The sequence below is a fragment of the Heterodontus francisci genome, chromosome 4 (genome assembly GCF_036365525.1).
Source record: "Heterodontus francisci isolate sHetFra1 chromosome 4, sHetFra1.hap1, whole genome shotgun sequence".
In the NCBI taxonomy this organism is placed as follows: domain Eukaryota; kingdom Metazoa; phylum Chordata; class Chondrichthyes; order Heterodontiformes; family Heterodontidae; genus Heterodontus; species Heterodontus francisci.
Window position 1 is genome coordinate 181114509 of NC_090374.1, and position 72089 is coordinate 181186597.

Consider the following 72089-nt stretch of genomic DNA (forward strand, 5'->3'; position numbering starts at 1 on the left):
TCTTATGAGGAAAGGTTGCACAGGCTAGGCTTGTGTCTGCTGGAGTTTAGGAGAGTAAGAGGCAACTTGATTGAAACATTTAAGATCCTGAATGGTTTTGACAGGGTGGATGTGGAAAGGATGTTTCCCCTTGTGGGAGAATCTACTACTTGGGGTCACTATTTAAAAATAAGGGGTCACCCATTTAAGACAGAGATGAGGAGAATTTTTTTCTCTCAGAGGGTCATGAGTCTTTGGAATTCTCTTCCTCGAAAGGCAGTGGAAGCAGAGTCTTCAAATATTTTAAGGCAGAGGCAGATAGATTCTTGATAAGCAAGGGGGTGGAAGATTATCAGGGGTAGGCAGGAAAGTGGAGTTGAGGATACAATCAGATCAGCCATGATCTTATTGAATGGTGGAGCAGGCTTGAAGGGACAAGTGGCCTACTCCTGCTCCTAATTTGTATGTTCATATAGTGGGTATGGCCTTCTGTGCTTTGCTGGATTTTCCACACTTCCCTCCCGCTCTGCTATTCTGCTGTAAACATTCACACCTCACCTGGACACATCTTTTATTCCTCTAATCTCTCACATTATCACTCCCACTTCCCTTACACCATTATCAGTTCTGATATATAATCACTTCCTGCCCACCATCTAATTGAAGACCTTGCCTTTTCTTTCTTTTCCTGTCTCACTTTATTTGCTTACAAGATGTTCATTTGTAACATTATCCAATTCTGATGAAAGTTCACCGACCTGAAACATTAACAACAACAGTTTGCATTTATATAGTGTCTTTAACATTATAAAACATCCGAAGGCACTTCACAGGAGTATAATCAGATAAAATTTGACACTGAGCCACATAAGGAGATATTAGGACAGGTGACCAAAAGCTTGGTCAAAGAGACAGGTTTTAAGGGTGTCTTAAAGGAGGAGAGAGAGATAGATAGACAGAGAGATTTAGAGAAGGAATTCCAGAGCTTAGAGACTAGGCAACCACCAATGGTGGTGTGATTAAAATCAGGGAAATGCAAGAGGCGAGAATTGGAGGAGCATTGAAGGTTGTGGGGCTGGAGGAGATTAGAGAGATAGGGACGGGCGAGGACATGGGAGGGATTTGAAAACAACGATGAGAATTTTCAAGTTGAGGCATTGACAGACCAGGAGCCAATGTAGCTCAACGAGTGCAGGGGTGATGGGTGAACAGAACTTGGTCGGAGCTAGGACACGAGCAGCAGTTTTGGATTACCCTCTGTTTCACTCTCCACAGCTGCTGTCTGACCTGCTGAGTATTTCCAGCATTTTCTGCTGTCATGCAGGGTCTCCACCTGCAAAGAATGAGGCACCTTAATTTCACCACATGGACATTAAATTTCAAATTGTTGCTGGGAAGAAGAGTAGGTCTGTGACAAGGTGTTGCCAGGCCCCTGGCTGGAATGACATTTTTGCATATTAACAGACAGTGTGTGGAACCAAGGAGCTACTCCCCTGTTCCAATACAATCCACAAACAGACGTGGTCAAACCAGTTAGTCACATGACAAATCTGCTTGGCAGTCTGGGGCTTTTTTCTGAACGGTACAGTTTTGAACTGAGAGCCGGCAGAAAGCTCTTTGCTCCTGGATTGAAAAGACCTCTCCTGGCTGGCTCGCCACAGCGCCTCCTGTCTGCTCCCATCTCTTTCTCACGGAACTCCAAAAACTGAGTGAAGACACATGAACCCCAAGAGAGGAAAGTCTGCTACCGTGAACAAAGCTTAAGAAGAATACTGGGCCCTAATGAAAAGCAAGATCCACCTACAATCAAGGACTATACAGCGTGCTCGATGCACAGTGACAAAAAACCCTCTTCAGAGATTGCCTCAAACTATTTCACTTTATTCTTCTTCTGCTCTTTCTGTCCCTATCTGAATGTGTGTATCGCACATGCATGCTAACATGGGCACAATATGTATCCGTAGGTGTTAATCGAATTAGAGTTCAAGTTTAAGTTTAATAAATCTCATTTTTCTTCTTAAAACCTGAGAAAACATGTTTTGCTGGTTTTTTTGCCTTATAATTGGAAAGCATTGAACAAAGATTCACCAAGGGGGAGCTAAAAATATGGTGTGTTTAAAATAACACCCTGTTACGGTAAGACCAGGTGAAGGCTAAAAGGGAACCCCTAGACCTCTTTCTCACCAGGTCGTAACATTGCTAATATAAGTCAGCATTTGCAATTTTTTCCTTTTATTTTATAGCTAAATGGAGTGTCTTGAGAAGCTAAGATTGTCCTCCTTATAGCAGAAAAGGTTAAGGTGAGATTTAATATAGGTATTCAAAGCCATGACAGACTTTGACAGAGTAAATAAGGAAAAACTGGGCTGAATTTTACACCCCACTAAAAAGCAGGATCGTGGAGGGAGTGGGGGGCGTTGGGTTAAATGGAGTGGGAGGCTCCGGAACCCTTCCCAACTTGTTCCCGCCTCCGCCGCCACTTTATGCAGGACGAAAACGGCCCACCCGCCCCAGGCCAATCAAGGGCCTTAAGTGGCTAATTGGGCGGCCGATGCCCAAAAGAAGCTGCCTGACAAAAGCAGGCGGCTCTCTGACGGCCTGGAGGTGGGAGCCCCCATGATCAGGCAACTGTGTACGATGGAGGGCTGCCCTGCTGCCCCACCCACCCCAAATACCCAACATGTCCCCCCATCCCCCTAATCGATCACCTCCGGCGAGGCAACCAAAACTTACCTTTGTTCCAGCCTCTTCGACATCATCTTCTTCAAGCTGGGCTGTAGTCCCAGCAGTGGCCACCACTCCCGGTGGCGCTGCTGGGACTGTTAGCTGCCAGCCCACTGATTGGCCAGCAGCTCTATTAGGCAATACTTCCTATCTTAATCGGGTGGAAGTCCCGCCTCACACCAAGTAAAGCCTGGCGACCCGCAAAATACGGGTTGGATCCCGAGGAGAGGCGGAAGCCTCCATCCTGCTGATCCCACGACAAGCCAAGATTTGTCTTTGGCTACTAGCTGCTTTTGTCCGACAGATAATGTCTGTTAATGTTCCTTTATATTCCTGCTTCTCAGCTTGCAGTTAATGTGGTCTAGCCACCATTAAAGTTCCTTTTGTTGTTACGGATGTTTAAACAGATTTTCCCTTCGACAGACATGATAGGCCAAATATCCTCTTTCAGTGCTATTATCATTCTGTGATTACATAGATTCATCCTACTCACTGAAGCAACTTGCAAAAAGCCTATTTATGGAGCACGTACAATTATGACAAACTCATTATATTAAATGCCATGCAACTGCACATTAAAAAGAGTAAAAATTACACTAAGTCATAAAAGCATGTATAATTTAAAACAAAATTGTCCCTAAATTAAATGGGTAAGTACAAACCATCCATTGTCTTTTGTGCACAGACAGTTGCAGGAAGTGCAACACATAGTTATCATAACAATTTATTCACATATCAGTAGCACACGTTTAGGGAATATTCCCTGTAATGCTTTACCTTTCTAGTGTGCATCACCATTAGCAATTTGAAACTGTACAGTGTGAAAAGCATCACTTTATTAGAAAGTAGTTAATATTTATGAACATTTTTTAATTAATTTCTGTTGAGCTTTCAAGGCATCAACTGAAGAACTTTGCTAAAAAAAGTCAAGGCCAGTTGGCTTTGGTTCTGGAAGTTTAATGGTCCATTTCGCATTTACATCATCACTGTAGGCTTTGGCAGCTGGAAACAAAATAAAATGCATATCAGACCTTCAGAAGTTACACCCTCTCAGGTACCAGCGGTAAGTATAGAGTTTATTTGTTAAAATGTAGTAAGGTCAGTAGCATACCTTCATTGCATGTCACTCGAAAACTGGCATTAGTGGCAATGCCACTCTGAGCCTGAGATACGGTGAAAGTTGCTTACAGGGTCAGTAAACTCTAACCTTAGCTACCCTGTTAATGCTTAGTCTGTGTTCTTATCCTATCTCTCCAGGTGGAATGGCCTAGATTTTGTTGGTGAAATAATGCAGGTTTAATGATGCTCACCATTATGAGTGTGTGCCAAGTGTTTACAATCTATATTAATGTCTTAGACGAAGAGACAGAAAGTAATATATCTAAGTTTGCTGCTGATACAAAGGTAGGCGGAAATGCAAACTTTAAGGAGGACACAGAGAGGCTGCAAAGAGATATAGACAGGTTAAATGAGTGGGCAGCAAGATGGCAGATGGAGAACAATGTGGGGAAGTGAGACGTTATTCACTTTGGTTGTAAGAACAGAGGAGCAGAATATTTTTTAAAAGGAGTGAAATTTCTCAGTGTTGATGTTCAGAGAGACTTTTTTATTTTTTTTATTTTATTTTTATATTTAGAGATACAGCACTGAAACAGGCCCTTCGGCCCACCGAGTCTGTGCTGACCAACAACCACCCACTTATACTAACCCTACAGGAATCCCATATTCCCTATCACCTACCTACACTAGGGGCAATTTGCAACGGCCAATTTACCTATCACCTGTAAGTCTTTGGCTGTGGGAGGAAACTGGAGCACCCGGGGAAAACCCACGCAGTCACAGGGAGAACTTGCAAACTCCACACAGACAGTATCCAGAATCGAACCCGGGTCCCTGGAGCTGTGAGGCTGCGGTGCTAACCACTGCGCCACTGTGCCGCCCCAGACTTGGGTGTGCTCGGACAAGAAACACAGAAAGTTAGCATGTAGGTACAGCAAGCAATTAGGAAGGCAAATGACATGTTGGCCTTTATTGCAAGGAGTACAAGAATAAGGAAGTCTTACTACAATTGTACAGACCTTTGCTAAGAGCACACCTGGAGTATTGTGTGTAGTTTTGGTCTCTATATTTAAGGAAGGATATACTAACATTGGAGGCAGTACATCAAATGCTCACTAGATTGGTCCCTGGGATGAAAGGGTTGTCCTGTGATGAGAGGCTGAATAAATTGGGCCTATATTTTCTGGAGTTTAGAAGAATGAGGAGTGATCTCATTGAAACTTACAAGATTCTGAGGGGGCTTAATAGGGTAAACACATGAGCAAAGCCTCATGATAAGGGGACAATCATTTAAAATTGAGGTGACAAGAAATATCTTCACTCAAAGGGTTGTGAATCTTTGGAATTCTCTACCCCCGAGGGTTGTGGATGCTCCATCATTGAATACATTTAAGGTTGGGATGGACAGATTTTTGTTCTCTCAGGGAATCAAGGAATATAGAGACTTGCAGGAAAATGGAGTTGAAGCCAAGATCAGCCATGATAATACTGAATGGCAAAGCAGGCTCAACAGGACCGAGGGTCTACTCCTGCTTGTATTTCTGATGTTGTTCTGTTCTTATGTAAATCATCCAGTGGTGACATAAGAGATACCCTGTGAACTGTAACTCTCCACAGGTTGCTGGACAATTTGCATCAGTCTGCCATGAACCTCACAAAAAAGACAACTTGTGTTCAATTACCCCATGAGTTTCATGAAATTGCTGCCTTTGTTTGTTAATTTCCCATTAAACTCACTGCAGTAAGTTAGGGCTGACACTTAACAGCCCAAACACCTTTTTACAAAAGGGTTTTATGTTCTTGAAATTCCACCCAACCTCCATGACCCAGAAAGGGAACAAGTTAAACTGTGGTGTCTCATTCGCACAGGTAGTAAAATGTTCTTAGAGATTTTTGAAATTTAAAATTCATTATTTTAATTTATTTTTATTGCTTTTTCTTTTTGTCTCTCTTTATTCCCCTTTCTGTACCATCTTTGACTGTAATTTACTCTATTTCCTCTCCATTGTCCCTCTATTTCTTTCTCAATCCTGAAATCTGAATGGTAAAGGAAATACACTGTTGATTCCTTTACGTACTGAGGTCCCAAAGGCCTGGTGGCTCTTGCTGTGCTGTTATCAGCTCACACTTCAAGCAACTTACAGGCCAAAAGGTTTTCAAGCTCTCAAGGGCAGCACAGTGGTTAGCACCGCAGCCTTACAGCTCCAGGGACCCGGGTTCGATTCTGGGTACTGCCTGTGCAAAGTTTGCAAATTCGCCCTGTGACTGTGTGGGTTTTCCCTCGGTGCTCCGGTTTCCTCCCACAGCCAAAGACTTGCAGGTGATTGGTAAATTGGCTGTTGTAAATTGCCCCTAGTGTAGGGAGGTGATAGGGAATATGGGATTCCTGTAGGGTTAGTATAAATGGAAGGTTGTTGTTCGGCACAGACTCAGTGGGCCGAAGGGCCTGTTTCAGTGCTGTATCTCTAAATAAGTAAAAAAAAAATAAGCTGATAGCTGAGGTAAAAAAATCTAATGAATGAGATATGCTGTATCTTCATCTGTAAGATGCCCACTCCAGTACAATCCGGGTCAACAAGTCATTCCTAAAGAAATATAAATATTAAAGGCATTTCACTAACAACATTATCATTAGAAATATGATGCTAATGGTGATTTAGCTGCAATGGCATAGTAATAAAATTTAGCCAAATATGTGAAAATACTAATGCAGATCTTTTATGACTAACTACTTTACTAAGATTAATAATGGCTATTTTATTATTTGTTTGCATTCAATATGTTAACTGTACAAGAACAGTTCAACTAACATCATTGAATGATCTCTGGAAAATAATTCCTGTATATTTGTCTTTCAGGCACCAGTGAAGAGCACTGTATCATCCCACTAATTGATAATGATGCCTTCAAGAGTGAGAGATAAAGCATCAGATCATGATAATTTTGGTGGAGCTTTTTTCCAATGTAATTCCTACTAATACCCCAAAAGCATCAAAGCCTCACTTTATATGATACAACCACCAATATTTTGTCAGTCTGCCCTTTACAAACAAAAACTCCTCAGTGACCAAGAATTACTCAAAGTCAGTGTGATTCATTACAATTGTCAGAACACCCAAGGCATCCATAATTCCCTGCCATTAATCAGACCTTAAATGGAAATGCTTGAACTGCTTAAATTAAAACGGGAAAAAATATCAATATGTGGAACCCCATTTTAAGAAACATTGTTAAGTATGTATAGCTTCGTCAGTTTGTAATTATTAGTTACTTTTACTCATTCTAATGCTTATTTGTTTGAGACCCCCTAGTCAAAAAGGAGAAAAAATACTGATCTATTTTTCAGAGGATAGCGCCTTCTCTTGTGCTATTTTAATTATAATAAGTGCAAGTCTGGATCAAACTGAAACTTTCAGTGAGAAATGGATTGATTTGTCAGGACAATAGAGAGAGATCACAACATTTATTCCAAATTCCACCATATTAGGACTTGGCACTGTCACTAGATGCACAGTGCAAATGTTCTATGATCCAGTACGGTCATCTGTCACTTTAATTCAGTTTTTCCTGAAAGAAATATGAACCAGTTTAGAACCAGCTCATATTGCAGTCTATCTCTGTGGGATTTGATCTCCTGTTTTTGCACGCAAAGAGCACACACTCACAGGCATGCACACATAGGGCGTAATTTAATGGGCCCCAAGGAAATAGGCTGGGAGGTAGGGGGAAACAGAATAGTGCCAGAATGTGTGTGTGGGGGGGGGGGGGGGGGGGGGGGGTTGCGGGTCGGAGGGGCCGTTGCCTTCCCATCGCCCTTGAATTATGTTGGGGACAGGAAATACCGAAGGTGGCCAATTGAGGCCCTTAAATGGTCACTTAAGGGCCTCTTCCCACCACTGTTGGTATTCGACCAGTGGCAGGGGTTGCTTCCGCCACGCGGGGAGATTTCCCAGTAAAACAAGGTGGACTTCCTGCAGGGTTGGCGGGGGGCCTCCTCTGTGGGTACTCTGTAGCCCACGGAGGACCTCTTGCAGCAGAGGCCTCCCCCACCCCCACCCTCAACGATCCCTCACCCCTTCGCCAGGGCATGCTGGACTGGCCCCGGTGAGTCTGTCACACTTACTTGGTCCGGGGCTCCCGCAATGAGCTTGGTCCCAGGCCCTGGTGTAGTACCAGCAGTGGCCACCACTCTCAGTAGTGCTGCTGATACTACTAAGCCGCCAGTGCTCTGATTGGCCAGCAGCTCTTGGAGGCAGGATTCCCGTTCTTAAAGAAACATGGACCTCAGCACCAGACAGCTAATTGCCTGAGTGCTGTTGAATTACGCCGGGGGTGAGGGGGGGGGGGGTGGGTTCCAAAGGGCCAAGATAGGGTTTCCCTGACCTTTTCAGCCAGCGACAGGACCCCCGCTGGCTCCACTAAATTCAGCCTTTACACTCCCGTGTGTCCCTATAACAGGGAGCATCTCCTTGATGTCCTGACCAACATTAATTCATCAATCAACATATAAGATTGATGATTTGGTAATTTATTTCATTGCTGCTTTGGGAGCTTACTATGTGCAAATTTCTTGCTGTGTTTCCTACATTACAATAGTGAATACACTTCAAAAGTACTTCACTGGCTGTAAAGCACTTTGGGACATTCTGAGGTTGTGGAAAGTGCTATATAAATGTAAGTTCTTTCTTTTTTAACTCCTTTTAACTGCACCTCGGTACTCTCACTTCGATTTGTCTTTTCAGCTTTGTTACTCCCTGTAACTACACAGGCAATGCATATCCAGAATTGTATATACACTCAAATAATCTATATGAAAATACTTAGTAACGTCGCATGATGCAAGGTATGTTGTTTCATGGTAATCAATGATTTTACTTTTACTCAATAAACTTGCAAGCAATTGTATTAGAATCATCAAGCCTTTAATGTGCCTTGTGTGTCCATGACATAGGGCTAGATTTTACGTTGGGTGGACGGGAGCAGGCCACCGACATGAAAGTCGGTGGCGAACCCGCTTCTGCGTGGCCCGGGGGTTCGGCCCGCATTTTACGGGTCCCCAGGCTTTAATTGTTCCGAGGCCGGACTTCCAACAGCTTGAGGGAGGAAGTCCCACCTCATTGAGCTGCTGGCCAATCATCGGGCCGGCAGCTCTTAGTCCCAGCAGAGCCACCGGGAGCAGTGAACACTGCTGGGACTGCAGCCCAGCTGAGGACATGGAGCCGGGACTGAAGGTAAGTTGGGGTTTGCCTCGCCATGGGAATCGTTCGTGACCCGACGAGGCAAGGATGGTCTTTGGGGGGAAGGGGGGCCTCTCCGGTCCTGGGGTCCTGGGGGTGGTTGGGGAAGCGGAGGCTGTGTCCGATTGTCAGGCCCACCCCCACCCCCCATCCCCCACCGGTGTGTTGAGAGGCCGCCAGGTATCACTGGGCGGCATTTCACGTCTACCAGACACTTGCTTGCCACAGGTAAGATACCTGTGGAGGCAGGCGAAGGCCCTTAAGTGGTCATTAAGTGGCCAAATAAGGGCCTTAATCGACCTGGGGTAGGCGGCCCATTTCTTGCCCCTCCATGACCCATGGCACTGTTTCAAAGAAAAGCAGAAGAGTCATCCGTGGTGTCCTGGCCAATAGTAATCTCCCAATTAACGTCACAAAAACAGACAAAATTGCCTGCCATGTCTCCTACCTTACAACAGTGAATACACTTGAAAAGTATTTCATTGGCTGTAAAGCACTTTGGGCTGTTGTGAGGTCATGAAAAACACTATATAAATACAAGTTCTTTCTCTTTTGACCTTAATGGATCTTTTATGTGTCTGTGGAGGGCAGTATGTGCAAGCACAATAAGATATTTGAAAGCATACATTCATGTGGTTTTCAACCAATATTCCCTCAGCCCACGGATTCCTATAGCTACCTTGACTACACTTCCTCACACCTCACTTCCTGCAAAGACTCTATTCCATTCTCCCAGTTTCTCTGTCTCCTTTGCATCTGTTCAGATGATGCAACCTTTCATATTAGTGTTTCCGATAAGTTTTTGTTTTCCTCAACTGAAGATTCCCTCCCATGATGGTTGACAGGACCCTCCACCTTGTCCATTCTGTTTCACTCACTTCTGCCCTCACCCCTTTCCCTCCCCCACAGGGCCACAAAAGTGTTCTCTTTTTCCTCACCTTCTACTCCACCAGCTTCCGTATTCAACAGATCATCCTCCACCATTTCCACGACCTCTAGCGTGATGCCACTGTCAATCACATTTTCCCCTCCCCTCCTTTTTCAGCATTCCGAAGTGACTGTTCCCTCTGTGACATCATGGTCCTCTCCTCAGTCACCCCAACACACTCTCCCTTTCCAGCGGCACCTTTCCAGAAGATGTAACACCTTCCCTTTCACCTCCTCCCTTTTCACAGTCCAAGGCCCCAAACACACTTTCCTGTTGAAACAGCAATTTACTTGTACTCCTTTCAATTTATTATACTGTATTCGCTGTTCACAATGTGTTTTTTTTATTCATTCATGGGATGTGGGTGTCGCAGGCCAGGCCAGCATTTATTGCCCATCCCTAATTGCCCTTGAACTGAGTGGCTTGCTAGGCCATTTCGAGGGCATGTAAGAGTCAACCACATTGCTGTGGATCTGGAGTCACGTGTAGGCCAGACCAGGTAAGGACAGCAGATTTCCTTCCCTAAAGGACATTAGTGAACCAGATGGGTTTTTAAGACAATCAACAATGGTTTCATGGCCATCATTAGACTAGCTTTAAATTCCAATTTAAATTAAATTTATTTATTAATTGAATTCAAATTCCACCTTCTGCTGTGGTGGGATTCGAACCCATGTCCCCAGAGCAATACCTGGGTTTCTGGGTTACTAGTCCAGTGACAATGCCAGTACGCCACCGCCTCCCCATTGAGGAGACCAACCCGCCGACTGGGTGACCATTTTGCAGAAAGCATGACCCTGAGCTTTCAGTCGCCTATCATTTTAATTCTTCACTTTACTCCCACTCTGACCTTTCTGTCCTTGGTCTTCTACAGTGTTCCAATGAAGCTCAATTAAGCTCAAGAAGCAGCACCTCATCTTTCGATTAGGTATTTTACATCCTACTGGACTCACCATTGAGTTCAACAATTTTAGATCATAAATTCTGTCCCCATTTTATTTATTTTTTGCTGTTTTTTTCTCTCTCATTTCGGAATTCCATTGCATTTGGATGGCAGATATTCTGCCATTCACAACTCCTTTTGACACATCTTCCATTTCCTTACTTGTCCCATTACCACTCCCTTTGACTTTGTACCATGAAACCTTTTGTCATTTAATCTCTCCTGCCTTCCACCCTTTCACAGACCTTCCCTTTTGTTCTTGTTCCCACCCTCCCCGCTTTCACTTGCTCAAAACCTATTATATCTCTAAATTTTCTCAGTTCTGATGAAAGATAATTGACCTGAAACGTTAACTCTTTCTCTCTCCACAGATGTTGTCAGATCTGCTGAGTATTTCCAGCATTTTTTGTTTTCATTTCACACTTACAGCATCTGCAGTATTTTGCTTTTGTCTTCATGTGTTTTAAGCTACATTACAAAGGGGGTGCTTTAATGCGAAACAAAAATAATTAGGTGGAAATGAAAACGTTGATTTTTTGAAATTCAATTGGAGATGTTTTTCACATAATATTTCACTTATTTTCTGTTTATTTTGCCATGAGAATTTCAAATGATTTTTTTCCTTGTTATTATATTAAAGTCTTTTGTTGCTGTTTTTTAAAAGTAATCTGGTACTGTCTGAGAAAAACATAAGGCTTTGAAACCCTTACATTAACTGCATATAATTTAGTTATGTTACTCGGAGCATGAAATTCAGCTTAAAGTGGCATCATCTTTAATAAATTGATCAATTAATTTGAAGAACTAAAAGGATGGTGTATCAATTGCCTGTGATACTAACATAAGGCAAATGACACACCATCCTTTTAGTCTTCTCCATTGACAAACAGAAATAAATTGCCAAATGCAAGGTTTCAAGGTTGTGTCCCCTCAAATTGATCACTGTTGCCATTTATACTGTTCATTTCAATATAGGTTTCAGGTAACCTTTTGTCCTAAAATGATAAATATAAATTTTGTATGCAAGGTGTTAAAACAAGAGCGCATCATGATATCACTGAGAGTAGGATAAATGGCTCAGAAAGTTGACCTTCATTGTCACCTGGAGCACAAAGAAACTCAGGGACAAAATGTGCTAGGATATAATTGGCAAGTTACAGATCTCCCACAGCTAGATGCAGTGACTAAATCTTTGCACAAAAATTAGAAAGTTCCATATTGGGACATTGTCTTCGTGTGAGCTCCAAAAACATCAGAGGCATTGCGAGAAGTTTCCCAGTTGGTGTCCTGCGCAGATTTTGCAGATTCATTCAGAATGGGCGCTTTGTTGCTATGGTAACTCTTTAACTTTTGGCATCGGTCCAGTAATCTGGCTTAGCCTGTGGCTCAGTGGGTAGCACCCTCACCTCTGAGTTGAAGGTTGTTGGTTCAAGTGGTACACTAGAGACTTTGAATGCAAATTCTAGTCTTGCATTACTGAGGGAGTGCTGCACATTTGAATGAGACATTAAATTGACGCCCTGTTTGCCCTTTCAGGTGGACATAAATCATGCTGTTAATTTGAAGATGGCCAGTAGAGTTCTCCCCAGTGTCCTTGTTGAAATTTATGTTTCTGTTTTAGAGATGTTGTTTGAGGAGTACAAACTGGCCAGGACACCAGGGAGAACTCCCCTACTCTTCTTTGAAAAAAACACCCTGGGATCTTTTATATTTAACCTAAGAGAGTAGATGAAGTGTCAAGGTCCTGTAGTTTTTTTTTTCTCCGGGGAATATGCGGTTTGCCTTTAAGGTTTGCAAAGGATCAGTATTGCTTTAAGAACCAGCAAGCCTCAGGAGTTATAGAAAGGTGCATTTTTGCCATTGGAAACAATCATTTGGAGACTGCGATTCAAAGGGTGCATTCTCGTTACCATAGATATAGCCACTGGGAGTGAGATTCATGCGATACATTTGTTACAATTCAGTTTTGAACTGGCAGTTAGTAAGACAGTTTGTTCTAACACAGACAGACACAGAGGACACAGCTGTGATGAGCACACTTGAAAAGAGCTCTCAATTATTTAAATTGAAGGAAGAGAAATTTAGTCTATTTATTATCTCTAAAAAATTCTGAGAAAATGTCAAGCCAAAACAGAGATCTCTGGTAATTTAAATTGAAGAAAGGGAAGTTAGACTCTGACAATCTTTTATCCCTCAAAAACTCTAAAGTCAGCTTGATTCCATTGAAAGAGTTTGCAAGTCGTTAATTGTTGAAATTCGCTGGAGCAGGAAAGCAACATTCCGTGACGACTTCAAGCAACAAACATCCTGTGAGGACTTCGAGCAACATCCTGTGAGGACTTTGAGCAACACCCTGTGAGGACTTCAAGCAACATTGGACTGTAAATTTGCAAGGACTCTAATTTTTTTCTATTTTAAATGTTGTTTATATCTTCATAGTGTTCAATAATTTATTTCTTCTAATTGAAGAGTTAATTTATTGATTTAAAGATACCTGGTTTGGTTAGCCTCATTCGGGGGTTAATAGATGGTACAATTTGGCTGGGTCTTTCTTTAATTTGGAAGTTTTTAAAAATGATATGTCAGGTGATCTGTGGAACGATGGGATTGAATTATCAGTGCGTCTCTCCCACCACAATCAGAATCGTATATTTTGATTGGGGGCTTTGACAGGAGCGGTCGATCGAAACGTATTTATTGGGGGCTCGTCCGGGACTTGCATAACATATTTATTGGGGGCTCATCCGCACTTGAATAACATATTAATTGGGGGCTCACTCAAGATTTGAATCACATATTAATTGGGTTTCTGGATTTGAGTCATATCTTATTTGGGGGCTCGCTCGCAGTTGAATCATATCTTAATTCGGTGGCTCGCGTCTAGGATCAGAATCAGACAAATTTGAAGGGCTCGCATTTGGAATCATAGTAATTACTCGTCTCTGAGGTAACATATTTAAATTGGGGTCCTGGGTTTGGCATCAGATTAATTGCTCTCGAGTCTGGGATCTTATCAATTGGAAACTTGATTGTTGGGATCTAAATCTGACACCAATTACAAAGAAACTAAAAGAACCAGGTGTCTGGTATAATAAGGTACAGTCTATACCATTGTTATGGCATTAGTGGTTGGAGCAGAGTTTTTGGGAGAGAAGAATGTTTCCCTGAGTGACTTGATAACTTTAACTAAGAACTTTAACCAAGGGCGGCACAGTGGCGCAGTGGTTAGCACCGCAACCTCACAGCTCCAGCGACTTGGGTTCAATTCTGGGTACTGCCTGTGTGGAGTTTGCAAGTTCTCCCTGTGTCTGTGTGGGTTTCCTCCGGGTGCTCCGGTTTCCTCCCACATGCCAAAGACTTGCAGGTTGATAGGTAAATTGGCCATTATAAATTGCCCCTAGTATAGGTAGGTGGTAGGGGAATATAGGGACAGGTGAGGATGTGGTAGGAATATGGGATTAGTGTAGGATTAGTATAAATGGGTGGTTAATGGTCGGCACAGACTCGGTGGGCCGAAGGGCCTGTTGCAGTGCTGTATCTCTAAATCTAAATCTAAAATCTAAAAAAAATTAAAAGAATTGGCAGTGAAATTGGGGTAGGAATTGAAATCAGGTGCCAAAAAAGCAAGGATAATTGAAATAATAGCTGAACATCTGGAACTGGTAGAAGAAGATGATGATGATAATAATTGTAATACAGATGAGGGGCAATACGAGGAACAAAAAAGCTAATACGAAAGACGTGAAGGTAGTAGGTGCCAGAGTGATGCAGTGGAATAGGCTAGGATTCAGTTAGAAATGAAAAAAACTGGGGCTTCAGCAGGAAAAAGAAACAAAAACACTTGAGGCAGAAAAAGAAATAAGAAAACTTGAACTTCAGAGAGACAGTGAAAGAGAAGAGAGGGAATTTAGGCTAAAAGAAATGGAACTAAGACAAGGGGGTAGTCTTAAATCCAGGGAAAATTCGGGTCAGGAAGAATCTGAATTTAGATCAGGACCCAGGGAGAAGTTGTTTAAATTCCTAAGTTCAAGGAAAGGGATGTCGAGGCGGTTTTCATATCTTTTGAAAAAATAGCCACACAGATGAAATGGCCAAAAGAAAGCTGGACATTGCTCATGCAGGGCAGGCTGCTAGGCAGAGCTCATGAAGCGTATGCCATGCTTCTTGAAGAGGCTTCTGCAGATTATGAGATGGCAAAAAAGGCTATTCTCGCTGCGTATGAGTTAGTCCCTAAGGCTTACCGTCAGAAGTTTAGGAACTTACAGAGATTGACTGGGCAGACATATTTAGAATTTGAGAGGGTGAAGCAAATGAATTTTGACCGTTGGATGCAGGCATTAAAGATAGAAACCACATATGAGAACCTTCAAGAATTGATTCTCTTAGAAGAGTTTAAAAACTCCATTCCTTCAGTAGTGAGAACTCGTATAGATAACCTGAAAGTTTTGAAAGGTAGACAAGCAGCAGAGATTGCTGATGATTTTGAGCTTGTGATTAAGCCAACCTATTTTGCCTGTCACCCCCATAAACCTGAGAAGGATAGAAAGTGGGAGAATGAAAGGAAGGCAAGTAGCCAGGGACAAGAAGGAACAGCTGGGAATTCCCCAGCATCACCTCCTCAGGTCAGAAAGGTCAGATTGTGGGTGGCACAGCAGTTAGCACCGCAGCCTCACAGCTCCAGTGACCTGGGTTCGGTTCTGGGTACTGCCTGTGTGGAGTTTACAAGTTCTCCCTGTGACCGCATGGGTTTCTGCTGGGTGCTCCGATTCCTCTCACAATCAAAGACTTGCAGGTTGATAGGTAAATTGGCCATTGTAAATTGCCCCTAGTGTAGGTAGGTGGTAGGAGAATTGAGGGAAGGTGGGGATGTGACAGGGAGTATGGGATTAATGTAGGATTAGTATAAATGATGGTCGGCACAGACTCGGTGGGACGCAGGGCTTGTTTCAGTGATGTATGACTCTATGCTGAGGGTAGAAGTGGGGTTCGCAAGCCAAAGTGTTATCATTGCAACAAAACGGTTCATCTTCATTCAGAGTGCTGGAAAATGCAATGTAAACCCATAGGACTTTTTAGGGTGTGCAGAGGACAAGACTCTGACTAAGAGTATAGCAGACCGGGCTATAGCTTTAATGACAGCTGTGAATGTGAAACCAGATACTAAAACTAAGAGGAGTGTACAGGTTAAGAATAAAATACCTCAGAGTTATAATGATTTTTTTGTTAAAGGGGAGAGTAACTCCGTATCCTGTAAGTGAGGCAGTAAAACCTATCATTATACACAGGGATACAGGAGTGATCCAAACACTCTTGCTGGGGAAAGATATGAAGTTTCCAACAAAGAGTGCCTTGAATGCTAAAGTTTTAGTTAATGGAATTGGCGGGGTGTGTATACCCGTACCTTTGTATAAAGTATGCCTAGAATCACAGAATCACAGAATAATACAGTGCAGAAGAGGCCCTTTGGCCCATCGAGTCTGCGCCAATGCATTAAAGCCACCTGACCTGTCTACCTAATCCCATTTGCCAGCACTTGGCCCATAGACTTGAATGTTATGACATGCCAAATGCTCATCCAGGTACTTTTTAAAGGATAGGAGGCACCCCGCCTCTATCACCCTCCCAGGCAGGGCATTCCAGACCGTCACCACCCTCTGGGTAAATCCCCCTTAAACCTCCAGCCCCTCACCTTAAACTTGTGACCCCTCGTAACTGACCCTTCAACTAAGGGGAACAGCTGCTCCCTATCCACCCTGTCCATGCCCCTCATAATCTTGTACACCTCGATCAGGTCACCCCTCAGTCTTCTCTGCTCCAGTGAAAAAAACCCAAGCCTATCCAACCTCTCTTCATAGCTGATGTGTTTCATCCCAGGCATCATCCTGGTGAATCGCCTCTGCACCCCCTCCAATGCAATCACATCCTTCCTATAATGTGGCGACCAGAATTGTACACAGTACTCCAGCTGTGGCCTTACCAAAGTTCTGTACAACTCCAACATGACCTCCCTGCTTTTGTAATCTATGCCTCGATTGATAAAGGCAAGTGTCCCATATGCCTTTTTTACCACCCTACTAACCTGCCCTTCTGCCTTCAGAGATCTCTGGACAAACACGCCAAGGTCCCTTTGTTCCTCGGAACTTCCCAGTGTCAGGCCATTCATTGAATACTTCCGTGTCACATTACCCCTTCCAAAGTGTATCACCTCACACTTTTCAGCGTTAAATTCCATCTGCCACTTTTCTGCCCATTTGACCATCCCGTCTATATCTTCCTGTAACCCAAGACACTCACTGTTAACCACTCGGCCAATCTCTGTGTCATCCGCGAACTTACTGATCCTACCCCCCACATAGTCATCTATGTCGTTCATATAAATGACAAACAATAGGGGACCCAGCACAGATCCCTGTGGTACGCCACTGGACACTGGCTTCCAGTCACTAAAACAGCCATCTGTCATCACTCCCTGTCTCCTACAGCTAAGCCAATTTTGAATCCACCTTATCAATTTACCCTGTACCCCATGTGCATTTGCTTTCTTGATAAGTCTCCCATGTGGGACCTTGTCAAAAGCTTTGCTGAAATCCATGTAAATTACATCAACTGCACTACCCTCATCCACACACCTGGTCACATGCTCAAAAAATTCAATCAAATTTGTTAGGAATGACCTCCCTCTGACAAAGCCATGCTGACTATTCCTAATCAAATTTTGCCTCTCCAAGTGGAGATAGATACTCTCCTTCAGAATTTTCTCCAATAGTTTCCCTACCACTGACGTGAGACTCACTGGGTGTGTAGCTCCCTGGCTTATCTCTACAACCTTTCTTAAATCGTGGGACCACATTAGCTGTTCTCCAGTCCTCTGGCACCTCCCCCGTGGCCTGGAGATCTGTCCACTTTTAAGCCTTCCAAAACCTCCAATACCTTGTCACTCCCTATGACAATTTGCTCAAGAACCTCACAGTCTCTCTCTCTAAGTTCCATATCTACATCCTCATTCTCTTGGGTGAAGACAGATGTGAAGTATTTATTCAACACCCTACCAATGTCCTCTGGCTCCACCCACAAATTTCTCCCTTGGTCCCTAATGGGTCCTACTCTTTCCCTGGTTATCCTCTTCCCATTGATATACTTATAGACTATCTTGGAATGTTCCCTGTTTTTACCAGCCAGCGCTTTCTCATGTTCCCTCTTTGCTCTCCTAATTGCTTTCTTAAGCTCCATCCTACACTTTCTGTATTCCACTAATGCTTCCATTGATTTGCTCTCCTTGTATTTGCTAAAAGCCTCTCTTTTCCTTCTCATCGTACCCTGAATGTTTCTGGTCATCCACGGTTCTCTGGGCTTGTTGCTCCTACCTGTTACCCTAGAGGGAACATATTGGACCTGTACCCTCCCCAGTTCCTTTTTGAATGCCCCCCACTGCTCTTCTGTAGATTTCCCGACAAGTAACTCTTTCCAGTCTACCTTGACCAGATCCTGCCTTATTTTACTAAAATTTGCTCTCCCCCAATCCAAAACCATTTTTTGCAACTTATCTATTTCTTTCTCCATAACCAGCTTAAATTGTACCATGTTGTGGTCGCTATCACCAAAATGCACCCCCCACCAACACATCAACCACCTGTTCATTCCCCAGAATTAGGTCCAGCACTGCACCCTCCCTTGTTGGATCCTCTACATATTGAGCTAAAAAGTTATCCTGTATACATTTTAAGAGCTCACAGCTCCAGCAACCCGGGTTCAATTCTGGGTACTGTCTGTGTGGAGTTTGCAAGTTCTCCCTGTGTCTGCGTGGATTTCCTCCGGGTGCTCCGGTTTCCTCCCACATGACCAAAAGACTTGCAGGTTGATAGGTAAATTGGCCATTATAAATTGCCCCTAGTATAGGTAGGTGGTAGGGAAATATAGGGACAGGTGGGGATGTGGTAGGAATATGGAATTAGTGTAGGATTAGTATAAATGGGTGGTTGATGGTCGGCACAGACTCGGTGGGCTGAAGGGCCTGTTTCAGTGCTGTATCTCGAAACTAAACTAATGTTGGGAAAGTTGAAATCACCTAATATAATTACCCTTATTATTTTTACACACCTCTACAAATTGCGCACATATTTGCTCCTCAATTTCCCGCTGACTATCTGGGGGTCTATAATAAACACCTAGCAATGTGGCTGTCCCTTTTTTATTCCTAAACTCTACCCATAAAGCTTCATTTGATGCCCCCTCCAAGATATCATCTCTCCTTACTGCAGTAACTGACTCCTTAACTAATATTGCAATGCCCCCTCCTCTTTTACCCCTCCTCTGTCTCGCCTGAAGATTCTATATCCCGGGATATTGAGCTGCCAATCCTGCCCCTCCCTCAACCATGTCTCCGTGATGGCTACTATATCACAATTCCATGTGTCAATCCTTGCCCTTAACTTATCCGTTTTACCTGCAATACTCCTGGCATTAAAGTAGAGGCCTTCCATCCTGGTCTTACTCCCTTGAAACTTACTTCCGCTGTATTCCCTCTGACCTGTTCGCTTTCCTGTGTATAGCTGTGTTCCTATTCTGCTAGGAGTCTGCATCCCCTCCCCCTGTCAAATTAGTTTACACTCTTCCCAACAGCACTAGTAAATCCGCCAGCAAGGATGTTAGTCCGCCTCTGGTTCAGATGTAGACCGTCCCGCTTGTGCAGGTCCTACATTCCCCAGAAACGGTCCCAGTGGTCCAGGAATCTAAAACATTCCCTCCTGCACCAACTCTTAAGCAACGCCTTCATCTGTGCTATTCTCCTATTTCTACACTCGCTAGCATGTGGCACTGGGAGTAATCCAGAGATTACAACTCGAGAGGTCCTGCTTTTTAGTCTACTGCCTAACTCCTTGAATTCTTGATGCAAGACCTCATCCTTCTTTCTACCTATGTCATTGGTACCAACATGTACCATGACCTCTGCCTCATCACCCTCCCCATTCAGGATGCCCTGCGGCTGTTCAGTGACATCCCGGACCCTGGCACCAGGGAGGCAACACACCTTCCTGGAGTCACGTTGATGGCCACAGTAGCGCCTATCTGTTCCCCTGACTGTAGAATCCCCTATTACTATTGCTCTTCCTCTCTTTCCCCCTTCCTGTGCACACAGGCTGCTTGCGGTGCCAGAAGCTTTGCTCTGTCTGCACTCCCTGGAGGAACCAGCCTCATCAGCCTCCAAAATGGGATACCGATTTGCAAGCAGGACCCCAGGGGACTCCTGAACTACCTGCCTGTTCCTCTTGGACTGCCTGGTGGTCACCCATTCCCTTCCTTTCTCAAGTCCCTTCAGCTGCGGTGTGACCACCTCTCTATACGTGCTATCCACGATGCTCTCAGACTCGCGGATGCTCCACAGTGTTTCCAGCCGTCATTCCAGCTCTGAAACCCGAGCTTCCAGGTGCTGCAGCTGGACACACTTCCTGCACACATGCTGGTCCCGGGGACTGGAAATATTCCCGGATTCCCACATGCAGCAAGAGGAGCAAACCACGGCTTTAAGCTCTCCTGCCATGACTAAACCCTTTGAATTTAAATCTTTGGACGACTATTATAATTTTAAAAAACAACTAAGTCTTGCTAAAACAATGACTTACAATTCAATCCAGTTTGAAAAATACCCACCAGGACTTATTCACCAGTCAGCTGAGATTGGTAGAGATTGACTTAATAACTGGGGTAATAACTGTAAATGTTGTCCACAGTTTACCAGTAAAAGGGAATTGATCTACGCTTAGGAAATGATTTGGCTGGATCAAAAATATCAGTTTCTCCTATGGTTACAGAGAAACCATGTAAAATTAAGGAAACGGAGCAATTACAGGAGCAAGTTCCAGGAATATTTCTTGTGTGTGTAATGGCTAAACAGGATCCATTGTCAGAGGTAAAAGGGGCACCACAAATAGATAATCAGGCATCTGAAAACTTATTTGGGGATTTAGATAATCCAAATGAGATGTTTAAAAGATCGTCTATCATTGCAGCACAGCAAGATGATCTAGAGATCTACCAAATAGCACAGACAAATATGTCAGAAGCGAGGTGAAAGGAGTTCTGGACGGCTATTATATGGCAAACGGGGTTTTGAGGAGGAAATGGAGACCATCTCATAGACCTGACGATGAAGACTGGACAGTTGTTGAACAGATAGTGGTACCACCTAAATATCGACAAAGATTATTAAGGGTAGCACACGACGTTCCTTTTTCAGGACAGGGGAATTCGGAAGACCAAATCACACATAAGCAAACATTATTACTGGCCAGGTCTTACAAAGGATATAAGACAATTTTGTAGGGCATGCCACCCTGTCAAATGGTGGGAAAATCACAACATACCATAAAACCAGGATATGAAGTATTAGTGTTGTTACGGTCACAGGGAGAACCAGTGAAAGCAATGGTTCAGTGACTCATATAGAGTGATCAAAAGAGTGGATAAGGTAGATTACTTGATTGACATCCCTGATCGTCGGATGAAGAACTGGTTGTGTCACGTTAATTTGCTCAAACCACATTACCGCAGGGAGGAGGATAAGCCAGGACAGATATGTCAGGTAATCGGGACTGTGGATAACGAAAAGGATAGTGAGGATGAGGCAGAAGCAGGCCTAGGAAATTTTCAGATTGAACCTCCAACTATCCAATCAGCAAATGGGCAGAATGGCTCGGAAAATTAAACAATAGGCTTTTGCACATAGAGGCAAAACAGTGTGAGGTCCTAACCAGGGTTTTCACAATGTTTCAAAAAGTTTGTAGGGATAAGCCAGGATGTACAGCCTTAGCCACTCATGATGTGGGTATAGGGGGAGCCATTCCTTTAAAACAACATCCTTGTTGCTTAGGTCCAGACAGACAGGCCCAAGTGGAAGCAGAGGTACAATGCATGCTGGAGGGTAGCTTAGATGAACCTAGTTAGGACAGCTGGAATTCGCAGATGGTTTTGATGACTGACGGCTCAAACTTGCATAGAATCTAGAAAAGTCATTGTGGTAAAGAAGGCAGACTCCTACCCAACCTCTCATTTAAAGGACTGGAAGGACAGAATGGGCAACACAACGTGTCTTAAAGAGACAAATATGTTGGAAAGATACTGTCAAATTCCTTTGAAACTCCAGTGTAAGGCAAAAAATCAGTTTCAGTTACACCGGACAGGGTTTTCCAGTGTCAAGTGATGCCACACAGGTTAACGGTACTCGAGAAACTTCTCAGAGAATAGTGAACCCAGTAGTGGTCAGTGCTCTTAGCTGTGCAGCTCACCTGGCTGAGGTGATGGACAATAGGGACACTTAGAAGGAAAACATGAAACAATTGGAAGACTATGCTTGTAAATTTGAAATGGGTTAATTGGAACAACCTTTTGAAAACTTCAAGCCGAAATGTCCTGGTGGAATTTGTTGCTGTAGTCTAAGCATTTTTTTTAGAAATGTGTACATTGGCAAATGCGTGAAAAAAAGTTAACGTTTTCTCAATTTGTATTTTTTCACCCATTGTAATGAAAGGCATTTCAGGAATGGCGTTTCATTCCGCTAGGGGCGGGGGTGTCAAAATCCTGTTGTTTTTTTTTCTCCGGGGAATTTGCGGTTTGCCTTTAAGGTTTGTAAAGGATCAATATTGCTTTAAGAACCAGCAAGCCTCAGGAGTTATAGAAAGATGCATTTTTGGTTGCCGTTGGAAACAGCCATTTGGAGACTGCAATTCAAAGGGTGCATTCTCGTTACCATAGATATAGCCACTGGGAGTGAGTTTCATGCGATGCATTTGTTACAATTCAGTTTTGAACTGGCAGTTAGTAAGACAGTTTGTTCTAACACAGACAGACACAGAGGACACAACTGTGAGAAGCACACCTGAAAAGAGCTCTCAACCATTTAAACTGAAGGAAGAGAAATTTCGTCTGTTTATTATTATCTCTCAAAATTCAAAGAAAATGTGAAGCCGAAACAGAGATCTATGGTAATTTAAATTGAAGAAAGGGAAGTTAGACTCTGACAATCTTTTATCCCTCAAAAACTCTAAAGTCAGCTTAATTCCATTGAAAGAGTTTGCAGGTCATTAATTTTTGAAATTCGCTGGAGAAGGAAAGCATCATTCTGTGAGGACTTCGAGCAACACCTTGTGAGGACTTCAAGCAACATTGGACTGTAAATTTGCAAGGACTCTAATTTTTTTCTATTTTAAATGTTGTTTATATCTTCATAGTGTTCAAGAATTTAGTTCTTCTAATTAATGAGTTAATTTAGACCGCATTTGTTGACAACGTAAACGGTAGGTGGCGCTGTTTTGGCACATGCGCAAATACAGCATGTGCCACGGAAACGTCACAGATTGCGACTGTAGCAGCTGCCAGGACTAAAGATGGCGCTGCTCAAAGAATCACACAGAGGCAACCTAACGAACACGTGGCAGTATACAATGGCCGGAGTGAGAGAGCAGTGCGGGGGCCGGGGAGAGCAGCGCGGGGGCCGGTTAGAGCAGCGTTGAGGGTGTCGGGGGGGGAAAGAGAGGTGGGAGGGGGGTGGAAAGAGGGGAGGGGGGGAAGAGGGGAGGGAAGGAGGGGGAAGAGAGGAAGGAGGGAGGGGGGAAAGAGAGGAGGGAGGGAGGGGGGAAAGAGAGGAGGGAGGGAGGGGGGGAAGAGAGGAGGGAGGGAGGGAGGGGGGAAGAGAGGAGGGGGGAAAGAGAGGAGGGGGGAAAGAGAGGAGGGAGGGGGGGAAAGAGAGGAGGGGGGCAAAGAGAGGAGGGAGGGGGGGGAAGAGAGGAGGGAGGGGGGAAAGAGAGGAGGGGGGGAAGAGAGGAGGGAGTGGGGGGGAAAAGAGAGCAGGGAGGGGGGGAAAGAGAGGAGGGAGGGAGGAGGGAAAAGAGGAGGGAGGGGGGGAGAGGGAGGGGTGGGGCTGAAGCGCAGGAGTGGGGGGGGTGGGGGAGAGTGGGGGGGGAGCAGCGGAGCGGAAGAGGAGTGCCTTTTTCTGTGCATGCGCCAGAAACACAACAGCAAAAGACTTACTGGCCAGTCCCTGGACCCGGCGACACCGAGGTCTTCGCACACTCGCTCCCCGCAGCTCTCTACGGCCTCTCGCATCCGGCCCTCTCCATTCAGCCGTTCCCTCCAACTGCGGATGCCCAATCCAGTTGCTTCTCCCCTACTTCTCCACAGTACTTCAGGCATTGCAACTGTCTGGTCCCTGCATTTTGCATGCTCCCTCTCCCCACCCCTCCCTGCTCTCCCCACCCCTCCCTCCTCTCCATCTACCCCCCTACCTCCACCCCTCCCTCTACCCCCCTACCTCCACCCCTCCCTCTACCCGCCTACCTCCACCCCTCCACCACAGTTGAATATCTGAAGTGCAGTTGCAAAGTTGGGGAAATAGCATGCAAAACAAAGCCTCGACAATTCTGGGGTTAATTATTGAGAAGTTTTATTAAGTTCATTAAGCATCCGAGGAACTGCTGTGCATGGATACATGAGTGTTGTGTTTCCAGCATTCCCGTTAGACAGACAGGCCGAGTCTCTGCTATGCACAGCTAAAGAGATTGTTCCTGGAGAGCCTTGTGGTGAATGAACGCTTGGCTCTCTATTCCACTACTGTATTGTCCATGTGAAGAAGGCAAAGTCACAAGAGTCTGAGCTCAGTCTATTCTTGGTGAATGTTCCCCAAGCGCATCCCAATGTGCACTCCCAATTCATCCATAAATGCAATGTTCCTTTCCACATCGTGACAAGCTCCGCAGCATGATCCAGTTGCCTTCGTTGCTTGAATGCTGACCTTAAGTCTCAAGGATTGTTTTCTCGACGGCATGTTTTACATGAAAAGAAATAAAGCAAATCAGAGTCAGAGCTTGCCTCGCTCCATCCACTGAAATTACTGTTGTGCACACCTTTTTAAGTTCTGCAGTGAAGGCACCAATTGATAACGTCGCCAATGAAGCACTTATTACCCACCTCAGATGGAGGAATCAGCACATCCTTGCGTCCTCTCCCGCACTGCCTCCTTTGCTTGAATGCCGTCCTTAAGTGTCAAGGATTCTTTTCTCAAGGGCACGTTTTACATGAAAGGAAATAAGGAAAGAACATCAGTGTCAGAGCTTCCCTCCCTCCAATGAAATTACAGTTGAGCATGCTTTGTGTTCTGCGGTAAAGGCATGTACTGATAACACCGCCAATGAATCACTTAGTACCCACCTCAGCTGTCGGAGGCAGGATGATGTTACTGCCCCTATCTCGTGATGGTTCAATGCTGCTCTCAGGGAAAACATGAATGATGTGAGGGTGCTGGAAAAGAAGAACATTTCTTCTGGGCTATGAACATAAAGCTGGCCATTTAGCCCAGCAGTTCCCTGCTAGTGGTTATGTTACTCGTGCGTCTTCCCATCCATTCCCATTTAATCCTGCCTACTACTATCACCAGTTGTGTTCCCAGCAAGAGCATTCACATTTCTGCTACTACTGGACACGGCATGCTTGTTTCTTTTAGTGCTCAGTCTCTTCTTGCTGAATGTTCCCCAAGTGCTTGACCCCTTTGGACGCCCTCTCTGCTTGACAGGCAGCAGCTGGCAATTGCGGAGTCTCACAAGGCTCTGCATGGTTGTTTCAAAGGTCGATGGGGAAACAGGTGGCTGTGTGCCCATGTGCACTGCTCTGATGGGTGTAGGAGCAGGTAACTGTGTGCCCATGTGCACTGCTCTGATGGGTGCAGGAACAGGTGACTGTGTAACTGAGCAGCAAGGAGAGGGTACCGCAGGTCGGGGAAGTGGAGCTTTGAACAGGCAGGCATATGTATGGTCCATCAGATCATTAGGCCAGGGGGTGAGACGCTCAGGATCCAGGCTTTGTGAAACGTGACTGATGTCCAGCACGTGGCCACCTCCATCCGAAGGTGCTTCCGGGCAATTGTTGGGCATAGTAAATGGCTCCATCTCATCAGCCAGTCCTTGCTGCCAGCGGAGAGTCTGTTGCCGCAGCCAGTCCAGTCTCCTCACGGGAAACATGAGATGAGATAAGAAATACAGAATGCACTCCATTAAAACGTTACAAAAACGAAAGTGACCGTTAAGACGGTAGGTTGCAGCACATGTACTGCCTGCACACAGCAACTCACAACAGGGACTGGAGAACATGCGGTGGCCCAGACAATGGAAATGTTTTCAAAGCAACTTACAAAGGCAGAGCAACTTACCTTGGAACAATCTCCTGTGTCAAATAAAAATGAAGCAAGTCTCCAAAACGAATAAATAATTCAGATAAAATGCGAGAAAATGCCTGACGAAACCTCTCCTCCTTCCACTTTCAAAAAGTCGCGCTGAAGCTTTGACACATGCGCAGAGGCCAACCTGGCGCGTTGCCCGAGGAAGACGACATAACGCGATGACGTCATCTGCGCATGCGCAACGCGGTCCTGGCAAGCCGGAACGCAGCGCATGCGCAGAGGGCATGAGACCGTCTGCGCATGTGCGCACCGCGCCGCATCCTGATGACGTCAGCGATGACGTAGCGTTGTCATGAATTACTTTGGTTAATTTATTGATTTATAGACACCTGGTTTGGTTAGCCTCATTCAGCGGTTAATAGATGGTACAATTTGGCTGCGTCTTTCTTTAATTTGGAAAGTTTTTTTTAAATGATATGTTAGGCAATCTGTAGAGCGATGGGATTAAATTATCAGTGCGTCTTTCCCACCACAATCAGAATCGTATATTTTGATTGGGGGCTTTGACAGGAGCGGTCGGTCGAAACAGAAGCGATAATCTTCTGGACTCAGAGACAAGGGTGCTATCCACTGAGTCACGATTAACACTTGTCATTGGGAAGGCTGCTTGGATTTCAACCAACTGGTGATCACTGATGCAAACTGATGCTTTGTTGTGTGTTAGAACACAATGAAAACTCATACACTCAAAACCTTCATTTTAAATTTCAGTTTTCTTCACCTCTTGCTGCTTTTGTGTACTTGTGGGTGATACCACTATTCCTGGTCAGCATAGAGATGATTGGGAAATTCCTTCGTCAATTACACCTGGAGACTGCACAGCTGTAAGCAACTATGGTCGATTTTATGCAAATAATTTGGAAGGCCAGGATTTTACTGATCCACAAGTCGGTGGGCTGGGAGGTGGGAGTGGCTGTTAAAATCATGGGGAGCTGTGTCAAGTCGGCTCCCCGATGCGGTTTCACCACCAGGGTATTTCCCCATGTCAGGGCCAGATGCGGAGACGCTGCCTGCTTCAAGGAGGCGGGCAGCAGATTACCACAATTAAGGGCCCTGTAAGGGCCACGATGGGCCAAAGGACCTGTTTCTGTGCTGTATAACTCTATGACTCTATGACTATGACTATTTTATGGGGCCGTTGGCATTTTGCTGACGGTGGAGAGACCCTCCCTCCCCCACCAATGTGTGGAGATGCCACCAGCTGAATAGAGGCAGCCTTCCTGTGGCAGCCAGGGCAGCCAGGCTTGATGGCCCAGAAAGGGGGCCACAGGCAGGGAAGGCAACCCCCGTGGCCCCAACAATCTCATCGGAGGGGTTTCCCCTCCGACACTCAGCACTGTTTTTTTTCATCTTTTTAAAACTTGCCTAGCTGATCTCTTGAGGCCTCCAGCATGTCTCAGCAGCGATCACCTCTCCCAGTGGTGCTGCTAAGGCTTCAGAGCTCCGGCCCTCTGATTGGGCTGGCAGTATCAGGAGACTGCCCACCAGCATCAATTGGACAGCGGTTCTGCAGATGGCCAATTAAGAGGGCACATACTGTAAAATTGCCAAGGTCGTCCCTTTGCTGACATGGGCAGCATTGGGAGCAGTGTTTCACCGTAATGTCAGGGTTTCAATGCCCTTGGTATTATACTGCATTTTTCTGGAGAAAACACTCACGGAGGTGGTAAGCATAAGCACTGTTTAAAAGGAATAAACCCTGTTGCAGTCAAATAAGAGGAAGGGGCAAGAGGGGAGCCTGAGGCCCCCTTGTCATCCGGCTGTAACACCCTGCTCTGAAAAAATCTGGCCCATTATCTCCAATATAGTCAGTTCACATTTACTGCTCTAAATCAGCATGTTGCTTCTCTGGAAGGTCTCCAAAGTAGGCCCAGTTCTGCCCTTTTAGCAGACATGTAATGAACATGGTCAGACTGTTATAATTAACCAGGAGCAATGGCATTGATGCTGATTGATTACAGAATGAGTGAGAGTTCTTGAAATTGGTGTATTGAGAGTGTGACTTTCTATGTATCACAAAGGGAATCTCAAGGGAATGCATTCGGTCTGAATCAGTGACCAGTTCTCAGAGCCAGACAGAAGGACATTAACATCAGTAGCATTGTAGACTGTAATTTTGATCTACATGTTGAGATCTTTGTTGCTCTTTTCAACATGCCAGAGAGATTGAAGAGTAATAGCCGCTGTATTGACCTACCATCTGATTTCTCTGCAGGTTCTCCTGTCTTCTGTGATGAGACTGCCAGGGTCCATGTATTCATGGAATTGTTCTGGCTCAACAATATTTAATGTGATCTCCATCTCCTGAATGGCTTCCCTTGTCAGTAACATTAAAGGGCATCTTTGTCTTTGTTCAGCTACAGCGAAGAACTATTCAATCTGCTATATACTTTGGTGTTGATAATGCCATTCATGTAAAAAAGAATACATACTCAATTGTGATGGATTGGTGGTTAGAAGTTAATTCATTAAGGGAATGGAATAATTAATTTTATCAATGGAGTATTTGAAAGTTAATCAATTGAAAGTCATAACCACCATTCAGAACAGTTGAAACTTCCCAACCAACATTCTCAACATTGTGCATGAGCATTTCAGTCCTGGCTCTCAATACCGTGATTCTACAGGACAATTTCTAACCTTGCAACCTGCGTACTGCCCGGAATGATTGGTCCAACCCTGTCAGGGCACATTGTTCCCTTCTCCATGGATTAAATTCTCCAGAATAAAAACTGAAGCCAAAAGGACAATTTTTCACATTGTACTGTGTGATGCTGGCCTATCCAATGACTGACAGATTTACTGACCAGTCACAACTATCCAAAGGCTGGAGATATTGTCCAGTTGAGCACAGAATTTATGAATGATCCAATGACAAGGATAAGGGATGCATCTTCAGGCTACAGCACTAAGGCTGGTAAAGAGGGAGGAAGGTCAGCGGAAGTGGAGAGTTTATCCAGCACAGGCTCTTCCCATTAGGAATAGTGGGATGGGGGGAGGGAGGTGGTGGTGGTCCAGGGTGTGCACCAGTGATGAAGTGTAACATGTTGGCGACCCTGCCACTGAATTAATTGTTGGTCAGAATTAATCATCTGTGCCTCTAATTCTTCTTCTTCTTTGGCCTCTTTGTCTCAGGAGACAATGGATACGCGCCTGGAGGTGGTCAGTGGTTTGTGAAGCAGCGCCTGGAGTAGCTATAAAGGCCAATACTAGAGTGACAGACTCTTCCACAGGTGCTGCAGATAAAATTGGTTGCTGGGGCTGTTACACAGTTGGCTCTCCCCTTGCGCTTCTGCCTTTTTTCCTGCCAACTGCTAAGTCTCTTCGACTCCCCACACTTTAGCCCCGCCTTTATGGCTGCCTGCCAGCTCTGGCGATCGCTGGCAACTGACTCCCACGACTTGTGATCAATGTCACAAGACTTTATGTCACGTTTGCAGATGTCTTTAAAGCGGAGACATGGATGGCTGGTGGGTCTGATACCAGTGACGAGCTCGCTGTACAATATGTCCTTGGGGATTCTGCCATCTTCCATGTGGCTCACATGGCCAAGCCATCTCAAGCGCCGCTGGCTCAGTAGGGTGTATATGCTGGGGAAGTTGGCCACCTCGAGGACTTCTGTGTTGGAGATACAGTCCTGCCACCTGATGCCAAGGATTCTCCGGAGGCAGTGAAGCTGGAATGAATTGAGACGTCACTTTTGGCTGACATACGTTGTCCAGGCCTCGCTGCCGTAGAGCAAGGTACTGAGGACACAGGCTTGATACACTCGGACTTTTGTGTTCTGTGTCAGTGCGCCATTTTCCCACACTCACTTGGCCAGTCTGGACATAGCAGTGGAAGCCTTTCCCATGCGCTTGTTGATTTCTGCATCTAGAGACAGGTTACTGGTGATAGTTGAGCCTAGGTAGGTGCACTCTTGAACCACTTCCAGAGCATGGTCGGCAATATTGATGGATGGAGCATTTCTGATGTCCTGTCCCATGATGTTCGTTTTCTTGAGGCTGATGGTTAGGCCAAATTTGTTGCAGGCAGCCGCAATCCTGTCGATGAGTCTCTGCATCACTCTTCAGTGTGAGATGTTAAAGCAGCATTGTCAGCAAAGAGGAGTTCCCTGATGAGGACTTTCCATACTTTGCTCTTTGCTCTTAGATGGGCAAAGTTGAACAACCTGCCACCTGATCTTGTGTGGACAAAAATTCCTTCTTCTGAAGACTTGAACACATGTGAGAGCAGCAGGGAGAAGATCCCAAACATTGTAGGTGCGAGAACACAGCCCTGTTTCGCGCCACTCAGGATAGGAAAGGGGTCTGATGAGGCACCGCTATGCTGAATTGTGCCCTTCATATTGTCATGGAATGAGGTGATGATACTTAGTAGCTTTGGTGGACATCCGATCTTTTCTAGTAGTCTGAAGAGACCACGTCTGCTGACGAGGTCAAAGGTTTTGGTGAGATCAATAAAAGCAACGTAGAGGGGCATCTGTTGTTCATGGCGTTTCTCCTGTAGCTGGCGAAGGGAGAACAGCATGTCAATGGTGGATCTCTCTGCTCGAAAGCCACACTGTGCCTCAGGGTAGACCTGTTCATCCAGCTTCTGGAGCTTGTTTAAAGCGACTCGAGCAAAGACTTTCCCCACTATGCTGAGCAGGGAGATTCCACGGTAGTTGTTGCAGTCACCGCGGTCACCCTTGTTCTTATAGAGGGTGATGATATTGGCATCGCGCATGTCCTATGGTACTGCGCCCTCATCCCAGGACAGGCAAAGCAGTTCGTACAGTGCTGAAAGTATAGCAGGCTTGGCACTCTTGATTATTTCAGGGGTAATGCCGTCCTTCCCAGGAGCTTTTCCACTGGCTAGAGAACCAATGGCATCACTGAGTTCCGATTTTGATGGCTGCACGTCCAGCTCATCCATGACTGGCAGAGACTGGGCTGCATTGAGGACATTTTCCCTGGCGTACAGTTCCGGGTAGTGCTCAACCCAGCGGTCCATTTGTTTGCGTTGGTCAGTGATTATGTCCCCTGATTTAGATTTGAGGAGGGCGATCTTCATGATGGTTGGCCCAGAAGCTCTCTTAATGCCATCATACATTCCTCTGATGTTTCCAGTGTCAGAGGCCAGCTGAATATGACTGCATAGATGTTGCCAGTGGTCATTTGCGCAGCGCCTGGCTGTTCTTTGTGCACTGCTTCTGGCTGTTTTAAGTGCTATGGATGTTAACTCGCTGTGGGCTTTCTTGTAGTTCAGCAGTGCAATGCGCTTAGTGGCTAAGACAGGTTCCAGCTCTTCAAAGTGAGATTGAAACCAGTCTGCATTCCGCTTCACACATTTTCCATAGGTGGTCATTGCTGAGTCATAGATGGCGTCTCTGATGTGGGTCCACTTGATCTATGCATCCCCTGTAGGAGTGTTTTGAAGGGCTTTTTCAAGTGAATTTAGAAATTTATGTAATTCATGAATGATCCAATGACAAGGATAAGGGATGCATCTTCAGGCTACAGCACTAAGGCAGGTAAAGAGGGAGGAAGGTCAGCGGAAGTGGAGAGTTTATCCAGCACAGGCTCTTCCCATTAGGAATAGTGGGATGGGGGAAGGGAGATGGTGGTGGTCCAGGGTGTGTACCAGTGATGAAGTGTAACATGTTGGCGACTCTGCCACTGAATTAATTGTTGGTCAGAATTAATCATCTGTGCCTCTAATTACTGTGTGGCCTTTTTAACATTTAAAATTATTAGTCATTATATTACCATTGACCAATGGGGAACAGTGATTGCACTCGCAAGTTAATGCAGTATGTGTGCAAATGGGGAATGCACATCAAGGTAATGTAGCAGTGGCTATCCCATACAATAAGCTGTCAGCCATGGCTCAGTCAGTAGCATACTGGCCTCTGAGGCAGAAAATCATGGGTTCACATCCTAATCCAGAAATTTAAGTGCAACATCTAGGCTGACTCTCCAGTGCAGGACTGAAGGAGTGTTGCACTGTTGGAGATGCTGTCATTTGGTTGAGGCTGTATTAAAAGAGCATTGGGGAATTCTTCCCATTATCCTAAAAATAACCAAAGTTATCACATTGCTGGTGTGTGCAAAATGGTTGTTGTCTTTCCTACCTCACAACAGTAATTGTGCTTCAGAATTACTTAATTAGTTGTAAAATGTTTTGAGATGTCCTTACGCTGTAAAAGACAATGTATAAATGCATGCCTCTTTTTAGTACTCCCTGTGTAAGGGAGGGAATTCAAAAAGATCCAATAGATTTTAAATATTGTACTTTACATAAAACTTTCATCTGTTGGCTTCCAAAACGCTTTCCCAATTGGACTTACAAAATATACTACAGGCCATAACGCTTAGTATTGTACATACCGTCAGGTTTCAACTCATTCTTATCTATTTCACCTTCTTTCTTAATTCATGAGAGAGCTTTCATCTTTACCATACTAACGTAGAAACATTGGCAAGTAACGCTAAACACTAAATAATATGTAATATAAAACAGCTGTCAAATCTAGAGCAGTAATTGAATCCTAGTTTAATGATGACACCATAGTATCCCCTCAATTTAGATACTGATTTGTATATTTCTGCCAGCCATCTGTTTTCCTGTGTACAAGATAACTTTATTAGGTAAGCACTTAGTCATTGTGGCTTGCTATTTTATTAATGAAAGACTGAATCAACTTCTCCATCCCATCAAACCTGCTACTCCCCTACTTCTATTTTGATTAAAATCCAATGTGTTTCATCAATGCAGTAAATTACTTCCCTACACTTGTATCATGAAGCAGACAAAGATGGATTTGTGACTTATACGTTGCTTAATACAATAGTAATTCTGGGACCAAGTAATGAGCATTTTGACAGATTTTTGGTTGTAACATTTACACTCTTTATCTGTACATTAAAACAGATATATTTCAAGTATGCTTTTAATATAGTTATTTCAAGAATTTATCTCTGAATATGCAATATTTCAGATTATTCTTTACCATTATTACACTTATGTGCTTAAGTTTAACGATTAAGCAGTAGGAATTATTGGGAAACCAAATGCTGAACTCCAATATCCTGTTTAATTCAAATTGGGATTGATCATTATAAGTGGGACTTTTGGTATAAGTGATTACCTTATGGAACATTTGTGGTATGTTCAATATATGATAGAATATTTTGTGGAAATTTGTTGGGCGGTATATGCATTTTGCAGCATTTCCGATGGTGGAACTGGAAGTTGGTGGCATTTCTGCTACCACCCTTTTTACCAGCTCCCACGTGATTATAATTTAAAATTTAAATTCGGCCGGTGGGCGCGGGAGACACGTGTGATCATGCGGTGGGGACGGCATTTCAATGGTGGAACCCACCGTCATTCTGCAAAGCACCATTTACGGCACGGCTATAAATCATTCTGCATTGCAATCATGGAGGATCACCAGCTTGGCCGATTTTCCCCATGATACAGAGATTTTTATGTTACCTCCTTTTAGTCATTCTAATTTATTACCCATCTTCATCTGTTTTTCAACCTCTCCCACAGCATCACCATCACCTTTTAGTTATTTTTCATCTCTCCATCTCCACCACCACCACAATGTCAGCCATCTGGCAGAGACCAGCCTCATGGGTCAGCGATGCCTCCCTGCTGGTGCTCCTCCAGGCTGTCAAGGAAAGGCGGGATGTCCTCTTCCCTGCAGATGGCCTCAGAAGACTCTCCCGCCTGACTAAGGCGGCCTGGATGGAAGTGGCAGAGGAGGTCTCAAACCGTGGGGTTACACGGCGAGTCTGGGTACAGTGTTGGAAACGGTTAATGACCTGTTCAAATCAGCGAGAATAAGTAATGCATCCGAGGCTTTGTAAATGGTATCTCGTGGGCTCAGTAAAATTTTATGTCTGTCAGCGGGCAGATGCCATACGTTCGAATGCGTGATCAGCCTCAGTGCCACATAGCAATTGTGACTAGAGAATGTGCAAGTCTGGTGTCTGATAGCGCTTGGATACAGCGTGCGACTGACAGGCCAGAATGAGTGATGGGGATGCATGTAGACAAGGGGTGTTAGGTATCACTTGACATGTCATTCAATCAGCACTTTCTCGTGCAGGACAAGCAAACCCACAATTAAAGGGAGAGAACCAAGACAGCAGGTGGTGTACTGGACTTCAGACTCCTGACCTCAGCAGAGGAGGAGGCTGTGCAAATTGCCAGAGAGGATGGAGAAAGAGCCACTGGGGATGACGAAGCTGGATCATCAAGGTGTAAGGATGAAGTGTCAACCTCATTGTTGATGCCATATGGACCAACGAGAGGATCGTGTGAACATGTGACAACCTCACGCTGTGATGATGCTTAATGTGTGTCTGTTTGTTCTCCACTGCAGCTGCCCGCACTCGCATGATGGACTCCAGTAAAATGCTGACTCTGCCTCTGGGGATGATGAAGCTAATGGCCCAGTGATTACACCGTCACCTGCCTCTTTTCTAACCTCGCGTGCACAATTACATCCACATGGTTCATGGGCAGTTTGCACGTCGAATCAGAGTCGCAATCTGGTGGGCACGACACAGACACAGCAGCTGAGGAAGAATGTTGCAGCCAGGACCCCTGACATTTGCAGGTCTGCTGGGGACCAGGCCCCTGCTGAGTCCCAAGCTGATGATGATTGAGTGTTCGAGGCCACAAGAAATCTGCTGGAATTGCAGTGAGCGCGTGGGGAAAATATGTCGGAGATGCCAGAGGTTATGCATGGCTTTGTGCATGCCATGGAGGAGCCCCTGCAAGCCATGATGTCCCAGGCATGCGAGCGTATAGCTTCCTCCATGGAGATGGTGGCGCTGTCATGCAGAGCCAGTTTGAGCACTTGACCATATGCACGCTGATCTGCATTCCATCACTGTAACCATGGGCTCTATGCGGCATTGTTTAAGTGAGAGAAGACGAGGAACCTGGACCTCTCTCCGGGTGCTCTTTCTCCTCAGGGAGACAGGGGCAGGTGCCATCAGGCACGCAGATGGAGGAGGATTGCATGCCAGCTGCCCTGGGGTCTTCCTCTCAGGACACCCCCAGAGTAAGCGGCGTCTCCTCTTCCCCCCAAACATTGACCACCTTACCTCCAGCAAGCGAGCCCAGAGGGAGATGCCCTTGTACCAGTGCTGGAGACCCCCGTTGGGATGGAGACCTCAAGGCCCAATTCCTCCAGAGGATGCCTGCCACGGTCATCCAGGGCAATGGGGCAGCACAATGAGCAGACTGCCTCCACCTGAGCTGCTAACGTCGGGGTGGCACCAAGACGTAGTGGCCGGAAGAGAAAGATTAAAGAATTATGAGCACGAAGGTGCCACGGGTGGTCAAAGTAAAATTGTTACACAAGTAAATGTAAATGTCAATAGATTTATTTGCTTTATTATTTGATGCATTATTGTTATTCATCGAGTAAAGAACCAATATGTAATGGCACGGTTCATGGCTGACACGTTTTGATGCTTTTGAAGGAATGACAGACATGGCCATTCTTCTTTTAACCTTGAGGTTTGATCCTTCAGTCTTCATTGACTGCTAGTTGTAGTTTGTAGTTTTGTAATAGTCAATAGTTGCGACACACCTCCATATGTAGGCTCAGCAGGCCCTCCGTTCTATGCCTTGTAAAGGAGTTTGTCCAGGTTCAGATACAACTCGGAGATGTTAGAAGGTGCAGGTGCACCTAAAGTGATATTATGGTGTAGCTGGTTCTGATTCATGGCTGGATGGTAAACATATGTCCAAGTGTGTCACAGGTTTTTTCTGATTCAGTATTCAACAGACAGTATGTTCAGTAAAGATCCACTCCACATGCAATTATAGAGGATGCCTGCTTTTCAATTGGAGAAATGGTTAGACTGACATGGGTAGGTCATCATCCTAGTTTGGCAATGTATTTCCTGCATTGGAACTGTAATCATGTAGGTGCCTCACTCTTGGATGAAACTTCCAAATATAAGGTTGTCCCTGATGTCCCGTGCATGTCTCTAGACGGACCTGGCATCCATTAAAGCTTCATTCACATTAATGGGCTCCTCCTCAGGATGATCCAAATCATCCTTTTCTGAGGTGGAGTGGTCCTCTTCCCACTCCTCCTCCTCCTGCAAAATATGTCCATGTTGCATTGACAGGTTGTGTAGTGTACAGCAGTATATGACTACTCGTGAGACCCTCTGTGGAGAATACTGCAGAGCCACTCCAGATCAGTCAAGGTAACAGAAATGCATGTTCAGCCTGTGGTGTGATCAATTATGGCTTTGGTGGAGGCATGAGCAGCATTGTATTGCTCTTCAGCTGCACTTTGGGGATGCTTCACTAGTGTCATTTATCATGTCCCAAGTTAATAACCCTTGCCACCCAGGATCCAGATGTCAATTTGGGCTGGTGTTCCAAAAATGCCCGTTAGTTGTGAGTTTCGCAAAATGTATGCATCGTGACAGCTCCCTGAGAATCGAGCACAGACCTGTATGATTTTTCACCTGTAGTCACAAACCGGTTGACCATTCAAAGAGTGGAAGCCTGTGTGATTCACAAATGCAGCTGGCTAGTTCCAGGGAACTGTATTGGCCACATGCACTATAGGGAAACGAGTGATGGCGTCGAAGGCCGCTGATCTTGCTGCCCTCATCTACTGGGAAATAGATGACATCATTTTCATGACCAAATAGGGCATTATCACCTCCTTCATGCACCTATGAGATGCCACATACGTCAACCGCTGAGACCTGGAAAGCACTGCAAGCAACAAATTTAAGTGCCGCAGTCACTTTGACGGCAATGGGCATGGGGTTCCCAACAAAACCATGCTTTTTTTTGTTTGTTTATGGGATGTGGGCATCACTGGTTAGGCCAGCATTTATTGCCCTTCCTGAATTGCCCTTGAGACAGTGGTGGTGAGCTGCCTTCTTAAACCGCTGCAGTCTTTGGTGTGTAGATATTGCCCCTAGTATAGGTAGGTGGTAGGGAAATATAGGGACAGGTGGGGATGTGGTAGGAATATGGGATTAGTGTAGGATTAGTATAAATGGGTGGTTGATGGTCGGCACAGACTCGGTGGGCCGAAGGGCCTGTTTCAGTGCTGTATCTCTAAACTAAACTAAACAGTGCTGTTAAGAAGGGAGTTCTAGTATTTTGACCCAGCAACAGTGAAGGAACGACGATATAGTTCCAAGTCAGGATGGTGTGTGGCTTGGAGGGGCACTTGCAGGTACTGGTGTTCCTATGCATCAGCTGCCCTTGTCCTTCTAGGTGGTAGAAGTCGCGGGTTTGGAAGGCACTGTCCAAGGAGCCTTGGTGAGTTGCTGCAGTGCATCTTGTAGATGGTACATTGTGCATCAGTGGTGAAGGGAGTGAGTGTTGAAGATGGTGGATGGGGTGCTAATCAAGCGGGCTGCTTTGTCCTGGATGGTGTTGAGCTTCTTGAGTGTTGTTGGAGATGCACCCATCTAAGCAAGTGGAGAGTATTCCATCACACTCCTGACTTGTGCCGTGCAGATGGTGGACAGGCATTGGGGAGACAGGAGGTAATTTGAGGGAATGAAGCCGGACAAGTGGTAGAAGTGTCAGTGGGGGAGCATTTCGGGGATAGTGACCATAACTCTATAAGATTTAAGGTAGTTATGGAAAAGGACAAAGATGGATCGGAAATAAAGGTACTGAATTGGGGGAAGGCCGATTTCAATATGATAAAACAGGATCTGGCCAAAGTGGACTGGGAGCAGCTACTTGTAGGAAACTCTACATCAGACCAGTGGGAGTCATTCAAAAAGGAAATAGTAAGAGTTCAGGGCCAACATGTTCCCGTAAAGGTGAAGGGTAGGGCCAACAAGTCCAGGGAACCCCAGATGTCAAGGGATAGAGAGGATTGAATAAGGGAAAAAAAGGAGGCTTATGGCAGATTCAGAGGGCTGAAAACAGCCAAGGCCTTAGAAGAGTATAGAACGTGTAGGGGGGTACTTAAAAAAGTAATTAAGAGAGCAAAGAGGGGGCATAAAAAACACTGGCGGGCAAGATAAAGGAAAATCCCAAGGCATTTTATAAGTACATTAAGGGCAAGAGGATAATCAGGGAAAAAGTAGAACCCATTAGGGACCAAATTGGCAATCTGTGTGTGGAGGCGGAGGACGTAAGTGAGGTTTTAAATGATTACTTTTCATCTGTGTTTACTATGGAGAAAGACAATGCAGGTCCAGAGATCAGGGAGGGGGGTTGTGATATACTTGAACAAATTAGCATTGAAAGGGAGGAGGTATTAACGGTTTTAATGGGCTTAAAAGTGGATAAATCCCCAGGCCCAGATGAAATGCATCCCAGGCTGCTACGTGAGGCAAGGGAGGAAATTGCAAGGGCTCTGACGCATATTTTCAAATCCTCTCTGGCCACAGGTGAAGTGTCAGAGGACTGGAGGACAGCAAATGTGATACCATTATTCAAGAATGATAGTAGGGATAAACCAGGTAATTACAAGCCAGTGAGACCCTTGTCATTGCAACTTTATAACTGTTTGAATGAGACCGGAATTAAACTTCAACTTTGTTCGCCCACAATGCTGAACCATTGAGTTCATGAGAAAATAGGTTGTATGTACCTCCCATTACGCAAAGCTGCAACTCCACCCACCCAGCTCTGACCTCCTCCCACATCAATCTGCAATTCTTGCACGCCCACGTGATTTATTGCTTCATTTCGGAAAATGGTGTGCATCACATTCCAGACAAGTTCCTCCACCTTCCACCCTCCTCCTGCGTCCTTCCAGCCTGCCCCCATTACACTTGACCCACCCAACATTAATTACAACCTTCCCTCGGTGACTCGTGAACCTCCCCCCATTACCCTGGACTGCATTATTATTGACATTTACATGCCATTTCTCCCGACACTGCCTACACCTGTCACCATCGATATGCCCACTCTCACCTTGGATCCTCCAGTTATCCACCTTAATGTCGTCACCCAATTACGTGCCCCACCCTATGATTCCTTCCAATACCCAACCTTGACTCTGGACCTGCCCACCTACCTCATCACACTGCCGCTTGTGACTGTGACCATTCCCTTTGCCAGCCAGCACCCTGAGTTCACCCCACATAATCCCAACGTTGACAATACTCACCCCTCCCTTTAGACCCATCATACCCTTCACATGCATTATCTACTCCAAGCACATCCCCCACCCCAACACCACTAGCAGCACCAATGCCTCCATACTCTGAGCACTCGACCATTCCCTCCTCTGCACCCCACTGCACCTGAGACCCCATCCTCTGCCCTCCCTGGCTTCCCTCTGCTGCAACTACAGGCGACCAATTTACCACCCTTTCTAAGCTCCCTGCAAACCCCCCACCTTCCACTTTTGCTGTCCTGAGCCTGGCGCCAAACATCCATTCCCATGTTGCCCTTCCATTATGCTGAAGAGTTCAAGAAAGAAAACCACTGACCTCAGACACAACTACACAAAGCCGACTAGTGCACACCACCTTTAAACAAACGTGAACCGGGTGCCACGAGATTCCTGTGCACCGCTGACTTAATCTGGCAGGTGGGACTTAATTTCAAATAATTATAAGTTAATGAGTAGTCATGGTATGCAGATGTATGAAAAGCTGAACCCGCCGTATGATGGCATGAGGCCTGTCCCGCCACAAACATACTGCTGACTTAATCCCTGAAATTAAACCCGCCATCGGGACATTGAACTATCACCTCCCACGTAATGAAATCACCCCATCCGCCATGAAAGTCGCACTTTGCAGGCCCATAAAATTCTCTTATTGTTTTGGCGATTTGGCAGTTTCTACCTATCTCGAGTTGTCTTCCTCAGGACTGTTTGGATCACATTAGAATAAAGACCATGGCAGTGTTGTGCTTGGTACTTCGGATGGAATGGGCTGAATGGTTGTTTCTTACATGCTTGCGTTAAATCATGAGAGACACAAATTCAATCAGGTTCTTTAATTTGGATGTACCTGCCCCTTAATGTCCCAGATGACAAAATGCTTTGCTTTTCCTATGTTTTGTTCATAAACTTGACAGAAATTGGGCAACACATTCCTTGGACTGGGGCCACAGCAATAGAGATAAGTGTACAGTTAAATTAAGAAATGCAATATTTTTTGACATATTTTGGTTATGAAGTTACTTGGCCTTTCAGAATGTGTGTTTCGAAATCTCATTCAGTTGAATTAATTGATCCCAATTGCCTCACTGTAGGAAGCTTCAACAGTTTTCATCTGGCCTACTAAAAGGAGAAAAATTGGATGACAAACAAACTGTCCTCATGAAAATTTAAATCTGACTGGTGCTAGATTTTCTTAAATTATTTTGTCTTATTGTTAAATATTTAACTTTGTGTGTCATAGTCATGGGGAGTTGGTTCTCTTCTGAAGCACTGCTACCAATTTTGCTTCCAAAGGCAACAACATTTAGGTCAAAACTGGTAGAGGAGTGGGTAGCAAAAATGTGTTCGAAGCAGTACCCTTTTTAATACTTAGATGGGGAGAAAAAGTTAAATCCAATGCAATGAAGAATCTAAAATCCCACTTTCGCCTCAAGGCAAGCAATGAGATTCATTTTCAGGAATCCTGTTACTCAGGCTGTAGTGTGTGAGAAAGGGATAGATATCGCTGATACTGTTTAGAATGCACAAGTCATGCTCACACAATCCGAACATATAAGAACTTATAAGGACACTTTTCTTGTAAAGCAAATGGAGTAAGAGGTCAGGTGGCCTTTCCTTTCCTGCCAGTACACATAGAACTACAGGAACGCTGAGCTAACATTCATGTCGGGACAAGTCTTGGAGAAGTGATTAAAGTAAAAATTACCTTTTCGGACACAAGCTTGAGAAATTACTAAAAAGTAAATGACCTTTTCTGTGATATTGGCTGCTTCTGTCCAACTGATTGAGTTGACAATACTGTCGCAGACTGTTAGACTCCAAACTCAAATTCCAAAGATTGGGTGTGAAAAGCCCTACTTTATCAAGGTGAGATGAGGCTAAATGACACCCGCCCTCCATTGTCTAACAATGGCCTCACCATTACAAACCATTTATCAGGACAATGGAAAGAGAAACTATGGTCACATGAAAGAAACACAGTTTCTGATAAGGAACTTTAATAAAGGTATATTCTGGTCAGACAAAGGAGATCCATCTATGCCATTGAAGAGAGAGGGCCCTATCTAAGTTTACCAGCTTTAAACTACATGTAGGCAGCAACTGGAGTTTGGCTTTTGTTATGGTCCTGTGTTTTTTTTTCTCTCCTCAGAAATATTGCAGTGCGCCTTTAAGAGTGTAAAGAGATCAGTGCATCTTTAAGAACTCTCTGGAGACAGCGAGTCAAAGTGCATTCTGGTTGCCAAGCAACAGCTACAGAGAGAGAGAGGACAGAGATTCAATGTAGCAGTTTTGACTTTGAAAACCAGCTGACAAAAAACTGGTTTGGACAGAGACAGACAGTTCCAGCAATTGAAGGAAGGAGTTGAGAGCTCTCTGAGAGAAAATTTAAACTGAAGGGGAAAGAGCTGTGTTATTTGTCTCGCAAGAAGATTCTACAAAGCAACAAGATGAATTAATTCCCTAAGAAAAATAAGAAAAGCTTTTCTTACTTAACAAAGTATCAGTATTGCTGTGCTAATCACTGAAGGGACAAATTATGATACAACTGCTGAACTTAACTGCTGAATTCCTATCGATTTCATCAGCCCTTGGAAGACTGCAAGTGAACTTTGACTGTGTGTATTGGAAAATTCCATTTGTCAGGAACATAACTTGCAAAGATTTTTTTTTTCGGGCAGCTAATCAAAAGCCAAACTACTGTTAGTTTGAGTATATGTATGTGAATGCAAGAGTTAGACTTTTTAAAAATAAGAAGCTATCAGATCTTTAGATATTGGTTTATCTTAGTAGTGTTTAAGATTTTAATGTTTTTCATAAATTGTTAATTTGTTGATATCTAAAGATACCTGGTTTGGTTCGCTTCATTCAGGGGTTACTAGATTGTTCAATTTGGCTGTTTTTTTCCGATTTGGAAATCTTAAAGAGACATGATGCGACCTGTGGAGCGACGGGACTGAATTGACAGTGCGTTGCTCCCACCATGATCAGAATCATATATTTTGATTCAGGGCTCTGTCCTCAGTGGTCGTAACACTTTGAACTCCCTATATGAGAAATCAGATCAGGACTTCGCCTTTGACCTATGGCTGGAATATAAAAGGAGCAGTCTGCAACAGCGCATCTGTCTTTATGAACTTCCCAAGTCTTTCTTCAGTGAACAAGGGAAATGATTACAGGTCTGTACTGTTTCAAGACTTCACCCAGGGAAAAGCAAGTTTAACAGAGAACTCTTTAAAATCATTCAACCTAACGCATGTTATCTTTATAATCTCTATCTCTTCTCAAGTGTGTGTATATCTGTAAGAGTGTGAGAGTAGGTGTTGTTGCATATATTTCAGGTGCTGTATCATATGCATTTATTTAACTTATGAGAAAACCTCTCATTTCACTTTTCTTGATAATTAAAGTGCTCGGGTAAAAAAAAAACTTTAAGAAAACGCTGTCTTCGGTCAGTCGCGAGGTGAAAATGGGGTCTGAAACGGCGCCCCCTCCCCCCCCCCCCACCGCCTCCCACTCAATGTTATGCGCATCCCTCCCCTCCACTGCCACCAGCCGCTCATTGTGGCTTTTCCGGCCAATATTTTTGGGAAGGTGGAGGGGGGAAGCCTTGCTGGTTATGGCAGGATACTGGAAGAACCCTTTAGAATTTCAGGGTCAGAGTTCCTTGAGGTTCACCACTTGAGATTGGGGAGATGTTATTGAAGATTCTCAAACATATAGATAAGTTGTACCACAATAATGACCCAAAAACTGCGATCAAAATAACAGCGAGGCTAATAGTTCTCCCTGTTACTTAAGTGCAAATGTCACAGCAACTTCAGACTAGGGCAGATATGTGATTAAATGCAATTATGAAGAAGTTGTTGTTGGAGATTTCTGCTTTGCCATAAGCTTTGCAAAAACAGCGGGCTGAATTTTATTGGGGCACCGTCGTCCGTGGCGGTGCCCTTTGAATTCAGCGGTGCGCCTGCATTCGCCGGCCGCCGCCAAGCCCCTGCGATATTAATTGTGGGGGTTCATTGGAATCACTGCGCCGAGCCGGACTCCCCATATTACGTGGGGAGAGGCAGGACATTCGGCGCAGTAAGAGAGTTTTTGACAGTTGTACAGCAGGTTCCAGGACCCTATTTTAAGCGCCCCAGCACCTGCTTCCTGACAGCTGCCGAAGAATACTTACCTGACTGCTGAAGAGTGGGACTGCTGTGAATCTGGCAGCAAAGGAGAAAGTGCTGCAGAAATCCAGCAGGTCAGGGAGCACTAAAATATAAGCAAAATACTGCGGATGCTGGAAATCTGAAATAAAAACAAGAAATGCTGGAACCACTCAGCAGGTCTGGCAGCATCTGTGGAAAAAGAAGCAGAGTTAACGTTTCGGGTCAGTGACCCTTCTTCGGAATGTTAACTCTGCTTCTCTTTCCACAGATGCTGCCAGACCTGCTGAGTGGTTCCAGCATTTCTTGTTTTTAGGTCAGGGAGCATCTGTGGAGAGAGAAGCAGAGTTAACTTGTCCGAGTTCACAGACCTGAAAGTTAACTCTGCTTCTCTGTCCACAGATGCTGCCTGACCTGCTGAGTTACCCCAACACTTTCCACTTTGCTACCGCATACTTATCCTGCTGTGTCTCAGTGTCCTGTGAAGTTGCGATCCTCTTCTCCCACTCAAGTGTAACATTCCTTCTTGTAGGCGTGCTGCACCTGGGTGAATAATCTTAATTTTGCACATTCCAGGATGTGAGACTTAAATAGACCATAAAAGGTATGACAGAGGTTTACAGAGAACACACTGACACAAATGGAAATGCACAGGTGTCACATCAATGTAAATGCATCTTTCACTAAATGTCCCTCACCAACATGTGTGTCCTTTTCTCTGTGTGAATGGTGTGTGCCAGCATGTAGCGCCAATGTCACATCCCTTTGCACCGTTGACACTTCAGGAGAACCAACATATGCAATAACATCATTGCCATGTCACCGTTACTCATGAGCGTTTCCATGGGCTCAGTGACATGGATATTGGCTCAGTCAGCTGCTGCCTCTAATGGTTTACACAGGGATGCTTCAGATGTGGACTGGTGCACAGCAGGTGAATGACAGTGATGTGTAGCTTGCAGAACTCATGTCAGTTCCTATGAAGCAGACATCCTTTGTTTGATAAGCCACTTCCGTGTCCCTAGCTCACTGGTAGCTCTGCGTGCAGAGCCTGGGTGCCATCTGCCCTCCCATACATCTTTCATGTTTTAGGTCCTCAGCATCCTCATAGTCCGAGGAGGAATCCTGTTGATGTCTCTCCTCATCATGCCAGGCCTGGCCCCTATTGGGTGCGTCATTGTGCAGAGCAGCAAAGAAAGGAACTGGCCTTTTCGGCCCATAGTACAGGGCATCACCCTATCCATACAGGCATTGGAGGCACTCTTTCAGCATGCTGATCTCCTGCTCAATGGTGGCTCATGTAGCTCAGTGCCTGGTGTTGTATCTCTCCTCTGCATCAGTGGTGAAGTCTCTCACTGGTGTCCCCTTGGGGGCTGCTGCTCATGTGCCGGGGTTTCTACGTGGATCACACCTGCCTGTTGATATTGCCTCTGGTGCATACAGATCCTCACATGCTGAGGATCACACAATGTAGGATGAGCCATATCTATTTCCATGTGATAAATAAAGTTGAACCCGGCATGTATTCGAAGGTTCCTAACAGGTCATGGATTGGTGTTGACGGGTACATCAGCTGTTTTCCTGGATCAACTATGTGGTATGCTATGGCATTGCTCATCTTGGCCAACACTCAGAGTGGCACAGCATGACCACATCAAGATCCTACCAGCTGAATCGATTGCCTCCACCATCCATAAAACCTTAATGCTCCTGCCCTTTCTGGAAGCCTCCCCACACACAGGGTGTCTTGTGTGCCATTCCCCCTCACAAACACAGAGTGTACACTGTTAACGGAGGGGTGGTACACAGTACCTCCCTTCATGCCAGCACAGCTTTCCCTCCAGTAATCCCAGACCCCCTCCCTTTCAGAATGCAGAGTGAAGCCCCTATGTATCCACCCCCCTCTCTTAAAGAATACAGAGTTGACCCCTGTGTATCTCCCCTCCCTCCTCCCTTTAAGAATGCAGAGTTAGACCCCTGTGTATCTCCCCTCCCTCCTCCCTTTAAGAATGCAGAGTTAGACCCCTGTGCATCTCCCCTCCCTCCTCCCTTCCTAAATGTAGAGTTAGACCCCTGTGTATCCCCCCTCCCTCCCTCTTTAAGAATGCAGAGTTAGACCCCTGTGCATCTCCCCTCCCTCCTCCCTTCCTAAATGCAGAGTTAGACCCCTGTGCATCTCCCCTCCCTCCTCCCTTCCTAAATGTAGAGTTAGACCCCTGTGTATCCCCCCTCCCTCCCCCTTTAAGAATGCAGAGTTAGACCCCTGTGTATCCCCCCTCCCTCTTCCCTTCTGTAATGCAGAGTGAGGACCCGCCGGCTTTTCAGATCGTGAATGGGACGGCACGTGACGGCTGCCCGTTCAATGAAAAATGCAGCAGTATCGGTGGAGAGGTGGCCGGCTGCATAATCAGCAAAGGTAAGTAATCATTACCATAAGTTGATTGTGGTGCCACCGTCGTGTGGCGGGGGGGCGCAACGAGGTCCCACCACTGCCGGTAATATGCGGCGGGCCCTTCCCAACATTGCGGGTTGAGGCTTGCTCCCTGTCGCAGTTTACTGTCTCCCATGCCGCGACCCACATTTACCTGTATGACACCCCATTCGAATGCATCGATAGGCAGAAGTTGCAGTCTTTGCATCGTAGATACAAACTAACTCACCATGGAGAGTTAAGTCATTTCAAGTTTAACGGCACGAAAAGTACCTTGCTGGTACTGAAAATTAAATATTACAAGTGTAGATTCTCAGTACTTCAGGTTTTAATTGGTGTTGAAGAATTGTTTAAACTTTTCCTTTCCACTTATTTTCTCTTTTAATCCAATCTTTCTTTTGCTGTCTTTGGCCAGGATTTTACACGGCCATAAACTATGAGGGTCCACACACGTGGACCGTCTGTCACGGAGCCATTGCAATATTAAATGCGGGGGCCCATTAACTGGCCACGGCAGACTGCACACCCCAATGATGTGGAGGGGGTGGGTGATCCGTCCCCATCTCTTGCATCAGGTGCCATGGCGCAGGTGCCCCCACTACTTTTAAAGAGCTTTGAGCCTTTCCATTTTGTTTACATATTTAAAGATATTGGAATTTCAAAATTAATTTAAAAATTTAAATAAATGATTTTAGCCCCTCTTCCACCCCCCCCCCCCCAATAACCGCTTCATTCCTTGGCTTTCCCCCCACAAAGTACTTACCTTGTGCACCTGACCTACCCCCTCCACAAAGTTCACAAACTTTTATCTTTAACCTTTCCCACCTTGCTTAACTGGACAAGGTCCAGGAGCAGCACTTTTGGAGATGATTAAACCAAGACTAGAGAACATTGGATTTGCAAATTTCCCTGTCATTTCAGAAGTACTATCAGACTCTCAGACTTCAGTGGTAAACAGTCTACCCTTCCCACCACCACCTCCTATCACCTTCCCACCCTTTGTTCTTTTTGGATTTGTGGGGATGGCTAGGAAAGGTTTTCCCCTGGGGAACTGACTTGTATATTAGAGCAAACTCATCAGCCAGAACTGCAGCTTGCCTTGCTCTATGTACTTTTTGTTCCTCCACATGGGTCTTTATGGAGAATGGGAGATAGTTTTTAAATTACTCGAGCAGAATTACCTCTCTGAGGTTTTCATATGCGGGCTCTACTTTAAGACCCCTCAACCATTGGTCAAAAGCCAGCTGCCTACTCCTCTCAAACTCCAAGTAGCTTGTTTCCTGAGGGTTCGGAACTTCTGGCGGTAGGCTTCTGGTACGAGCTCATATGCCCTGAGAATAGCATTTTAGTCGGTTCATAATTTGATGAACTCTCATCTGGCAACAGGGAATAAACTGCATTGGCTTTTCCAGTTAACTTGCTTTGCAGCAGGAGAGTCCAGCTCTCAGCCGGCCATTTTAACTCTCTGGCAAGTTTCTCAAAAGTTACAAAAATACTTCTATGTCTCCCTCATTTAATTTTGGAATCAATTGGGAAAATTTTAAAAACTCAGCACACAGCCCCGCATTACTTGTATTCTCCATATTGGCCATGCTTTCACTGGGGTTACTCTGTTGCCCCCTAGTTAACTCAAGCCACCTCAGCTGTCTTTCCTCCTGTTCCTTCCGGAAATTTCTTTCTCTCTCTCTCCTCTCTCCCTTTCTCTCTCTCTTTCCCTGTCTTCTAATTCAAGTTTCCTCTGTTCCAATTGTGTCTTTGCCAATATTACCCTGTCAGACTCTAATTCTAACCCTGCCTCTGATTCTTCAGATTCAAGGGAAAAGTGGTTGGCCATGAGTCTTAGGAGTTCCAATTTCGTGGCTTTGGCACGGAAAGTGATCCCACATTGCTCAGCTATATTCCTCAACTCCTCCATAGACAGTGTATTTAATTTATCCCAAGTTACTTCACCCTAGCTTGGGGAGGTATTGGCTTTGGTCGCAGACATGTTAGTATTCTAGCACACACAACCACAAGAGAACCTGCATTGAAACCTTTTATCTTTTTAATTGGGATCAATTTGATATCCCACTTCCAATTTTTCATTTGTCTGTGGGTCCAATCCAGACATAAGCCTCCAAATTTATGTTATGACCCAGTGAGGAAGGGGTCTCAGGCTCCCCTCTTGCCCCTTTCCAGTGCACAATTTCCAACTTGCTTCTCTGGTACCAGAAGGCTGAAAAGGTGTTCTATCTTGAAGCTCAAGCAGCTACCCTGGGTCCATGGGACTTTTCTGGAGAGAGAGAGAGAGACAGGGAGAGACCTTCCTTCTCTTTTGTCTTCATATTGCAGTCTGATCACTTCTGTGTGGCACAAATCAAACAGTCCCCAATGTGGCCAGCAGATAAGTCATGTGACCATTTTTTGGCTTGAAATAGCAACTACTTAGAGGTTTTCTGGACTTCAGAGTCTCCCAGACACTCGGTAGCGGGTGGAGTTCTGGCTCTTACACAGACAAGATGTGGATCGTCACTGTTGCCCAGACCAATCTTGTTAATTGAATCAGTGAGCACTTCCACTGTCTCTCTATTCAACTGTCTCTTAGAATGCAAATGTGCAACCATATTTTCAGCTGTTCACCTCCGTTGTCCTTTTTAAACAAGTTATGTTCAATTTCCAGTAAAAAAAGATTCAAGTAGTGTTCCACATGACAAAATTAATATGTTTCCATTTGGCAGGTATGATTTCCCTCACAATAGAATGAAATAATTGGGCTGAATTTTAAGTGCCCGCCACTGAAATCGGCTTCAGGTGAAAAAAATGGTGGCCCACCCAATGATGTGGAGGGGGCCGGCTATTCGTCCCCGGCAGTGGCGTCAGCTGCCTTCCGCAGGCGCTGACGTTATTTTGAAAGGGCTGTTAGCCCTACCGGCCCCCACCCCTCAATAACAATTACATTAATTATTTGCCCTTCCCACCCCTCCAAAAAATACACTTATCTTTACCATCTGACCTTCCCCCCCAAACTACACAAACTTTAAAGTACAACCCTTCCCATCATCTCCGACACTAATGACGTTAATTTGACCCCATCCCCCACCTCCTGCACTGATAAACTTACCTCCCCCTCTCCCCACTAGTGTGGCGCCTCGTTTCCCCAGACGGGAATCTGAAGGTGCGGGAGTGCCGGCCACTAGGCCGAAGATCACGGCGGGCCATCAATAGGCACTGTAAGTTTATTTGAATTAATTATTCTAATTGATTTGCATATTAAAATTGTGGTCCCATTGCCCAGCAGCGGGAGGGCAACCACGGTGCCTTGCCGCTGCCGGGAGGATCGAGCCGGACCCTCTCGGCATCGAGGTCCATGGCAGGCCTCATCCGGAGCCATTTTCAGGAACCCCTCCCCCGCCATGGAACCTGATGCCTGGGGGAGAACAAAATCCAGCCCATTGTATCTATGTGGCTATTTGGGCACGGCCCTGTTTTCCATGCCATGTATAAATCAAAAGAGCTTTCATTCCATTCATGTGCAGATTATTTGTGACCATTCATTTAGGATTTTGCAAATCAGTGCCCACATCTCTGAAGTACCCATGATTCATAAATTCTGCACTAATATGATATTACAGAACTTTTCCCAAGGAAGCAAAGTCAAGAGACATAACTTAATGTCGAATATCCTAGCTGCATATATATATACATATATAGATATGTTTAAGATTTGGTTTAAGCTCACGTGATTGAGGTGTTTGCTTTCTTTCTATTTAAAAATGTAGTATTTGTACTGCAGCTAAAAATGATGAAATGGTCAAGTTGTTCATTGCCAGGATGCTTTAGGTTTTAAAAAAGAAATACTTGCATTTATACAGCACATTTCTTGAACTTAGGCCATCCCAAAGCCAATTTCAGCCAATGAGGTACTTTTGAAATGTAGTCACAGTTGTAATGCAGGAAACACAGCAGCCAATTTGTGCACAGCAAGCTCCCACAATGAACAATGTTGTAATGGCCAGGTAATCTGTTATATGATGATAATTGAAGAATAAATATTAACCAGGACACTGAGGATAACTCCCCTGCTTTATTCAAAAGAGTGCCGTGCATGATTTGCATCCCTCTGAAAGAGTAGAGTCTCAGTTTAACACCTCATCTGAAAAATGGCTCCTCTGACAGTGCAATGCTCTCTCAGTACTGCACCAGATTATCAACCTAGATTTATATGCTCAAGTCTGACTGACAGGTAAGAGTGCTACCCACCGATCCACAGTTGACACCTGAAAATGCAGAATGTGTAATTCATGCTATTGACTTATTTTTGTCATCACTTAATGAAATGAGATAGGCAAGACAGTCTTGAGATAGGAAGTGGGATAATAGGCCATGATGGTAAACAAGTTGGCATCTGGTGTTTTGAAGGAACTGTCTCATTTCTGGATATCTTGTTCACTCTAACACTTGTCAAGAAGTAATGGATCAGCAAGGAGGGTATGCGTGAGTAGTGACCTAAAAGATTTTGAACTTTCCTTAACCATTTATAGAGTCAGGGTCGAAATGATTGATCCTTTCTCTGCCCAGGGAAAATGAGGTAATTGAAATTATTTCTCTGTATGTCTACTGCTTGAAGAAATTGCACGTGTCTGGACTTTGTTGAACACAATAAATGGATTTTGTTGCAACCACATTTGGGGCTGAATCCTGTTGTCCTGCCAGTGGGAGTGGCGGCGGGCAAAAGAAATGGCAGCCAGCACGTAGGGGGCGTGTGCTGTCACCCGCCACAATTTTGCGGCTGGCGGCTCATTAACATATGCACGGCGGCCCGCTCCCCCCCCAAATCACGTGGCCGGGATGGCCTCAGTGACGCCGTGAAGAGCAGAGTTGGCCTCTTCCACCACTCTTGCTGACAGAACAATGTGGAGTTCACCCCTTCCACCCAATCCCCCTCCTTGCTGATATATTAATGGATGCAGAGTTCCAAACACCGCTCCCCCTTTCATTTCTGGCTACTTAAATATAATACAAATGTCCGTGTTTGCTGCCAAAGTGAAGAATAGGATATTACCTACCAACCTTTGCAGGCAACGAGGACTGATCGCCTTGGTGGCGCCAATTTTTCAAGGACGGGAATGTGATGCACTTGAGTGCCGCACATCAAGCTGAAGATTGGAAAGGGCTGGTAGGATAATGGCGAATTCCATTAAAATGTATGCAAATAGGTCATTTGAATATTTAAAGTATGGTCCCACTGTGGAGCGGCGGAGATGCCGCCATGGAGCTTCCCTACCACCGGGAAGATCGGGCCCGGCAATCCTGGCGTTGGGTTCCATGGCGGGCCATTGCTGCTTCGGCCTCCCAGCCCCCCCACCACAGAACCCGACATCGAGAGGAGAACAAGATCCCAGCCTTGATATTAGATTCAAATTATCTCACACTTTGGCCGGGATTTTACAAAGCTCCCGACATCGGACTCCGTGGCGGTTGGGGCTGGAAGATCGTTCCAGCAGCAGTCCGCCATGGAACCCCATGCTGGGATTGCTGGGCCCGACCTTGCTGGCAGCGAAGCTCCGTGGCGGCCCCCCTGCCCCGCCGCTGGACGACGGGATCTGGATTAAAATATTCAAAGTAGCAGAATGCATACATTTAAATAAAATTGACTCCAATCTTACCATTGGGCCACGATCTTCTGAGCGGCGGCTAACACTCACATGCCTTTACTTTCCTGTCTGGGGAAAGTAGGCGTCGCAGTGTCGGGGAACGGGTGAACTTAAGATTTTTAGTGTGGGGTGGAGGTCAAGGTCAAATTTACGCCCTTAGTGTAGGGGATGGTGGGAAGGATGCATAGGCAACTGATGCCATTACCGGCGTCAGAGAGACCGCCCCCTCCACATGATTGGGGAGCAGGTGGCCTGTACAGCAGATATTGTGGGTGCCTGGAGGAAGATCGCGGCATTGTGGTGGCGCGCCATTTTTTTCACCTGCCACTGCTCCCAACGGGTGCATAAAATCCAGCCCTTTGTGTTACAAATGTGGTTCATACTCCTTCACAATCTGTGCACCAGGACTCATTGAGGTCCATTACTGTACCAGGATGTTAATTGAACAGTGCGTTGAGTGCCTACACCAGTCTGGTGCTGCCACATGACTTAAGCTATGATTCTAAGGAATAAGTACCATTAGCAGCGCGAGAAAGCAGCAGCAATGGTTGATGTTTTAGTTCCCCGAGATGCTGCACTGGAACATTCTTTGTGCTGCCTCCAATAATGTCCTGTCCTACCTGCAGGTCAATTGCTGTCTTGCATCTTAACATAACTCTAAGGACCAAATCAAGTAATCATATCCCTTAGTGTTTACAGAATAGGCAAAGTGAGTATGATGTTTTCATTTAGTGACATGAGTAAATTTAAACGACCATGCATTAAATCCTTGAGTATGTCATGAAGTGTTTCTATGGAGGTGAATTGCTATGGAAGTTCCTCCACTTGCCCATCACTACATCAAAGGAAGCCCAGAACAGCAATGTAAATAGAGTTTACGCTATGTTTTCCAGATTTTCTGCAGCTGAAGTTGCAATGGAAATTCACCCCCCATGAGTTTAACAAGATGTATGTATAGAGGTGTAGTGCATGAAAAGGAATATTTACAAGCAAAGATTTATGCACAACGTAATGAAAATGGGTGCAAACAAGTATATCGTTGCAATTAAAACTGTTGTTGTGCCCTTGTGGTCCTGGAACTCCTTTTCAAATTGCTTTATCCTCAATTGCCTCTATAAACAGAGTTTTATCTAGAGCTAGCGGCTGTCCCCATTTACTTCTGGGACAGTAGGAGTTGCTCCCTATGACCATGAATGATCCCAATGTAACAGATTCCTGCAATGGTATAGGCCATACTTCCAAATGTTCAGACTTATATTTTATTGCCACCTATACTGGGCTTGATGCTCACACACGTCTTCTGCCAATCTGAGAACCAACTGGGAAATTGTTTTAAACCCACTTAACAAAGCCTGACATAATGAGGGGCTTCAGTTATGTGGAGAGACTGGAGAAGCTGGGATTGTTCTCCTAAGAGCAGAGAAAACTAATGTGAGATGTAAGAGCTGTTCAAAATTATGATGGGTTTTGATTGAGTGAATAAGGAGAAACTGTTTCCAATGGCAGGAGGGTCACCAACCAATGACACCGATTTCAGATAGTTGGCAAAAGAACCAGGGCAGAGGTGAGAAGAAATTTCTTTACACAGTGAGGTCTTGTGAATATGATCTAGAACGCACTGCCGAAAGGATGGTACAAGCAGATTCAACAGTAACTTTCAAAAGGAAATTGGATATCTACTTGAAGGGGGAAAATTTGTAGGGCTATGGGAAAAAGGCAGGGGGATTGGGACTGATTGGTAGTTTGTTCAAAGTGCTGGCACAGGCATGATGGGCTAAATGGCCTCCTTTTATGTTGTATAATTCTATGCTTCTTCCAGTTATCCATCTTTTTCTCCCAAGCATCATTTATTTTCATCAGAGGATTATTTCTTTCACTTCCAGCATCAGTGATTTACAATCTGGCAAAGAGAGACTTCAGTTTATATTACAAGCTACAACAGTTGAAGTCTGCTGATGAGAGACAGTGAAACTTCGCTTGCTAATGAAGCACTATCAACTGTGGTGACTTAAAATCCATAACCAGTGATAGTGCAGCCAGAGTGGAATACAATTGCAGGTTAGCATCCAAGTCTGTGGAAAAATTACTGACACACCAGACAGACTGGTGCTGTTGAAAACGTTAGTGCTTCCAATTGTAGATAACAGCTTGAAATAGCTAGAAAATAAATGAAGCACAAAATAAAGGTATGGCCTAGAAAATGCCAATTGTGATGTATGGGAGTGCATATGCTTAATGCACTTGTGTGACAAATCTCTGGCCATCATTTTAAATGGAGGCAATAACAAGTTATTTTAAACAGGATAGCATGTTTATTAAAACAGCAAAGAAAGGTTTTATGAGTAAAAGAAGAAATGATAGCGATGCAATAGATAGAATCACAGAAGGAAAATAGACCATTCGTAAAGGAGGGTGAGGTTGTTCTCTGTGGTGTTGTTTGCTTCCCATTAATTTGGGTGAAAGTCACTGGGTGTGAAATTAATCTTCAACGATGGGACAAAATGGAAGATAAGGAATCGGCCACCTGTTTTTCACCTTGTCTGGTTTTCTTTACTATTGAATTTGAATGGACGGCCGATTAACTATTGCTCATTTTGCACGGCTGCCAATTTCACCCCTATTTCCTCTCAATGTAAAATCTACTCTCGGTATTATTACTGCCAGGGTGCATTTCAGGCGATATACTAATTGCAAGCACTAAACATGACCTCCCAATTGCCAATAATCAAGGGGAATATGGATTAACTTCCAAGTGTTAAACGTGTGTGATTATGGAACAATTTGAACTAGGCTTTACTTCCTCCTTTTGGCGAGATGATTATTTAGTCATGATGCCACCATATATCTTTTACTGTGCATGGCATTATGATGATTTATTTTGGTACTCCAACACAACAGCAATGACTATGCAGCAATTGGAGAGGAAGATTAGGATTCTAAAAGCTAGCTACAACATTAAGCAGCATACTTAAAAATAATATGGATTTGAGGCATTGCTGGACCAGGGCCCAATGTAGGTCAGCAAGCGCAGGGGTGATGAGTGACTGGGACTTGGTGCAAGTTAGGATACAGGCACCAGAGTTTTGGATGAGCTCAATACAAAGCTGCATTGTAACTCCAAGGCACATCATATGGTTACACAAACACAGCACTACCAAACTGCAACGGAGTCAGGTTTTATTTATTCACAACGTTATCGTTGTTGATATTTGAATGTGTTGAAAATCTCCTACCTCTTACTTGACTAGAGATTTCTCTAGTTTGAAAAGTACTTGCAAAGTATTATTGTCCAAATACTAAGTCAAGAAAGAAAAATTTGTTATGAACCCACTAAATGTTTGTGCAGTATTAATTTCGATGTTATCTTCATTGGAAAGCACTTGGCAGATCTTATTTCTATTCTGTGTATGAAGAGATATCAAAGTGTACCGCACCAAGTATAAATTTCTCATACGCCAATCTACCAACAAAATGCATGCTATTTGTGAGATTGGTTGAACAACAAATTAGGCAAACCCAATTTGCCTATAAGGTCTTCTACATTTTGTGTCATGTGCTTGTCACATTATTGTACCATTAATGCTCTGATTGTACCCACTTCAGCATTTGAAATTGTGTCTGTAAGTTTCTAATGTTCTCTGTCCTTTAAGCAGTTATTAAATAATCCTTGAGCAGTCACATGTCTTCAGAAATGACAATCCATAAATAAAATTTCATCATTTAAGGAGCTACTTCATAGAGCATATAACAATAACCCTTTCAAATATGTCTGCAAATAAGAACTTCAGGATTTAGAGAATTTTAATAGCGCTCAATCTTGGTTTGAGATGTGGTGTGGGATTTAAAAGAACATATTGTTCTGGATCTTCAAAAGCAAATGCAGTCCATTTTCTTTAACACTGGGAACGGAACATTAGATTCACTGCATCTATATCTGTTACCACACACTGGTGCAGGATAACTGGAAAGTGGCTTTACGTCAAATCTAATGGAACATTTTGTGGGATTAAGCCTTGAAATGATGGAAAGTCTTGCTATGAGATGATAGCTGTTCAGTGTCTAACTTAAATCCCAGGAAAAAATTGCTGTTGAGAAAGAACTCTTTTTTTAAAAAAAAATTTCTGGATACACTGAAGGAGAAAAAATTCTGTAGGAATGTTGAAGATTGCGCGTCACATTTTTAATGCTATTGTGCCATCATCCAGGAAGAAACATAATTTGAAATGAAACAAGCTATTTTGTATTATTCCTCCCTCCAGTGATAAATATCCAATTTCAACATGGTGCTTTATTTGGTGCTTTAGACAGAGAAGTGCCGTAACTCAAAAAGTGAGACAAATGGATTTAATTGCCGATGTATCTTTGATTGAAACTCATGTGTTCCACAGATTTGTAACTAGATTTCCGCCCATTCACATGCAATGAAAGGAAAACCTAGCTCTTTATGCCATTTGGTACTGTATGCTATAAAATGCCTGAAGGTGTACTTCCAGATCCCAATTTTCCTCTTGATTGGCATTTCCAAGTGTTAGTCATGACTAGTTTTCATAATTTCAGCAACTTTAACATCCCATTCACCACCAGTCAGAAAACTGCAGTCTAAGTAAGGAGTAGATTCTATTAACAGCAACTCAAGAGACCCATTTGATGTGTGTTTTTTTTTAAATACCTAACCGTATTTCCAACAATGCATGTATGTTAAATCCTTAATGATCCATTATGAAGTAGTATAAATTACATTTTCCAATGTGGAATTGTGATAGCTTAGTGGGGAAAGCAAATTATTAATTTCAACAGCCAAGTCACCTTTCACATTGACATCAATGAAGCTGAAGCCAGTGGACAAATTACTGCAAAACTAACCTGAAGCTTGAGGTCTTTTGTATTTCTTAGGAATTGAGAAACTTTAGAGAAATTTTAGATAATAATAGCCCAACCCTTTTACTGGTTTGACTTCCAGAAAAAAACATGCTTCATATTTGTTTTGCTTCACTTAACTAAGAGCACAATAGAAGGCTGAGTGTAATTATAAACTGTAAAACTGGACACTACATGCAGATAATGAGAACATAAGAAAATAGGAAATAGGAGTAGGAGTAGGCCATTTGGCCTTTCAGGCCTACTGTGCCATTCAATAATATCGGGGCTGATCTTCTACTTCGACTCCAACTTCTCATGCTATCCCTTTATTTCTTGATTCCCTTTGTATACAAAAATCTACCCACTCCTGTCTCAATGAGATAGGTGTCTGATATTTCTCATGATAAGTGTGCTGTTAATTCCTCACAAATTTGATGTGGGCATATAGGATTTGGCATAGCTTAGAAGGTGCCTATAGCATAAAGGTTGATTGCTGGGCTGACTGGGCATCCACAGCTCTCTGATTCATAACCCATTCAGTGAAGAAATTTCTTCTCATCTCAGACCTGAATGGCTGACCTCTAATCCAGTGACAATAATGCCTAATTCTAAACTCTCCAGCCAGAGGAAACATCCTCCCAGCATCAATCCTGTCAATATATGAATTTTATATGTTTCAGTGAGATCACCTCTAATTCTTCTAAACTCTAGGGAATATAAGCCTAGTCTACTCAATCTCTCCTCATAGGACAATCCCCTCATCCCAGGAATGAGGTGTGAACAGGTCATGAACAGACCTGATTGGAAGATGTGATTCATTAAAACGGCACTTACTGACGGTGGAAATTTTGCCCATTTCTCAGGCGGACTTGCTTATTTTACGATTTTTTTTTGCTTTGCGTTGTTGCATTTCAAACTTTTAGACTGTGGGACTCTCTAATCGCTAGCTTATTGGCAGCTCCCATTGACAGTAAGGAATAATAAGCAGCAGGGTTTCTCTATGAGGATACCACTTTTTTCTATCTTGTTAATGATAACGACAGGCCTCAGAAGGCAGCAACGAAAAGTGAAGTGGCATCAAAATTAGGCAAGAACAATCCATGATAACCAACCCCCCATCGCTCTCCCACAATAAGCACATAGGGAGAATCTGATGAGGTACTGAGTAAGAGGCTTTGCCTTTTCAACACTAAAGAAAGCCCTAGATGGGTTATGCCATCTTCTGCACAATGGCCAGAAGCCCTAATCAAGTAATAGAATAGCTCTGTTTGTGGCTGTCAAAGTCAGCCCAGCTATCAACCTTCTAAGCTATGCCAAATTCTGTATGTCTGTGTCAAATTTCTGGGAAATTAACACAATACACTTGTCCCGAGAAACACTAGACACCTATCTCTATTCAGAGAAGACAGTCAAGTGTCAAGGTAGTTTATGGGAGACAAGATGTCCATGGCTCGTGATCATACTTCAATTACCAAAGTCACCAGGGCAGTAGGACATGACATTGAGCCCTGTGCAACCACCACAGTAGAGAAGTATTAAAGTTCACACAGTGTCAGGATGAGTAGCTTTCGGCTACTAGGGATGATCATCGGAAAAACATCAATGGAAAATTCTCCTCAAATTAAGGTGGTAATCCTGGGCAACACTCCTTCGCAACATCTCCCAGCTTTCCCGCCAAAATCAATCATTCTGTGCACAAACATCTGTCTGTTCTAATCTTCTGCTGAAGCGTGTTATGCTCTCCTTTGTCGACAAATGTGGATGTGTGAGTGTTGTCAGTTGGTCACAGCGCATCTGTCTTGCAGCCTGATCCACCATTTCAAATGGACTTTCTTTACAGTTGACATCCTGTGTGACAGGCTGGTAGGTAACAGCATGCAGGACCAACATCCACAAATTAATATTTAAACTAAATGTCTACTTTTGCACACACCACAAAATGTTTTGGGCCAGAACTTTTGCCCATGTTCTTATATCAGCTGCCTGATAACTAGATGGTACGGTGAGGAAAAACTAACTCCAGGTCAGATCTGAAATATAATATTCATGTTTTGATTTACATGTGCAGGTGTAGGAGTTGGAAGAAGTTCAGGACAACAACCTTTATCTCTGTAACCTCCTCCAGCCCTACAACCGTCCGAGATATCTGTGCCCCTCCAATTCTGGCTTCTCACACATTCCCAATTTTAATTGCTACAGCATTGATGGCTATGCCCTCAGCTCTGGAATTCGCTCCCTAAACCTCACCACCTCTCTACCTCCTTCTTCTCCATTAAGATGCTCCTTAAAACCTACCTCTTTCACCAAGCTTTTGGGCACCTGCCTAATGTCACCCTGTATGGCTCAGTGTCAAATTTCATTTGCTAATCATTCCTGTTAAGCACCTTGGGATGGTTTATCATTTTAAAGACAGTTTATAAATGCAAGTTGTTACTGTTTATGCTAGCATACAGACATTTCAGGCTATATCACTTGCATTTATTTTCAGAGACCAAGTGGCTAATTTCTCCTCAGAGTAGTATGTCCTACTAATTTCAGGTAAGTTGTTCTTAGTGTGTCAGAATATTCTGCACTAAATGTATGCGTTTAATGACAAAGATATTTAGGAGTATAGTTTCCGCTTTGGGTGCAATTGGCAGTCTGGCCCCAAGTTGTGCTCAATATTGCGCTAGTTTGTTGAATTGAATCTTTTGCCGAAGCTTACGCTGAAACTTATTCACCAAACATAACATCTTCCATGAACTAGTGCAATTGGGCAGCATTTTTGAATGTAATTGTTTATTTTTTTCTTCCATTAATAAATATTCCGTGGTATATTTAAGAGTGGTAACCTGGTACAGTTCTGTTAATACAGCTGAAAGTGGGTTTATCACAAAAAATAATCATTTTTAATAAGAGTGTCTAGTGCACCACTTGTGAGTAACTGAAAATCACTTTTAGAAAAAGACTATACAGAACCATTTACCAGTTTTATTGGTGCATAGTAGTCAATTTTTTAGTAAAATGAACATTTTTTAATATTTAAAATTTTAGATGGTGCCTCCATACACCTACAAAAGGCTTAATTTTAAGAGCCTCCTCAAAGACGGTAAATAGATGCAATCAGCAGAAATTAGCCATGATGATTAATATGATTTGGGGTGATTTCGTGGGTGGGGCCTGCATCTATCGCAATTTTTTTTAAACCAGCAGAAACTCGATTGATACTGGACGTAATTTGTGTTCAAAATTCCTCAATCGTTTGCACATGTTTGGCCAATTTGGGGCAAATTGTGGTGAGATAAACAGTAAAACCTAATGGAAACTCCAAGCTTTAATGTCTGTATGTTCAATATGTATTGGCAGCTATACTAGTTAAAGATGTACTGGACATATATGACATCGTACTACGAGTATGGGAGTGAAGATTGAATCTGAAATCAAATTGTGGCAATTATTATTAGTGCCAGAACTTAGAAATTGGTGAAAACATCACAGAAACAAGTGAGCAAAATCTAAAAGGTAACTTGCCATTTAAATGGGAAAACCTGGAAGTCTCCCCCCCAACAAGTTGTTACGGCAAGGATATTAAGTGTTGCAGAACCGAGCCGAGTGGATGGAGTTCAGATACAGATCATTCATAATCTAACTGAATGGTAGAAAAGGCTTGAGGGGCTGAATGGCCTACACTTGTTCTTGTGTTCCTATGACAGTTCGGGCAGTAGGCTGAATTAATCTAGCAAAAAGCAAGGTGCCTTATAAAACCAAGAATACAGAGGCCACCATCATTCTCCACATAATTAGAGAAAAGCAGAGGAGGTATTAAAATATGTTTTGGTTTGAAAATCATTCAGATAATAACACTGCGGAAGTCATGAAAGTAAAGTTCGAAGAGAACTGTAACCCCATAGAACTTAAACCTGTGAAAGACATACTGTATTGTTAACAGAAGATATCAGTGGGAACAGAGAACTTTTAATGAGTGCAACAAAGACTTAAAGACGAAAGTAAAGGCTTGGAACTTCAAAAAGAGTGCATCTTATGTGGGATAAGTCACGATACATTTGAATTCAAGCTTCTTTTTGAGAGAAAAAAGATGCCTGAGAAGCATATCGACCCATGCCTGATGCACAAAGTACAGAACATATTAAGTAAGCTAAGAAAATTCAATATGGCACAGAGGAAACAAACAAGGTATGCTGTTAATTTCTGATAAGCTGCAGGGAACATGGGGTAGATTTCTATTCCTGGTCTTATTTTGTTTAATTTGTAACACTGTGCAGCAGACTTGACCCCTACTCGACCACATTGGATTGACCAGAATAGGCTTTGCTTTAATATTCCTGATGTAATTCTGTTTAAATTGGGCTTCCAACGCTTTCAAATGGGGTGGATTTATAAGTGCTGTTGCAGCTTCAAAAGAGCTGCAGCAGCTATTTAAAGGGGCAGTTTATTTTTTGCCAGCCAATTATTTGTCAGAACTTGGACAAATCCTCAAACAAAGGAGCAGCAGCTGACCAGAATCTCATGGGGCTATGAATGTTCTGCTTCAAGAATTGGGCAGTACTGAGGGAGTGCTACACTCGTGGAGGTGCTGTCTTCCAGATGAGATGTTAAACTGAGTTCCCACTTGCCCTCTCAGCTAGATGTAAAAGACCCCATGGCAATATCCCACAAAAGAGCAGGGCAAATTCTCCCCCAGTGTCCTAGCCATTTTTTTTATTCATTCATGGGACATGAGCGTCGTTGGCATTTGTTACCCATCCCTAATTGCCCATGAGAAGGTGGTGATGAGCTGCCTTCTTGAACCACTGCAGTCCATGTGGTATAGGTACACCCACAATGCTGTTAGGAAGGGAGTTCCAGGATTTTTGACCCAGCAACAGTGAAGGAAAAGTGATATAGTTCCAAGTCAGGACAGTGTGTGGTTTGGAGGGGAACTTGCAGATGGTGGTGCGACTGCTGCCCTTGTCCTTCTAGGTGGTACAGGTCGTGGGTTTGGAAGGTGCTGTTGAAGGAGCCTTGGCGAGTTGCTGCAGTGCATCTTGTAGATGGTACACATTGCTGCCATTGTGCGTCAGAGGTGGAGGGAGCGAATGTTTAAAGTCTGATGGAGTGCCAATCAAGTGGGCTGCTTTGTCCTGGATGGTGTCGGGCTTCTTGAGTGTCGTTGGAGCTGCACTCATCCAGGCAACCTCACTAAAACAGATGATCTGGCCATTATCACATTGCTGTTTGTGAGCCCTTGCTTTGGGAATCGATACATTGTGATGTATTAGCTGTGACATCCATCTTTGATGCAGGCAAAATATGGTGCAGAAAGGAGCATGGTTTTCAGCACTACCTCAGAGGACTCAAAAGATACAAAAGCAGCTCTCCCTGTATGCAGTTAGTCCAATCACTATGCTGTATATTAACAAAGACTGTTCCATATTCTACATTAACATTGTAGTGAACCATAAAAGGAAGCACGTTGACTGTTAACATTTCGAAGGCCAAGGACATAGATGTCAGAGTGGGAGTATGGCAGAGAATTAAAATGGCAGTCGACCGGAAGCTCAGGATCACACTTGAAGATTGAATGGAGATGCTCTACAAAGCGGTCATCCAATCTGCATTTGGTCTCCCCACTGTAGAGAAGACCATATTGTGAGCATCAAATACAGTATATTAAATTAACAGAGTACAAATAACCCACTGGTTCACCTGGTAGGAGTGTTTGGGGCCAGGAATGGTGGAGAAGGGAGTAGATAAAAGGGCAGGTGTTGCATCTCCTTCACTTGTACGGATGGTACTGTGGGAAGGGGGGGAGGGGGTGTTGGAACTGAGGAGTGGACCAGGGTGTAATAGAGGGAACGGGAACTTCAGAATGCTGAAAGGGGAAGGCAAGGTGCTGGAGGTGGCAGAAATGGTAGAGGATGATCCGTTGAATGTGAAGGCTGGTGGGATGGACAGGAGGACAAGGGGAACACTGTTATGGTTCTGGGAGGGAGGGGATGGGGTGACAGCAGAAATTCAAGAAATGGGACAGACACAATTGAGAGCCCTGTCAACCATGGTGGAGGGGTTGAGGAAAAATGAATATGTATTGGAAGCACTGGTATGGAAGGTGGCATTGTCAGAAAATCACCAAAATGCAAACAATACACCTGCAATAGTGATCTTTAAAAGTATTTCTCAAAGAGCTAGCAACCTTATTAATGAGTATCAAAGTTAGAAAGTTAATTTATACAGCTTTATAAGCCATAACTTTTTTTGATAAATGTCTTAATGCAAACCAGAGATCATTTTACCCAGGGGCTACTACATCTCTCAGCTCACAACTGCTGTCTTCAGATATCAGCGGTCAAGCTCCTGCAAATGAACATTGCAGCCCTTCTCACAAACTCACTAATTGCACAAAGTGGGCTGCATTTAGTGTAACTAGCAGCAATCCCAGCACCTGGTCGAAAAGACAGTGGAAACTCCACCTCGGCCATTCAGAGTCCCACCAGCTTTATTTAACAGTGCCGTAGCACTTAATAGCCCATCATCGGGATCCCTGTCCCTGCCAGTACTGCAAGAGGCCTTGGACCCAGGCCCACGCTGGAGACCCAGACCCCAGGTAAGTGAGGCAAGGTCACTGGGGCCAGTCCGGCAGACCCTGGCGACAGGGGGAAAGGGTGGGCGTTGAGTGTGGGGGGGGGGGGGGGTGGAATTCAAGGGGATGGTTTGATTGCAGGTGGGGGCCCTCCGTGGGCCACAGATTGCACACATCGGAGGGCGCCCTCCCAAACCCACAGGAAGGTCGCCTCATTTTACTGGACGACCTCCCCACATGGCGGATGCCCCTCTATTGCTGGCTTAATTCCAGCTGTGGTGGGTAGAGACCCTTAAGTGGCTGATAATAGGCCTCTTAAAGGGCTCAATTGGCCTCTGGGAGGGAAGGCCGTCTTCGACCAAGTTGCGCTGTGAAGGGAGGGCGACGGACCCTCCACCCCCCGCCTCCCGTCACAATTCTATACGCTCTCCTGTGTCCTAGCCTGTCTCCAGGGGCCCATTAAATCCAGCCCACTGAACAGAGATTTTGCCACAAGATAGAACAGGAAGATTTATGTTTATTGGAAAGTTACATCCTATCTAGTCTGCAATGAAACATGAGTGTTGTTGGAAATCATTTAGCACCAGAGTATTGCTAGAGGTCGTACACCATGATCCATATCTTCCGAAGAAGGGTCACTGACCCGAAACGTTAACTCTGCTTCTCTTTTCACAGATGCTGCCAGACCTGCTGAGTGGTTCCAGCATTTCTTGTTTTTATTTCAGATTTCCAGCATCCGCAATATTTTGCTTTTATATTATTATGATCCATATCTTGTTCTTTCTATTGTGATCATGATGAATACATTTGCAATATGTAGACTTATTATGAGAACAAAAACTGATCTTTGATAAGACGTCATCCACCTGAAATGTTAACTCTGTTTCTCTCTCCACAGATAATGCCAGACCTGCTGAGCATTTCTAGCATTTTCCATTTTGATTTCAGATTGCCAGGATCTGCAGTATTTTGCTTTTGTATTAATGATTAGAACCAAAGACTTTTTTTTAAAAAATGAATGCATTTCTTTGGCCCAGTTGGATCTTGGAAGGTGGAATGGCATGGTGCCACTCTACCTTGAGAACATGGTCAGGCCAGGCGGGTGCCAATGATCCACTCTTGCAAGTGCTTTCATCCCACCCCAACTATGACAAAATTTAAGCCAGCCCTTCCAAGGGAGCTAACTCATGGTCATGATATAGGGCAAGGAAATTATATCATGATCAAATATACTAGCAACAACAATTTGCATTTATATTGTGCCCTTAATGTAGGAAAACGTCTCAAGGGTTTCACAGGAGCAATTATCAAACAAACATTGACACCAAACCACGTAAGACGATATTAGGACAGATGATTAGAAGCTTGGTCAAAGTGCTAGCTTTTAAGTAGCACTTTAAAGGAGGAAGAAATGATAGCAAGATGGAGAGGTTTAAGGAGGGAGCTTGGGACCTAGGGTCACCAATAGTGGAACAATTAAAATTGCAGATGCACAAGAGGCCAAAATTAAAGGAGTGCCAATATCGCAGAGGATTGTAGGTCTGGAGGTGGTTACAGAAATAGGGAGGGGTAAGACTATGGAGGAATTTAAATACAAGGATGAGCATCTCTAGCCTATATTGATCAGTAAACACATAATTTGTGCATCTGCCATTACTCTCTGGTTTAATTCTGGTACACCCTTAGATTTCATAGTATATCCTTTATAGAAAGATAGAAATATCTGCATTTATATACCTGGGAGAATTCACCTGTTCTTCATGGAATAGTGACATGGGATCTTGTACGCCCACATAAGAGGGCAGATGAGACCTCGGTTTAACATCTAATCCTCTGATAGGGCAGCATCCAGTCATACTTCACTGAAGTTCCAGGCTAGATTGTTTACTCAAGTCTCTGGAATTGGGCTTGGATCCACAATTGAGGCAAGAATAACACAACTGAACAAATGCTAACACTATGGCGACAAATTGGGATGGTTAGCACCCTTGTTCTTGGTGCTACGAACATATGAAAATACGAATTTGGAGCAGAAGTAGGCCTTTCGGCCCCTCCACCATTCAATAAGATCATGACTGATCTATTTGTGTCTCGAATTCCACACTCCCATCTACTCCAATAACCTTTGATTCCCTTGCCTAACAAGAAACAATTTACCTCTGCCTTAAAAATATGCAATGACCCTGCCTCCACCACCTTCGGAGGCAGAGAGTTTCAAAATCGCACAACCATCTGAGAGAAAAAATTTCTCCTCATCTCTGTCCTAAAAGGGTGACCCTTAATGTTAAACAGTGCCCCCTAGTTCTGGACTCACCCACAAGAAGAAACATCCTTTCCACATCCACCTTGTCAAGACCATTCAGGATCTTATATACTTCAATCAAGTCTCCCCTCACTCTTCTAAACTCCAGTGAAAACAAGCCCAATCTGTCCAACCTTTCCTCCTAAGACAACCCACTCATTCCAGGTATCAATCTAGTAAACCTCCTCTGAAGCATCTACATCCTTCCTTAAATAAGGGGACCAAAACTGCACACAATATTCGAGATGTGGTATCACGAATGCCCTGTATGACTGAAGCATAACATCCTTACTTTTATTTTCAATTCCTCTTGTAATAAGGGATAGCATTCCATGAGCCTTCTTTATGACTTGCTATACCAGCATACTAACTTTTTGTGACTCATGATCTCTCTGCACCTCTGTCGTTCTGCAGTCGTTCTCCATTTAAGTAATATTTCACATTTTCCTGCATTCTACTCCATCTGCCAGATTTTTGCCCACTCACGCAACCTATCTACATCGGTCTGCAACCTCCTTATGTCCTCTTAGAGCTCTGAAATGGCATTCGCTGTGTGCCATATGTTTGTGGGGTGAATTAAGCCTAACACCATGTTGGTGAAAGAATCAGCACACGTGCCGTGAACGTTTGCCGGAAATATGCGGAGCAGGCAGATCATGGCATCAATCAACATGCAGTGTTAATTTGATGTCAGCGGTGCCATTTTGGAGCGCAATGGTCCAACTAATGCTCTCTCTTCAGCTCACACAGCTGAACACGTGTTGAACAGCAGGAAGCACCCCACCACCAGCGCTACTTAAAGGCATCATTAACTACTTGTAGGTTAGTTGCTGGTTGATTTCTTCTAGCTGTTACTACAATGCTACAGCTGTTTGCTGCTTTCTGCAGTTGTTTCAAGTTGCGAAAGGGAGTGGTGAGGCAGATGCTGAAGGAATTTTTTTGCTGACTTCAAGACTTCTGCACAAACCAGACATGGGTGCAGTAGTAGGTATTCCTCTTGGAATACAGCAGGATTGGGGGAATGAACGGAGGCCACACAGAGTAGGACAAGTTGCTAGATGATGGAGGAGGAGGGGGGCAAAGGTCTCTCATCAGAATGTCATATCCACCCAGTGTGTTCAGAGAGCAATTTTCCTACCTGCACCTCAGCAAGGAACAGTGTGTGAGACATCTGTGCTTCAGTAAGGATGTTCTTACTGAAATCTCCCACAACTGCAACCTCAGAGTCGGGGGAGGACCACATTTCCAGTGGCTGTGAAGGTGACCATGGTGATAAGTTTTTATGCCTCTTGGCTCCTTCCAGGCTAGAGCTGGAGATATTCGAAACATCTTGCAGTTTGCTGTCCACTGTTGCGTAAGGGAGGTCACTAACACTTTCTATTCAAAGACAGCTGACTACATTTCATGATCTCTTGCCAGAGACCAGCAGGTGAAGACAGCATGTGGCATTGCTAGGATTGCAGACTTCTCCATGGTGCCAGGTGCCATAGACTGCTTGCACATTGCTTTGCAGGCATCACCTGCCAACTCTGCCCTATACTGGAACCGAGAGGGATACCACTCCTTCAACGTCCAGTTGGTGTGTGACCATAGGCAGTAAAACATGCAGGCTAATACCCAGCAGCCTGGCAGCAGTCATGATGATTTCATTCTGCAGCACTTCGCTGTGCCACCTGCATTTGAGCCACTATGGCAAACCAAAGGTGATTACTGAGCAACGGGAGTTATCCGCTGACAGTAAGTCTGACGATTCTAGTGCACAACTCATGTACACGTGTGCTGCTTGCACACAATGAAAGCCATGCTGCCACATGAAATGTGATAGAGCAGGCAGTTGGGGTGCTGAAACAATGCTTCCACTGCCTGGACCACCTTGGAGGAGTTCTGCAGTACTCGGCAGAACAGGAGTCAGAATGGAGTCAACTGGAGGGGGCGGCGCAGTGGTTAGCACCGCAGCCTCACAGCTCCAGCGACCCAGGTTCATTTCTGGGTACTGTCTGTGTGGAGTTTGCAAGTTCTCCCTGTGACTGCGTGGGTTTCTGCCAGGTGCTCCAGTTTCCACCCACAGCCAAAGACTTGCAGGTTGATAGGTAAATTGGACATTGTAAATTGCCCCTAGTGTAGGTAGGTGGTAGGAGAATGGTAGGTAATAAGGGATTAAAGTAGGATTAGTATAAATGGGTGGTTGTTGGTCCGCACAGACTCAGCGGGCCAAAGGGCCTGTTTCAGTGCTGTATCACTCTATGTATGGGAACACCACCACCTGCAAGATTCCCTCCAAGCCACACACCATCCTGAGTTGGAACTATATCACCATTCCTTCACTGTCACTGGGTCAAAATCCTGGAACTCCCTTCCTAACAGCACTCTGGGTGTACCTACCCCACAAGGACTGTAGCGGTTCAAGAAGGCAGCTCACGACCAGCTTCTCAAAGGCAATTAAGGATGGGTAATAAATGCTGGCCTCGCCAGTGACACCCACATCCCTTGAATGAATTTTAAAAATCATGGTGTTCTGCACACTAAACAAGCTTGCCATCATTGGGGGGTGGGGGCTGGGGGGGGGGGGGTGGGCAGCACTTGCCACCAGCAAAGCCCTGTGTGAACTTGATGCTGAAATCTTCCATGCTGTTTGACATTTCATGCAGGTTTTCTGGCAGGCTTACCAATGCATCAAGTATTTCATTGTGCATGCCCATTAGCCTTTTTTTGCTTCATTGAAGTCATCATCTGAGTCCTCTGTAGCAGAACTCATGTGTGACCTTGCCCTCCAATGAGCTGGCACCAATGCTATAGTTGCCCCGCGCTCTGGTTGCAGGCTACTCATCCTCGGAGATACATGTAGTGTCAGTATCTGAACTGGTTGCTTTGAGTGTGAAATCAAATGAAGGTGCCTCTTCATTATCACTGTCTTCTTGCTGTTCCTCCAATTCCTGACCAGGTTGCACATCTTGGGTATCTGAAAGGAGAAAGGTGCAAGGGTAAGGTTGTGGTATGGGGAGGTGGGGTAAGTAAGAGGTGCATGCTTACACTATCTGCAGCTCATAAATCAAAAGAGAGTGTGGGATGAGAGGGAGGAGAGATGTGAGAAGAAAAATTAGGTACAATGATACCATCATCTTCAATGGTTTCAGTCCCTCTGCTGGCCATAGCCTCAGTCATGGCGGTCCCAATAATGACCAACAATGTCTCCTCTTTGGGGATTAGGATATGCTGGTGCCCCGTCCCCCTGTGATTAGCTCCTGCTGCCTCCAGTTGTGTTTTATCTTGTCCTGCAAGAGAGAGGGTAGTGTGTCAGTGAGGGTTGTGCAATGTGTTTGGGTGATCTGGCTGTCATGGTTGAATAGCTGGCAGTGTGTGCAACCTGTGAGATGTGGGTGTGAGGCTTGCAGCAGTGCTAAGTGTGCGAAGGTGCATCGCAGCATATGGATATGAGGTATGTCATGCAGGACCCCACCTGCCAAGAACGAGGCACACGTTATCTTGCCACGTGAACATTAAAACTTCAAATTGCTACCGGGAAGAAAAGAGGATCTATCACAAGGAATTGCCAGATCCCTCTCCAGAAAGACCTTTTTTGCATACTAACAGACAGTGTTGGAACAAAGGACTCAGTCCCTGATTTCCCAATACAGAGAAGACCTGGCCAGACCCAGTTTAGTCACATGACTAACTGGCAGTTGGAGTTTTTTGTATTTGAACTTGCCAGAGAGTTTTAACACTCAGAAAGCTCTTTGCTCCTGGACTGAGAACATCTCTCTCCTGTCTGTTCTCACCTTTCTCATGGAACTGAAGACCCATTAAGGACACATGAACCCCAAGAGAGAAAAGTCTCCAACAGTGAACAAGGTTTAAGAAGAATACTGGTCCTCAACTGAAAGCAAGAATTATCTAAAAAAGGACTACTGTGAGCTCGAAGCACAGGAACAAGAAACTCTTCTGATATTGCCTCAAACCCCTCCATTTTATTTTCTCCTGCTCTTTTCTGTCTCTATTTGCATGTGCGTATTACATATGCATGCTAGCATGGGGCATAACTTGTATCCATAGGTCTTAACCGAATTAGAGTTTCAGTTGAAGTTTTAATAAATTTCATTTTTCCTCCTTAAACCTAAGAAGGACTGTTTGTGCTAATTTCTTTACCTTATAATTGGAAAGTGGTGAACAAGTATTCACTGAGGAAGAGCTCAAAACACAGTGTGTTTAAAAATTAAATCCTGTTACAATAAGACCAGGTGAAGGGTGAAAGAGGCCCCTAGACACCTTTCTCACCTGGTCGTAACATGAATTTGGGGGCTAGCATCTGGAATTTTACCCACAGATAAACAAGCGAAATTGGAAGTGGGAAGCCAAATTGTTCCCAATCAAAAAAGAGCAAGATTTTTAGAGGTGTTCGTGTGGTTGTGTGTGATTGAATACTAACATGTCTGCAACTGATGCTAGTAGCTCTCCAAGCCAGGGTGAAGTAACTTGGGATAAGTTAAAAACACTGTCTATGGAGGAGTTGAGAAAAATGGCTGAGCAGTGTGGGATCATTGTACGTGGCAAGGCTAGGAAGTCTGAACTCCTAAGGTTAGTGGCCAACCATTTTTCCCTTGAATCTGAAGAAGCTGAACCAGTGTTAGAAGTAGACCCAGACAGGGTACTACCAGCAAATATACAATTGGAACAAAAGAAATTTGAATTAGAAGACAGGGAAAGAGAAAGAGAAAGGGAGAGACAGGGAAAAGAGAGAGAAAGGCAGGAGAGGGAGAAAGAGAGAGCCTTCCAGAAGGAACGGGAAGAGAAAGAAAGAGCCTTCCAGAAGGAGTGTGAAGAAACAGAAAGTCAGGAGAGAGAGAGAGAAAGAATATTCTAGAAAGAATGCGAAAAAAGAGAGTTGAGGCAGCTTGAGTTAACTAGGGGGCGACAGAGTAACCCCAGTGAAAGCATGGGAATATGGAGGAGCGTAATTCAGGGCTGGGTACAAAATTGCTACAACTCACTCAATTAATTCCAAAATTCAATGTGGAAGATGTAGAAACATTTTTTATGAGAAACTGGCAAGGCAGCTAAAATGGCCAGCTGAGATCTGGTCTCTCTTATTGCAAAGCAAACGAACCATAAAAGCCCATGACGTTTATTCTTTGTTGCCAGATGAGAGTTCATCAAATTATGAACTGATCAAAAATGCAAAACTCAGGACCATATGAATTAGTACCCGAAGCCTACCCTCAAAAAGCAAGCTAATCAAAACTTACCTGGAATTTGAAAGAAGTAAGCAGCCTCTTAAAGTACAGCTCAGCTATGAGACTCTCAGAGAAGTAGTCCTGTTAGAGGAATTTAAAAACTCCCTTCCACTCTCAATAAAGACCCATGTAGAGGAGCAGCTGGTTCAGGGAGCCCGGCAAGTAACCGTTCTGACCAATGAGTTTGCTTTAATTTATAAGTCGGTTTCCCAGGGGAGAACCTTTCCTAATCACCCCCACAAATCTGAAAAGGACAAAGGATGGGAAGGTGACAGGAGCCCAAGCAGTCCTGGGAGAGAAAGAAAAACAGGAGACACAGGGGACCCTCCTCCAGCCGAAAAGGAAGGTGCTGTGAGCAAGATTGAGACCCAGAGACCTGTGTGCTTCCATTGTATTTAAGCAGGGCTTTTAAAAGCTGACTGCTGGAAACTAAAGGGGAAACGATAGGGTTAATCAGGGCACACCCGCTCAGTGAAGACGGGACCCTAACGCAAAGCACAGCAGAACAAGCTGTAGCTTTAACTGCAGTAAGAGTGAGACCCAGGAAGCTTACTGTGGCCAGTGCAGGAAGAGTTAATAGGATTCCTGAAGGTTATCAGGGTTTTGTGTCTGAAGGGAAAGTAACCCCATAGCCCTCGAATGGAGCAAGCAAGCCCATAGTGATTCTCAGAAACACAGGGGCGACTAGATCCCTTTTACTGGGAAAAGGCCTGAACTTTCCTCCAGTGAGTGCAGTGAACACCAAAATGGTGGTGAATGGTATTGGAGGGCAGTGTATGCCTGTACCTGTACACTGGGTGTATCTGGAGTGTGACCTAGTATTGGGACCGGTGACCATAGGGATTGACCCTAGTTTGCCTGTGGGTAGGGTTGACCTACTCCTAGGTAATGATCTGGCAGGGGTGAAGGTGGTAGCCCTCCCAGTAGTGAAAGATAGACCACAGGAGGTCAGAGAGACAGGACAGTGGCAGGAAACAGTCCCCTGCAGAGCCCCTGAATGTGTAGTGAATCAGGCCATGATCAAACCAGCTCCCCCAGAGGAGACTGTATTGGCACTGCAGGCAAATGACCATGAGGTCAGCCGGTCTGAGACTTTCTTTGGAAAATTAGGAGACCCAGGGAATGAATTAAATGGATTTTCCCTAGCTGTGGCTCAGCGAGCCGAACCAGTATTGCAAGAGTTAGTATAGGTTGCCCAGTCTGAAATTGAAGCAGAGGGAGTCCCTGATTGCTACTATTTAAAGAATGAGGTACTGATGAGGAAATGGAGTTCTCCTCACAGACCTGAGGGCAAGGAGTGGACAGTAGTTCACCAGTTAGTGGTGCCACTAATACCGGGGAGAAATATTAAGAAGGGCCCACGAGACTACAATGGCTGTACATGCCAGTATATGAAAGACTAAAGCCGCATAAGACAGCAGTTTGACTGGCCAAAACTCCACAAAGATGTGGTGGAGTACTGCAGGAGTGACCACATGTGCCAGATTGAGGGAAACCCCAACCTACAGTGAAACCTGCGCCCCTAAGTCCTGTATCAGTGTTTGGAGGACGCACCAGCAGAGGGCTGGTGAACTGTAAGGGACCCCCGCCGAGAACTAAAGGGTCAGACAGGCACACGGCTGGCAAAGGTTTGGAAAGAGAAGGTAGGTTAAAGGAAATCCGGGAGGAATCCCAGATGAAAACCCCTACTGTCTGAT